General features: G+C 39.7%; 6 protein-coding genes across 7 annotated transcripts; 4 read left to right on the top strand and 2 right to left on the bottom strand.

Moving 5' to 3' along the window:
- The first annotated feature begins 1,203 nt into the window (after positions 1–1,203).
- On the top strand, positions 1,204–3,393 carry LOC116295294 (protein downstream neighbor of son homolog). Its single transcript, XM_089035006.1, has 3 exons — positions 1,204–1,357; positions 1,994–2,427; positions 2,955–3,393. The coding sequence occupies exons 1-3, from the start codon at positions 1,261–1,263 to the stop codon at positions 3,288–3,290; spliced, it is 867 nt and encodes a 288-aa protein (XP_088891132.1). The 5' UTR covers positions 1,204–1,260; the 3' UTR covers positions 3,291–3,393.
- A 765-nt stretch (positions 3,394–4,158) lies between these two features.
- On the bottom strand, positions 4,159–12,218 carry LOC116306620 (uncharacterized). The gene is made up of 3 exons (XM_089035004.1): positions 10,797–12,218; positions 9,319–9,743; positions 4,159–9,063 (listed from the first exon to the last, which is right to left on the bottom strand). The coding sequence occupies exons 1-3, from the start codon at positions 11,819–11,821 to the stop codon at positions 5,381–5,383; spliced, it is 5,133 nt and encodes a 1,710-aa protein (XP_088891130.1). The 5' UTR covers positions 11,822–12,218; the 3' UTR covers positions 4,159–5,380.
- Positions 12,219–12,358: 140 nt separating this feature from the next.
- LOC116286341 (coiled-coil domain-containing protein 148) lies at positions 12,359–22,855 on the bottom strand. Its single transcript, XM_089035005.1, has 12 exons — positions 22,628–22,855; positions 21,781–22,221; positions 20,930–21,248; positions 19,312–19,456; positions 18,480–18,686; positions 17,911–18,051; positions 17,348–17,466; positions 16,695–16,812; positions 15,548–15,598; positions 15,019–15,108; positions 13,593–13,732; positions 12,359–12,739 (listed from the first exon to the last, which is right to left on the bottom strand). Exons 1-12 carry the CDS (start codon positions 22,686–22,688, stop codon positions 12,730–12,732), a joined length of 1,842 nt encoding a protein of 613 aa, XP_088891131.1. The 5' UTR covers positions 22,689–22,855; the 3' UTR covers positions 12,359–12,729.
- A 205-nt stretch (positions 22,856–23,060) lies between these two features.
- LOC116286343 (INO80 complex subunit C) lies at positions 23,061–25,565 on the top strand. Its single transcript, XM_089035482.1, has 5 exons — positions 23,061–23,159; positions 23,277–23,402; positions 24,315–24,414; positions 24,517–24,584; positions 24,866–25,565. The coding sequence occupies exons 1-5, from the start codon at positions 23,067–23,069 to the stop codon at positions 24,989–24,991; spliced, it is 513 nt and encodes a 170-aa protein (XP_088891608.1). The 5' UTR covers positions 23,061–23,066; the 3' UTR covers positions 24,992–25,565.
- A 443-nt stretch (positions 25,566–26,008) lies between these two features.
- On the top strand, positions 26,009–50,269 carry LOC116286342 (uncharacterized). Its single transcript, XM_089035480.1, has 6 exons — positions 26,009–27,077; positions 27,643–27,928; positions 28,862–29,022; positions 29,860–30,109; positions 47,923–47,996; positions 49,978–50,269. Exons 1-6 carry the CDS (start codon positions 26,538–26,540, stop codon positions 50,194–50,196), a joined length of 1,530 nt encoding a protein of 509 aa, XP_088891606.1. The 5' UTR covers positions 26,009–26,537; the 3' UTR covers positions 50,197–50,269.
- Positions 50,270–52,598: 2,329 nt separating this feature from the next.
- On the top strand, positions 52,599–59,150 carry LOC116286426 (TNF receptor-associated factor 4). 2 transcript variants are annotated; one of them, XM_031692942.2, is made up of 7 exons: positions 52,601–52,836; positions 53,206–53,260; positions 54,247–54,351; positions 56,184–56,348; positions 57,146–57,223; positions 57,317–57,391; positions 57,818–59,150. In XM_031692942.2, the coding sequence occupies exons 1-7, from the start codon at positions 52,664–52,666 to the stop codon at positions 58,397–58,399; spliced, it is 1,233 nt and encodes a 410-aa protein (XP_031548802.1). In that variant the 5' UTR covers positions 52,601–52,663; the 3' UTR covers positions 58,400–59,150. The 2 variants fall into 2 exon arrangements, with proteins under 2 accessions (XP_031548803.1, XP_031548802.1); XM_031692943.2 differs by lacking the exon at positions 54,247–54,351 and having other exon boundaries at positions 52,599–52,836.
- Positions 59,151–60,948: the final 1,798 nt, after the last annotated feature.

Raw genomic sequence — 60,948 nt, 5'->3', positions numbered from 1 at the left:
TTGAACATTTCCTATGCCGTATTCTTACGCACCTGTGGTGACCCCATCGTGCCAAACGTCTGGTGGCCTCTGTCCCAGTTTCTCCGCGGCAATACAACCTGTGATTACAAAACTTAGCAGGGATGTACTCACGTGCCCTGTCAGTCACCCAACAATTTTGGGTGTATGACGTCACATATCTCGTGACTTGCTAAGATAGCATTATCGCCAGTCTTTGAAATAAACCTTTTTTCGACGTTATTCATACTTTTATTGTAATCATTCTGCTATACACTGAACACGTGTGATATGATTCTTCAATTTGCAGAGTTTGGAAGGTTGTTTTGAATCCGTGCAAAGTGGGCAATGAAACAGCTTTCCCTTACACTGACATTCTTTCCCTTTATCACAACGACGAAAAGATAAAGCTACATCGCTAACGCTTGTTCGTATTGATCAATGGAGATGTTAAAAATAGGAAGGAAACGTATCACAGTTTGTCTACAAAAACGGCTGTAATTTTCTCCTCAATATACAACTGAAATAACACTGATCAAATGTTACTCACAAGGTCGTCATGATCAAGCCTTCACCATCCTTTAACGTTTTGAAGCCATTAAGTCCAAATGTTCAACAAAATGACCGACTTGCTTCCAAGAGAAAGAACCCGTTTGGATGTTCACCTCGAAAAAAGTAGACGAACTGTGATCAGAAAGAACAAGAGAACCAGCTTTTTAGGGCCTTAGATGGTTGAAGAGAGGAGCCTCAAGAGAAGGAAAATAAGTATTTTGATATTTCAGATGTTGAACTTCGAAACAACGAGGATGCTTTTGAACCTAAAGAAGAGAAAACAACAGACAGAGAAGTAGAAAAAGACGAAGGAAAAACCTCAAAACAAGGCAAAAAAGGTTTCCTATTGACTGGAGTTTAAAAACTAAAGTTAGGTTTACTTCTTCGACGTCTTTTAGTTGGTCAAATTCGCTGAAAAGTTTTGAACTAGCGGAAGGAATATCTCTGGTTTTGTACGTTGTGAGTCAGAAAACATCCTTGAAGAAAATGTAAAAAGTACCGAAGATTCAAGTGCAGATTTTTATCGTACTCTGCTTCACAAAGACTGTAAGAGCTGGATACATCCTTCCTTGCCTTGGCTTCAGCATTTTTCTTGATCCTGAGCTCTCAGGTTCCCTTCACCATGATTGGGTTTCCAGCTTTCATTCCGTCTTTAATCTTCTCCGCTGTGGTCGATGCCCTTATTTTTATCTTTGTGCAAATCACTGTTCAATGTTGTTCATAGCTGCTGAAGTTGCTAATAATCCAGAAATTAGGGTTTTGGTTTCTCCCACTACTAAAGGATTTAGGGATGCACTGACTAAAGAAGGTATGTTTGTGCAGGAAAATTTATAATGGCTAGAGTTTTAGTATTCTTGTAATGACAATCAAGGGGGGGGGGGGGGGGGGGGAGCATGACAGTGGCATGCTGTTTGGCCACATTAGACTGCTAAACATGTCACCAGTCAATGTGAATGGTCAAGAGAACTGGCATAACAAGTTATTGCCCAAGTAAAAAAGCAATGTACAAGCTGGACATTATCAATCAAATGAAAAAGTCTAATACAACAATATTAATACAATTATTGTTATTTTTAGCTTTGTAATGTCAAAACATTGGTCTATTCTGAACTAAATTTGTCATACCTTGGCGTTGTGGCTTTTCAAAATAATATGAACCATTGAACTATTATGGAGATCACCAAACTATAACGTTTTCATGCCAGAAAAACATGCTTCAGTCATGCCTCCAAACGTCTACGACCCTGCCAACAACTCAACCTTTTAGTCTTTATGTTTGTTGGCAAAGCCATAGACATTTGGAGGCATGACTGAGGTATGTTTTTCAGGTGTGAAAACCCAGTTTGGTGATACGTTGTATTAGACTTTTTCATACAATAGTTTTCTGAAAAAGGGTACAATGTAGAAATATATGTGGCATGTACTTATTGTACTTTATTTCCAGGGATTGAATACACTCTGCCTCATGGTCAGAATGAAGAGTCCAACATGTCTGACTCTGATTCAGAAGCTGAAGATAATGACCATGATGAAAAAGTTGATGCACAGGAGTGGGAGGATGAAGAAGACTGGCTACAGAGCATGGGTCTAAACGAAGAACAGTTTGCCACTTTAGAATCACACAAGAACAATATCCAAATGGCAAAAACCAGAAACACTGATCAACATCCAAACTCTACTGTTGTTGTTCAAGGCAGTGACACACAAGCTTTGTATAATTTTATTTTAAACTGGAGAAGTATTACCCCTAAGAATGGTCAGCTTGCTGGTGTCCCTCTAACACTTATCTCACCTGTTGCCTTTGAAGGTGCTACCCTAAGATCTCATAAAGTTCATCAAGGAATTGTGAGGCACCAGAGAACAAAAGAAATGAAACAGGTTAGTATAACATGAAAGCTCTTAGTAATAATGAGGTGCTCTTTCCATTTATGTCCATTTTGACACAACTTCTCATTTCAAAATGGGGCGGATCATGTGACGTTATTGCAAAAGGCTTATTTTGGGACATCATTGGGTTTTTCATTGTGGAATATCTTGTGTTTAAAGACAATGAGGCATTATACATATGTAGTTCCATCTAAAATATTCCTGACACTCAGCTATAGTTTTCTATGTATGGTTTACCTGTGTGCTGAAAGTTGAGAAGCAATGATCCTTCATCCTTATTCCCAGCACTGTAAACCACTTGAAAATTCATTGTTGAATTTACTGTAGCATCTTCAAGGCTTTCGCATTTTGACATGATATTGAATGTAAGGATTTCGTATAAAATGCATAGACTTGATACATGACGTTGTTTCACTTTCATAATCATATCACTAGTTATAGCTGCAGCGTCATGTTTTATCAAATCTACACATTTTATCCGAAATCCTTACATTGTTGTATGTATTTTACTGTTTTAGCTATTCAGCCTTGAAGTAACTGGTCCTATATTACCAGGATGTTTACACAACATCTGTAAGTTGTTAAATACTACACAAAAAGGAGAGTTTACTGCTACCATGGTGCAGTACCAACCTACTGTTGCCTTCAACGTACCATCGGTTAGTAATGAGGAGGACCATGAGGAGGGTCTTCCTTTGGTGGCTCACAGCAAATATGGACTGTCACAATCACAAGCTGAGTATTTGTCACAGTCTCAAAAGGAATTGCAAAAGAACTGTCTAAAAGAGCTGTTGTGCAAAGATGGTTCATATGACTGGAAAATATCTGGGTCATGGAATCAAGAAGGAAAATAATTGAATTTTAGTCAAGCTTTGCTATCAGATGATAATGAAAAGTATTTTTTAGCAAATTGTCTCACAATTTTGTTACATACAGTATGATAAGAAGTAGTTTGCATTTGGCCTAATGGATTTTGCTTTAAGCAAAGACTTTATGGCTATTGTTGTGATAATCAGGTCACAATTATTTATTGTAGCAAGGCTGCAACAAAACTGTTAGACAATACTCCAATTTCGAGCTTACCTTCGCTCAGCCTTAGCCTTGATAGCATGCAAATGTAATCTTTTTTATTGAGGCCCAATGACACATTGTATAGTAAGGAATGTAAGTACTATGGAACAATACATGTTAATTAAAATTCCACAGGATTTGGTTAATGGTTGAATAGTTTATCGCACCACCAAGGTTAAGGCTGAGCAAAAGAGAATTTGAAACTGGAGTATTAACAATATACTTTTTATCTTTTTCAACCTGTGTCATGAGGAGGTTGAAAGACAAAGTACAAGAAACATTTCCTAATGTAATAGCACAGGGGAAAAAAATTTGTTGGGAATTTCCTTGAATTCCAAACGCATTCCCATCCAATTCCCAGAGAGAACGAAATTCTGATTCCCAATGTTAGTTTGTTGGGAATTTTGTTTTTCTATTGGGTGGGTATTAGAAGGAAATTCCCAACAATAAATCCCAACGTTGGTGTTCGAATTGGGAATTCAAGGAAATTCCCAACAATTCCCAATTTGGGAATCTGGGGTTTTTTTCCTGCGAGAGTAATGATTTTTTGAATATTCTAATAATTATCATTAAAATGCTACTGCAATTTCAGAAATTACAAAGTGTGATGACTTCATGTATAAATTTATCAACAACACAATACAATTAATATTTCTTGCTAACAGAATCTATTAGTTTATTTGACATGGTAACTTTAGTGCACTATGTTTTACATAGGTACGTTTCTCCCTTGCCCCTAAGGTATGCCCTCACTCTGCTAAAATACCTAAAAGATTTTTGTTATCTCCCTAGATGAGCTCCCTAGTTCTTGGAGAGAAAAATAAGGGGGAAATATGGTTCAATAAAGAAAAAAGCCTTAGGAATGTACTATGGTGAAATGAAAAAAACGATTTTACAGATAAATCTTCTGTGGGGTGAAATACTTGCAATATTTAATTTTTAGTTGTTGTGTGTATCAAATAGGTTGTATTTTTTTAAAAGAACTTGTATGAGATGTTGGTGCAATAGGCCCTTTGCAGCTCAGTAATCACGTGCTGATTAATTCACTGAGAGCAAATGAATGAACATCTTGATTCCCATGGGTGAAATATACTGGTGAGCAAACAAACTTTCTACAACCTGTTCCGAGAGATCGTAATAAAACTGCACTTCCTAACACACTGATTACACATCATTTCATTGAGTTCTTTACAAGTAGCTAAAAAGAATCACCAATTTAAAATAAAAACAAATTTTGCTCACCAGTACAGACACGTGACCGTTAACTGCAAAGGGCGTCCATTTGTGGTGTAGTTTTATCTCTGATATATATTTCATATTTGTGTATGTGTAAAATATCAGTATTTCTTGAGTTCAAATTCTTCAAATTCAGTTACTGATTTTCTTTGGTATTTAGTCTAAAAAATATAGAATTTGCATATCCTATCTAATAGAGACCCTCTCAATTCAACTTTTAACTAGAATTTTTTTTGCTTTAATTTTATTGGTTTTTAACCCTTTAAGAGGCTTCTGTCAAACATTCACTATATTACTAGAAGTAGTTCAAATTCTGACATTGAATCAAAATGCAAATAATCCGTCTAATGCGTGCTGATTCCTACCTAAGTGTGGTTGTTCCTGCTTTTCTTTGTGCATGTCTATTATATCTAGCTATGCGGTGGCAAAAGATCCAGGTGAATTTAATTTCTTTAGTCCTCATCGCTCTTTTGGGAACATAGGCCTTTCATCATTGTCCTCCACCTCACTCTGTTGTCTGCTGTTTTCTTTTGCCTCTTCCCATGTGATGTTTGTGTGTCTTTCGCCTGTTCTTTCAAGAAGTTCTTTAAATTCATTTCTCATTTTTATGTTATAGCATGTTTGGATGAATGCTCAGCTAGCTATTGCCAAAACTCTGCTGTCTGGATAGCAACATCAACGAAGACTTGAAGTTAATCCCGTTGGCAACTGGTCCCCGAAGGTTGAAACTGACCACGAAGTACACCATACTTCCAGGAACAAAATGTCGATCAGCTATTCCGATACCAGCGCTCTTGGCAATGTAAAGCTCGATGCCTGGCATAAGTTCAACTGTAAGAAAAGTTTTGTTAGTACCTGAGGAACGACTTCTTATTCGACCACAGCATTCCATTAGCCTCTCTCGACTTCCTGTTTTCCAATATGCTGCATCATGAACAGGTTTATTATCTGTTGTGCCACGGAATAAAGTGTTTATAGTCATGAGGCGAGACATTCCTGTCCCTGTCTTGCCCAAAAAGTGCGTTGACATGGTGTTCCTACAGTCGTGATAGGACTTCTCGCGACATTTTTCTAGAGCATTAAGATACCTGGACCTAAACTCCATCTCATTTCCATCCAGTATCTTTAGAAAGTAAATCATCATTTCGTAAAAATGGGGAAGAGCCTCATATTTAGATTTCTGGTTCCAAATCTTGCAGACTGCCAGGCCTTGATCTAATGAGTACTGTTGAGGGCCAGTAATAAGAACGCAAATCCTCATCAGATGATTTGCAAAGATTTCATCTTTCCCGACTTCCACTAAATCTTTCAGCAGTTTTAGCAAGTACTCAAGTCCCCTTTTATCAATGCTTTCGATTTCTTTCACGCAGCTAAACACATATTGCACTCGTAAACGCTTCAATTCCATTTGAGACGACGAGCGAAATATCTCTGCAGAACAAAGGGCCTTGCATTCCCGGATAATTTCAGATGCGTTTCTTCCTTCTTGACAATTCAAGGCTTTCATAAGTGAAAGTCTTACATTGTTGGCTTCTTTGTGCGTCTTTTCCGGATTTGACAAAGTTCTGACTGACTTGACTATGTAATCGACAACATCTAAGAGATGAAATGAATCGCTCACGCATGTCTGAAAAAATGGAGGAGCATTAAATGACGTGATGAAGTGCAAGGCCATGATTGAACTTCCGTTGAAGATGTTTTTCGTTATCCATTCTATGCAAGTCACCCAAGTCCTGACCTCTCCGATGAGAGGGTTAGGAAAGGATGGAGGGAATGTCCTTGCAGATTTAAAGGATTCTATCACTGTTTGCGCCAATTGCTGCAAGTGTTCCAGTGAAGCAATTTTTTCACTTTTAGCCAAAGATTTCAATTCTTTTAAAAGGACGACTCCTTTCACGTCATATATTGTTTTCTGCTTCTCTTCAGCATTTGCACACTCAAACGCCTTCTCAATCAGTTCTTTGGCTTTTGAGAAAGACTGCGGAGGCACCTTGGCATAGAATCGTGCTGCGCTTGTGACCACAACGAGATCTTTGGTCTTTTCTGCAGCCTCACAAAACACATCTCCAGCTTCGTGTGGATTCATTACCTTCAGCTCTTCGAAAAGCACAGAGAATTTTCCTTGACCACATCCATTTAGCACAAACAAATCCTTCATTAGAGGCATAAAACGGATGTCGTCAAAAATGGGGAAGCCAAGAAAATCACGAGCTAGAGCTAACGTATCACGTTTCAGAGCAATCTTCGCCTTTTGGAGGACCATTTCTGCGACAACTGGATGCTGTAGGGTGTACATTTCTTGAAAGTAGTTCTCTCTCTTAAATCTTCTGCCTAAACAAATGGATTTAGCAGGGTTTGCAGGAACCATTAAGTTCCATAAGCGTTCTGTCATTATTGTGCTGCCGATGTCCTCATATGTAACGCCTTGCAAATCACGGGGAAATGTGCTACTCTGGTGAGCTTGAATCGATTGCTGGAATATTGTGTATAACAGGGGTGCTGGTATAGCCTGAGCTGCAAACCTTTGTATAAAGGCGACGACAGTGACGATCTCTTTCTCTATGTCAGTCATTTCGTCAAAACTTTCATAGATAATCTCTTGTAGCTTGTTTCTAAATTCCTCTAGCATTGCAAAGAGAGGGAAATGGAATACTCTGGAGAGACCTGACAAAGATCTTATGTTCTTGCATTCTTTGATGTAATCTTTGTATTTTGATTCAAATTCTTTGAGATCAGCTTTAGATTCTTCAAGCCTGACATTAACAGAAAAAGTAGCATGAACATCTGAAGATTCCAGGGTGGAACTTCGAGCTTTGCTTTTTTCTAGATTATGGTTACATCTCAGTAGCACAGCCCTCTTTCCTCTGCTATTAAGGATACGAACTAGCCTGTTGCTCAGAGCTTCGATTCTTGTGTGCTTTCCATCGAGAAGAACCACAGGGGTTGTATGGCATATTTCTTGTACTGCATTTATGCGGTCTACAAGGTTATCTAAAAACACGTTGTCATCTTCGAGATCAAATTTATGGTCTCCTAGCTTTGCAATTGCGCAAGGGTAAGACTTGTGTATATCCCACATCACACGCCTCGCTATCGTTGACCCACCAGAACCAGGTGAATGGGAAATTTCGACTATAGTTGAGTGGGTAAGTCCTTGATCTAAAAGCCTTTGAATATGTGTTCGAATTTCGTTACCGATTTCTCTCTTTGCATCATGGCTGTAATAAAGGCTAACGAAAGAAATACAGTTTCCTGACATGAAAGACTTTTTGTGTTCTTCAATCAAATCTTCAGGTTTTTGACCGTCTTCTCCGACATCAATCATGTTTGGAAGATCTTCACAACCTTCATACAGAACATCTAAATACTCTTTGAGATAAAGGCAATCCGTTTGTGTCAGCTTTGCGGGCATATTTGCTTGAGAAGTTGGCATGCAGTAACTTTGCTCTGACGAAATTTTGAAAAGGTCCTCCATTCCTAGGCACAAAAGTTGTGGCTCAAGATCCGTAGTGTGGATATTGATCTTTTTCAGCATTCTTTCTGGAAGAGCACACGGCTGGTCTTTTGGCGTAATTCCAATGAACTTTAAGTCAAATTCTTTGAAATTTTCCAACAGCCTCTTTACCGTCATATCCATAAAAGGGACAGTTTCTTCTCTGAACGGCAATACCAAGCAAACCAATGGCTTATTTTTGTCGAGTTTATCGGGTTCCGAGCAACACCTGAAAAAAGTTGAAATATCTCCCACTGCATTGTCTTCCCAGTCTTCGAAGCCCTGAGGCCCCCCATCAGATCTATCATTCTCTCTTCCATTGACAAACATCCATTGAGTCTTGTTCGCATCGATATCTCGAGCTAGATTAGCAATAGACTTGCATCTTATCTCAGCAGGTGTGATCATATTAATGAGGCTGTTTTTCCCATCCTTTGAGGAAAAGTCTTGATACATTCCCTTCTCTTCGGATGATGGGTCAAAATCGAGAACCATTTTCCAGGGAACGCTTCGAAAAATCGAGAAATGTTCCATCAAGTCTGGTGGTATTGCGTCAGTCATAAGAATATAGTTGTTCTGGAAATGGTCAAAATTGCGTACATTATTACGGAACTTCATCCATTCATCCCAATTAGGACCGCCACGTCGGGGACTCAGCTGGTTTCTGATATCAGACTGACCGCTATTCGTTTGGTTCGCAATTATGGTGTCAAGCTTTTCATTAACCATTTGACCTTGCTGTCGAATCTCTTCAACCGCAGCAGACTGAGCAGCAACCTCCTGGAGGAAAAGGTCGCGGTAAACTTTGCCATTTTCTAAAACGTTTTCTGAGAATTGAACAGGATACATTCAGTGAATACTTATTCAACTAGGCAACTAGGAAAAAACTAGAACTCAGGCCATCATGACAACGATGACACCCTGCGCCTGCAATATTTATGGCATCACTAGCGCATTTCAAAAATAGTCTATCGCACCACTACGCGGTCAAGTTTTCTACTTGCCCGGTAGACTAGTTATAGCCAAATGATCAAAAGCTAAGAGAACACCAAAATGTGCCAATAAAATACAAACGCACGTACCTTTGAGAATAGTATCAATTTCTTCCTTGCTTGCTCCAATAGTTTCTAGGTGTCCAGATATTGCAGGCCAATGGACTTGGTAATCAGCATCAGACATTTTCTCATCATGTGGATGGCTAACCAGCTTGTTCTTATAATCCTTAATGCTGCGAATAGCATCTTCAAACCCTGGTTTCTTGGAGATTTCATCATTGCATTTCTTCGAATACAAAAGTACGGTCGTAATGAGTGAAACATCCCATTTGTTGATGTCACCTTTATTGAAAGAAGCCAATTCATGCCCTTTAAGTTTCATGGACCCCTTAACAAGAGATTTTGCATCAGCAGAATTGTTTGACCAAGTGGGGTGAATATCCATGAAAAGTTTCCTTAGTGCAGTCAAGCCAACATCATACATGAGCCTCAGGACTTGAAGAAGATTTTGCCTATCGAACATTTAAAAAAAATAAAATTAAAACTAAACAATGGAATTTCAAACTTTACGAATATGATAATAAAAATTAATGTGGGTTTCAGACAATGAACACATACATTTTCATCAATAAAATCAACTAATCGATAGCATTAACAAGTTTGTCATCTTCTCTTACATATATAACTTTCTTTAATTTACCCTCGAATATATAGGTATTTCAAAAAAACTAGTAAAATAATATATCAAATACAGATTAGAATAAGACTGTAACTCCATAAATATAACACCATAAATAATTTTCAAATTTATTATCAGAAATAATTTCCCAATTCAGAAAATAGTTTCAAAATTTATATTAGTAAAATAATTCCAAATTTGTTTAAATAATTTAAAAATTCAAAAAAGATAATTTAAAAATTTAAAAAAGAGAATTTCAAAATTTAGAAAATCATGATCACCTTAAATATAACACCATAAATAATTTTCAAATTTATTATCAGAAATAATTTCCCAATTCAGAAAATAGTTTCAAAATTTATATTAGTAAAATAATTCCAAATTTGTTTAAATAATTTAAAAATTCAAAAAAGATAATTTAAAAATTTAAAAAAGAGAATTTCAAAATTTATATTAGTAAAATAATTCCAAAATGTATAGCCCGCAAAGCAGGCGTTATTGTGGATGTTCCCTTTTTTTGCTTATTTCAAAATTTAGAAAATCATGATCACCTCAATTAATCGATTACGAGAAGCTCTATAAAAGCCAAACGCCAAATGCTAATGATTTGACCTTTTTTTTTTTGCATCACCGATAGTTGACAAATTATAGAAGCCATGAATTTTGATATGTGCGCTATATAAGTTCCATTATTATTATCATTATTATCAGTTTAGGCCTAGGGCAAACGTTGAACTTTCCATGCACCGAACTTAATTACATCAAAGAATGTCGTCTCATTATCACCTGATATCCATTGTTTTTAATGAGTTCGGTGCATGGAAAGTTCGATGTTTGCCCTAGGCCTTAGATAACTAATCTCTAAACATATTTGTAAAGTAGTTACCTTTCTTTTTCTTCTGTTGTTAGTAGTGTAGGTTCATTTGAAAATCTTTCCAAGTCTGTGAGTTTTTGCGATGATGCTTCCATCACAAAGGTTGCCTTCACTTCAGCTGAACTTTCTTCGTTATCGTGTGTTTCAATTCCTTTATAGATCGGTTTTGGAAGCGATGCATTTGATTCAGATGGATAAATGTTTGTGCTAGCTCCTTCTTCGCCTTCTTTGTTTTCGTTTGCGGTTTCCATTCCTTCTTCATAGATGGGTCTTAGAAGCGATGTATTTGATTCAGATGAATGAATGCTTGTGTTTGTCCCTTGTTCGCCTTCTTTGTTATCGTGTGTTTCCATTCCTTCTTCATAGATGGGTTTTAGAAGCGATGCATTTGATTCAGATGAATGAATGCTTGTGTTTGTCCCTTGTTCGCCTTCTTTGTTATCGTGTGTTTCCATTCCTTCTTCATAGATGGGTTTTAGAAGCGGTGCATTTGATCCAGATGAAAGAATGCTTGTGCTAGCTCCTTCTTCTCCTTCTTCGTCGTTACGTGTTTCCTTTCCTTTTTTAGTGGTGCCTTTTGGAGGCGTGTAATTGAATTTAGATGAGAGAGTGCCTTGGTTTGCACTTTTCTTCTTGTTCTTGTTCTTCTTCGTTTTCCCCGGACTTGTCGTTGTCTCTGCATTTTGATTTGCTTGCTGAGATCTAACGGACACAGCTCCTGATTTATCTTGTCTAGTTTCTAGTTTTCCTACTTTGGTGTCTAATTCTAAACAACCTTTACTATGATCTGAGTGGTATTGAGCGGTATTTTTTAAATGTTGTGTCGAAGATAGAACCACTTTTTCCGCTTCTGTTCGATCAGGAGGTTTGCAAGCTCCGTTGCCGGATTCATCTCCTTGTTTCTTCTTTTTCTTCTTCTTTTTTACGCTTTTTTCGCTTGATTTTGGGACTTCATGTAAATCCTTCTCTTCTTCGAGGCTTTCTTTTTCAGATTCATCTCTCAGGACATCATATCGTCCGCCAGAAAACGTTGCCATTTCGCCCAAGAACTACATTTCTTTTTGGGCCGATTCTAGAAATACGCTTCTAATAATGATTTTCGACGCTGGATACAGTTTCTTGGAATTACCTGGAGCAATGAGGGGGTTAATCCCCTTCCCATAATTCCTGTGTCTGGTAGTACAGTTCTAGCCTCTTCCGCAGGCATCTCCTTGGCTATTTTTGCTCCTTGGTCTTCCTGTTTCTTATTTCTTCTCTTTTTCCTGTTTCCTATTTTCCTTTTTCCTGTTTCCTAGTTCTTCTCTGCCATAAAATTTAATACAGGGATCGCAACAGAGAATATAGAATATATGGAGTAGCCTGCGGAGGAAGCTAGTACAGTGCTGGCCATCATAATATTATGTTACGTTACATATACACACGATAGGCTAGACTAAATGTAAATTATACTGAGGTGCGTCAAAAATTACAATATGATGGCAATGTTCATGACACTGTAACGAATTAAACAATCCCGTGACGCACACCTTGCTGTTATAATTATTCTTCTTGTATTTTCCAACCCAAAACAACTCTCTTTTTTACATGTTTTTAATCCGATGAAGAACTAACGCTAAAAATGTTTTTTAAACAGTGTTTAAGTTAGTTACTTGTTCGAAACGATGAAATCTGAACTTGATGAAGTGACTTTGTTCGAGTTTTCCAGGCTTTGAAACTCGACCAAGTCACATGTCACGCGACCCTTTCTTGGTAGTAGCAAATACCGACAATAAAGGAGTGTCTTCTCGCAACTATTCTTGTGCTAGTTCATAATGCTGTTGCTATTTACATGCCTGTAGTTTATACATAAAAAGCATAAGACCTTTTGCTTGACAATGATATCCTTTTAAAAATATTAGGCTAAAAGTGTTTATACACAGGCAATGACACTTTCTTCTTACTGTCATTAATCATATCTGAAAAATAATGGAAAAAGATGAGTTGGAAGAGTTGGATTGAACATAAAAAGCTTATGACAAGGAGGTCATTTTCATTTGATCTGAATGAGTCCCTTTTAAGGTTAAGTTTAAAAACTATCTTGCTTTAATAATATACCTTATGCACTTGTCATCGGCTTCCACGGGGGGGACCCCGGGAAAATGTGGGACTTTGCTTTGAGCCTAGAGGAAAGCTATCTGTATTTCCCCAGATATGGGGCAAGGTTTCTATATTCCACCAGCCCCTGGGACAAAATTGTTATGGAGTTGAAATAACAGATCACAAAAGTAACACAAAACAGTAGAGTGCACACACTAAATCCATAAAACAAACTGAAAGACAAGATCTTAGTAACATGTATTGCAAATAGAGAATTTAATAATATCTTAACTTTCTACAAACTCTTACTGAAATACTAAATCAGCATCTGTCTCAAGCTTGCGCTTGCTGCTAACTTGACCTTCAGTGTCAGCTATTTTTTGCACGACTAGTTTCCAGTTTACGAGCAACCCCAATGCCAGTAAATCGAAATCGAAATAAAACTCAAACAAAGAACGATGTTCATACCTCCATTTGCTATTATTATTATTATTATTATTATTATTATAGATCTTTAGAGTCCAATACTTTATTGAAAACAGCTCTTTACAAAGAACTCTAATGCTTGATTTAAGGCCCCACTTTCCCACACATTTCCACGAGTCAAGCTTGGGGTCCCCCCCCCCCCCCCTTGTGGAAGCCGATGACAAGTGCATTAGGGAGCGTTCATAATTTATCTAGTGGGAGGGTTGTGGGGGTGGCAGTCTTTTCTTTGTATATTTTCATTCTTACTTGAATACTGATGACTGTTGATCTTTCCTTGGTTGTTGTGGTGGCTGAACATGTGTCAGTATTTTTCTAGCATATTCACTTTGATGCAGTCCTGCATTTCTTAAGGCCTGCTCCACTCTTAATCTGGGATCACTAGAAACCTAATATTCAACCAATAATCATGACTAATTCATTCATTTTATGATTCTGAATTAAATTTGCAAATAAACGAGTTTTTCCCCCCAAGTTTCCTGTAGAGACTACCTTGGGAACCAGGTCTGGGTTGAGGTCAGTTGCTGGACAAAACGTGTTCATCTATTGCTTAATAGGATGGGTTTTCTTAAGGTAAACCACGGGCGGATCCAGGGGGGGGGTAAAGGGGGGCTGAAGCCCCCGGGGGGTACTAGTCACCAATATTAAGCACAGAGTGGCACTTACAAAATTAAGAATTAGCAACCATAAGCTTGAAGTAGAAACGGGGAGGTATAAGAGGCCTTATCTCATTTACGATGAAAGGATTTGCCCAGTGTGTAAGTCGGGAGTAGAAAACGAAAAACACTTTCTAGTTTGGTGTCCACTATATGACTCTCATAGAAACGACTTAAGAGAGTTCATAGAAAAAAACACCAGCATTAATTTCAACAATATGAGCGCTGACAGTCGTTTTATGTTCTTAATCAATTCAAAATCAGCGTCTCTACAAAGAGCCATATCAGCATACATTCATCAATGTATGCTGATACGTGAAAATGAAATAAGAAAATTACCTAATACATAGTATATATATATACCTATAATATATTTGGAATCAAACACTCATGTACTATTAAGTATAAGGTGCCAAATAAAATTGTATTGTATATACTACCACCCCAACTTGGGTAGGGGTGTGCCGCCAGGACCTCAAAACCCTGACCCTATCCCAGACCTAAAATTTTGATTTTACATACCCTACCCCAGACTAAAACTAAGAATTATACACCCTATCCCAGACTAAAAGACAGAAAATACGGTTTTACAATCGATTGCAATCAATATTTACTAACATTTTTATTGTTTTTGGTCAGCAGAAAGCGTAGCCTATTCGCCAGACAAAAACGACCAAATCGTTAACCTTATCCCAGACTAAAATGACACCCTATCCCAGACAAAATGTCAAAAAATGATACCCTACCCCAGACCCAAAAGCCGAAAAACCATACCCTATAGGGCGGCACATACTCGTATAGCAAATATAGGGCAGTACCCCCCCCCCTCCCCCGGGCTGAAGCCCCCCCTTCAGAAGAAAAAAGTGATGCTTTTTTATATTGATTTCCGTTGTGTTGACGGAAGAAACTCAATTAGCCACTCCCCCTAAACTCAATTAGCTTCCCCTAAAATCTACCCTTGTAAACTGGTCCTTTGTCAACATGAATTAGAGCATTAGATAATTGTTTGTTAGTTTTACCTTGCGATCTTCATAGCCATATACATTGAATAATGGATGCTGTAGTTCAAGTTCATCATCATATACACTTGCTTGTCGAGCCTGTGTGGCCTTAAGGATGGAAAACAAAGTTATTAATAGTAAATATACAATACAAGGCTTAGAAACAGGGAAGACACTGTTAACAAACGCCAAACCCCTCCCCTCCCCCGCAAAAAAATTACGTTTAACATAAAAAAAAAGAATTGTAATTACCATCTCAGTAATGATGCAAGAGGTCTTCATAGTTTCTTTTATATTGCTATTGTGTAGTTCCAGAAATCATCCATACCCACCCCACAGAGGAATTTGGAATTTCCGAAAAGGAGGGGGGTCATTCAGAGAAAGAACAAAAATTACAGAGTTTGTATGGAAGAAAATTGGAATTTCCGAGGGGTAGAGGGGTGTCTTAAAAAAATTCCTCCGTGAGGGGGGTATGGATAATTTTTGGAACTACACATTCATATAATTTATATTTTAAAAACTTTGTATTATGTGCATATAGATTTACCTGTGTTGGTCTGAGCACTCTTTCAGGGTCAGCTTCAACATGTACTTCAACCTAGTACAAAACGTACAAAAGAATTAACATAGTCAATGTCATCTTTACTTGTGTTTGAAGTTTTTGGTTTTGTTTTGTGGATTAATTTAGCATTTGCAATCTATATATAAGTATTTCTTGATTACATTCATTCTAATTTTTTTTCTAAAGTTATGACATTGTTTTTTGTTTTTTGTTTTGCTTTTTGTTTGTATTTGTATAGGAAATCGCACGATCTCGAGTACAATTTGGAAATTAATAGACACGAGTAATGTTTTGAAAGTTCTTGTAATTGCATGAGCCTTTAGGCGAGTGCAATTAAAGAACTTTCAAAACATTACGAGTGTCTATTAATTCCAAATTGTACGAGAAGATCGTGCGATTTTTTGTTTATAGTTCACTCAACAAAATTTCAGTAAAAAATGCGAAGCGACGCCGTTCATCTTTGTCTATTTGGCGGCCGATTTTCAGTCCATCGCGCAACTGAAATGCATAAAAAAGATTAGTTCTTACGGCTTTATAATTTTATCTATGTTTTTTTAAGTACAAAACGATAGAAAATAATTGTTTTGACATTGTTTTGGCCGTGTTGCCATAGCGACTTAATTCGGTACTCCTACGGAGTACAATTAACGCTATAATTGTACTCCTCCCGACCAATCAGAGTCGAGTAATTTTGTTGAGTGTACTATAATTCACTTAATTGTATTTTTGTATTATTTTTAGGGTTGTTGGTTGTAAATGTATGGGATTTTCTTTCATATTTATATGGGGTTGGTTTTGGTTTAGGTGAGAAAGCCTTGTAAGGGACTTCATGTTCTATCGATTTAACACTTGCCCTCAGTTGGCGAATTGTGAAAAATAGTTTCCGTAATCCAAGTTTCTTACGTGAAGAGGCAGGGCTTTGTTTGCTACATTGCAAACTGAATGCCTTATGTGCAATGGAGCGCAAAAAGGTTGCAAACAAGCAAAAATTTTGTGTGTGCAAAGCTGCTTCCCACCCCTCCTCCTATGGGAAAAAAACGTTTTACCCCATGGCGGGGGGAGGGGGTTGGACAGGTGGGAAGCAGCTGTTCACAGGCTAGGAAAAAGTTCATACCAACAGAAATATTCCTACCTGTTCTCTTAGCTTATCAAGACGCCTTTCTTTTTCTTTTTCTGCCTCCATTGCTTCTTCCAATGCCTGTTTTTTCAGGATTTCTTTTTCTTTGAGTCTTTCTTCCCTGAATTTAACTCTATTACAAAATAGAAGTTTGGGAATGAAACAACAACTTATCAAGACATTTACCTTAATTATTATTGTATTTCATTTCACTGTAACTTTTAAGTTTAAAAAAACTTCTGTTGACAAGCCAGAATTGGAGTTCAAGAGTTCATTTTGCCTCTGGATTATGAATGAGTAAGATTTGTTTTAGCTGTCTCTTCCATGATTTGAGAAGTTTTCTCCAGGTTCTAAGGTTTTCCTGTTTTCTGCCTCCCCCCCCCCCCCCCCCCCTCCCACAAAAAATTAAAAGGCTAATTCAAATTTAAGTGTGATCTTTGAGTAAACCGTGTTCTGCCCAGAGGTTGTTTCAGGATATCAATATATTTTTTTGAATGTTAAAGTATTGAAAGATGAAGGTGTGCCAGGAACCAGTGATTAAAACTTATCTTTTTATCTTCTTTTTCAATCTAAGAAACGCAAACCATTTTCCACCCTGAATATACATTTTACATCTTGTTGAAAAAGGCTAAGATGTTTCAAAAATCGACAGTAAGGCTCATCCATACCTTTCTTTGTCCAGCTCTGCTTGTTCTGCTAGTTTGATCTGTAGCTCTTCCAAGCGTTGTCTTTCTCTTAATGCTGCTTCTTCTGCTTCTTTCATCTTCTGTTCCTCATAGGTTTTAATCTGTCATTGAGCAAAAAAAGGACATCCTTGACTAACTGTTAAAAAGATGTGTTGCTACGTCATACCATTCTATAAACGCTTATGTGGAGTATCCCTGTAAGCAAAACAAGTGTCAAACTGTATCAACAACTGTAGAACAACTGCTTTACAGTATATTGTTACATCTCAATAAATATGTAAAGTTTCTGGGAAAAAAATGCAACCAAATGAAAGGTCAAATTCAAAGGCTATATAAAAAATATTAGCGCTTTACATGCGCAGGCATCCCTGTAGTCAAAACACTAAGTAAAAATGTAAACAATGGCAACTAGTCTACGTATGGTATTCAGTAACAAGTGCAGTAAAGTGAAATGCAAAAATTTCACAACCTTTTTGACAGAGAATTTTGATATAACAGTAACTAGAGAAGTTATTTGTTAAATAATATATCCTATTTCTTTTTACCTTTTCTTTGATCTTTTCTCGTTTTTGTTTTTGTTTTGCTTGTGCTGCCTTTAAGGAAGCTCTTTCTTCCTCTTCTTTCCTGGCAGCAATGGCAGCTTGTAGCTGAAGGGCTTCAAGTTTTTGCTCCCTGAATGCAAGAACCTGATAAAAATGAATGATTAAATTACAGCTCTTCTCATGCACCAAAATCATGCCATGTCATGAGCAGGTAGGTTTTGGTGGACATAAATAAAAGGTGTTTTCATGACATTCTATAGGCATGTGCCCTGTAAATGTTTGTGTTTTGCAACAATGTAATGGAAAAACTTTGATTGAGGTCCACCAAAACCTTATCTTATGCATGTGCATGCTGTGTGCTGTGTACAGTTATAAAACAGTTGAGGATTGGTTGATCATGTCGTAGAACATGTGAGAAAATATAAGAAAAAGCATGACGCATAGCAGATAAAATGCATACAGCTGCAACTTTCTTGAATAATGTTTTTTCCTTTCATGGAAAATATTGCAAACCATTAATTACACAGCTCCTACTAATTAAAAACAAAAAGATATAAAATCCGTTTGACAACCTTTTCATAAAGTTCTTGACAAATCTGTTGCTGTTGTTGTCTTGTGTGTAGTTTCTGCTTGTGTTCCTCTAATGCAATCCAGGCATCAGCAAATGTGGCTTGGAGTTTAAGAAGGAGATCTTCTCTGTCTCTTGACCATGCTCTAAGAATACTATGCCTTTGACTCTGGTATGACTTGTGCGCGAGCAACCAATTCTCATGTTCTACCTACAATCACAAAATTATGATTATAATATGTATTAATATGAAAAAGAAAACTCATACATGCCAAGAGCAGCTTATATTTAAAACATGCATGTTGGCAGATTGACAGAACACATAAAAGGTGTTGGGAGAAGTTAGTCAAATAGAAGAGGCTGTAATATTTATTTGGTTTTAATTTAATGGTTGGTTCAGTGTTTTCAAATGCTGGTCAGTGTTTATGGTAAAAAAAAATAACATAAAAAATTGCCACCTTTGTTAACCCCAAAATTTGTGATGGTTCATTTAATGAATGAATAAATGGATGTACAGATGAAAAATGACATTTATGGATGGATTGGTGGACGGGTGGATGGGAGAAAGGATGGATTCATAGAAGGAAGGAAGGAAGTAGTTACAGAGAGATGGAGAGAGGGCAAGACGGACAGACAGAGGAGCAGACGGATGGACAGATGGACAGACAGAGGGACCGACGGACAAGTGGATGGATGGATGTACATGGATGGATGGATGGATGGGTGGGTGGGTGGGTGGGTTGATGGATGGATGGATGGATGAATGGATGGGTGGATGGATGGGTGGGTGGATGGATGGATGAATAGGAAGTAAACTAGATAAATAATAATCTCACCAGTTGAGCTCTTCCTTTGTGTGGTATTTCTCTCAGCATTCTATCAATATACAAAGCCCTTCTATTGGGCAACTCTGGTGGGTATTGATCCATCAAGCAAGTGAAATGGAAATGATCCTCTTTAGACCAACCTCCATAACTACAACTGTGGAATATCAAAACCAGTAAGATCATCACTAAAGGTTTTGCCACTACTACCATTACAATCACCACTACCACAACCATTAGCATAGCACAATCACCACTACTATCACCATTGCCATCATCACTACCACCACCACCACCGCCACTACCACTACCACCACCACCACCACTATTACCACCACCACTGCCACCACAACCGCCACCACCACCACCACTACCACTACCACTACCACCACCACCACCACCACCACCACTACCACTAGCACCAATACAATTATTACCATCATGATAACCACCGGCCAACACTACCACCATTACCATCAAAATTACCACCATCAAAATAATCATTATCACAATCACCATCAGATCTATTTTGCCTTAGTTCGGCACCAACATCACTGCCAATCATTACCATCATCATATGCACCACTATCACTATACCTTTACATACAGTCGATCCCAAAAATGTTGTCCAAGTGAAAAGAGGTTTATAGGACAATAAATGTCACGTGTCTCATTAAATATTCAGTTTTACGCGCGTGGATTTTTTAAATTAGCATACTGATGCAAAAGTAAATTACAGTATTGAAAACTGAATCTGAAAGATGCCGCGGGCTTTCTCGGATGATTTAAGGTGGAGAATGGTATACCAACATTTGTTTTATGCAAAAACATACCAGGAGATAGCCGCTAATCTGTTTGTAAGTCCTGAAACGGTCAAACGGACGTATGGTAAGAAGGTATGGTACGTGCAGATTGGTTTGCTCATTACTCATTACTCAGTCTTGCAGAACGTCCTCTAAGTCTGGTAAGGCTTTCACTAGCTCAGAACGTAGCTCTGAAACGGTCTCTAACACTGGAAAATTGGGTAAACTTCTTACAACGTAGCTAGACTTCTTCTTGGAGTCCAAAACCCGAACTTCTAAAGTCGAAAGAACTTGTTTTGAATTACCCGCCGTCGACATTTTCTGCCACGCATGTGATGCAGCACGTTCAGATTCCTATTTCCACACGCGCGTAAAACTGAATATTTAATGAGACACGTGACATTTATTGTCCTATAAACCTCTTTTCACTTGGACAACGTTTTTGGGATCGACTGTATATATTACTAATATTACTATTGATTAATAATTTTGAGAAATAGAACAAGTTTCTTTAATCCAAACATGTTTTGGCGTACAGTACATACTGAAACTTGTTCTATTTCTCAAAATTGTTTCTTCACTGCTAATTAAACAGACTATTGATTAATAATATTAGTCAGTTGTTTCATGGAAACTTAGTTTGTTTTTAAGGGCACAATTGAATATTATTCCATCTCATTTCATCGAGGAGAAAATTTCTTTTTTTTGTTGTTGCCCTATTTACTGCCATAAAACAAATCTTACTATTACACCCTCTTTATCAGCACCAAGTCCATCTTCATGATCGGTACACAAATGAGCAACCAATACTTTTCTTGATTCCCTACCTTATTTCCTCGGCATACTTGACAGACAAGAAGTTAAGATGAGCATCATATTTTCTGTCCAACAAATTAAACTCCTCAAGGACAGACTCCCTCAGCTTTTCATCTGGGCACTCTAATTCCAGTGCCTCGTCAGGAATTCCAGTTTTAATGACTTTTACTTCAGTGAGGGGTGTTACTATTAACTGGTCAGCAGAGAAGCTTTCTAACTCTTCCTCAATTCTTTGCTGCTCCAGATTTAACTGTGCCATTACAGTTCTTTGTTGCATTTGTACTGATTTGATGACCTCTAGAACATCAGAATGCTCTTGGTCAACCTGACCTAAGGATTGCAATGTTCAAATACATACTAGGTTAGCAATAATGTTAGAGAGCTTTCTCACAGTATGAGGACAGCAAGACCAGGATGGTACTGTAACAGTGGAACAATAATGCAAGCATGTTTTTGAAATGGTTTTTAATGTTTTTCCCCCAGGGGGCAGGGTAGGGTTGTAGCTTAAGAAGTAAAAACAACTGGGCTTGTACCAGACCAGGGCTTAGAATAACCGCTGGTAAGTCGACAGCCATGATGGTCTTGGCGGTCATCATCATACCTTGTTTATGAATAACTTTACTGGTCAAAATTACTAGAGATAACTAGCTAAAAACTAATGTGAGCTGCGTCGGTTTTTCTCATGAAACAGTATGATAAAAAGGTAAATTATACACCAAAACGTCAGTTTTTTCATCTTTTCACAGTGTATAATTTACCTTTTTATCATTACTGGTCAAAATTACTGGCAAAATAAAGATTTGACCTGGGCAATGTCTAGCTGATGTCTGGCCATTATTTTAAGCCTTGCAGACTTACTCACCTAACAGAAGTCTCTCTCTATTTTCACTCAGCCAAAACTGCAAATCCTCCTGCAGATCCTTAACTGGGTCAATTGTACATTTTCTAAACTCTTGTATCTCTTCATTTAAGATGTCTTCATAAATCTCCAAATCCTTAAAAAATGTTTTTAGTGTGCTGGAGTCTAAAGGGCTGTTAGGTCTTAATCCATCAATTTCGCTCTGAAATTTCTTGAGTAAAGAGCTCAATCTAATTTGTTCCTTGAGCCAACATGACTTGTGCTGCTGGAGTAAGTTATGTTCCTTCGAAACTTTTCTCTGTTCTGTAATTTTTTCGATTTTTTGAAGAGTTCTTTCACCTGCGGCTCGTTTAATCTGAGTAAAAGCCTGAAGCTTTTCATAATCGACTGGTTTGTAGCGGCTACTCCCATGTCCATCTGTGAGTCGGCTAACCAGAGAACTGTCTGAAATTTAACAATTCGTAGTTTTAGTAAGGTTATATTATTTGTGATATGGGGTGATTGTCTCTATGTATACATATGCTGCATAAACACGCAGGGAAGGGAAGGGTCAGGATCACCCCCCCCCCCCATAAGAAATAATAGAATCCCTAGTGAGGGTTCACTACAGTGTATATAGAAGAAGGGTACTAAACCCTTTGAATGAATTCTCAATGGACAACAAAATGAGTACTTGACTGTACTTTTTCTAAGACGTTTAAATTTCTTTCTCTGTCCTCCTAATTAATCTATTTCGAGAAAACTACTGCAAAGGATCTATAACTACCCTATTCTTTTTTCTATTTAACTACAATTTCGAGCTTAATAAGTCATTTTTAGTAGCGATAAACGTGATATTCAAACTGCTTACCAGATGAACCAATTGAACTTCGGTGGAAGTTAACGAACTTTTTCAAATCTCTTCCACTCATAACATGTCTTATTAGTTAAAAAGTATCGTTCCTCAAATAGATGGCTTAAGAAACTTTAAAATTTCATAAAGTAACCTCTTCGATTTTATATTTCTTTACCAGACGTTTTCGTTGACAACCGTCCGCCATTTTGTATCCAATGCATCCTACTTTCCACAGGCAACCCACTATAAATAAGACTGGAATATTGAAAAATAATTAGAAAAAGGTGATAGCAAACGATCATCTTGTGGGTTTTTTCGTTTTTACTTTGCAATTATTTGTCTAATTTTGTTGTTGTTGTTGTTGTTGTTGTTGTTATTTTTGTTTGTTTTGGTCTCCTGTATGATCCCTATCATGTGTTGGGTTGGCTGTGGTTAAGTTGAAAGAAAATTCAAGATGGCATCTGGACGAAGTAGAAAGGCGAGCAAGCGTTCTGCGAGTCCTTCTGGGTCTTCGCCTTTCGCAAGTAAAAAGAAAAGACCTCTCACTGTAAGTTCAATATCCATAAAATCTAAAAACACCAATATATATGGGAATACATTAAAAAGGAATCTAAATTTTATCTTTAACATTTTTCATTATTCTTGCCGGCCATCTTCTGTACAGCCTTTGATTGCCGATGAAGTTGATTCGCCTTCGAGTATCGAGAGTCCTGCTTCTTTTACTACGAATAACAGTGAATATACAATGGCAAATAATACGACAGTCGTCTTTAAAGATGCAAATTTCGAGGTAGGGAAGTCGTTTTTTTGTGGTTTATTTTTCCTTGTGTTTGATAAGCTTACATGTGGAAGAAAAGTTAGAGATGTGTTTTTGAAAGCAGCGGTACCATTTGCCATCAAATTAGGATATATGGGAATAAGAGCAACTATTTACCCCCCTTTCACCACATGGCATAAATCTTCCCCAAGTTACGGATCTAGAATTATTTCAAGGGGGGTGGCTATTACCCAGGGGGGGGTTACTCCCCTATATTCGCTATATGGGTACATGCCGTCAAACAGGGTATGGTTTTCAACGATTCTACTTTGGAACAGGGCATATAAAATCGCGCTCTCTCAGGGACAGGATACATGAAATCACACTCTCTCCTCTCTGGAACAGGGTATTCGTTTTTGCAATACCGCAACAGGTTATGATTTTCAGCGATCTTGCTCTGGAACAGGGTATGATTTTCAGCGATTTTACTCTGGAACAGGGTTAGGGTTCAGTGGGCTCAGTGGCACATCCCTACCCTAAACAGGCAAGAGTATTCCCAGGGGCTGTTACAACTTTATACCTAGAAAGCCAGTTCGATAGCTTATTCTTTTCATTTGATATTCCTCTTTATTTCTATTTTTAAAACTCCAAAGAGGGAATTGACCAATTCCCCCCCCCCCCCCCTTTCCCCCAGATCTTTTATTGCAGCCCATACTTCAATGTCTTCAAAGGGTTGTCACAATACAGTATTATAGCTTTGCATTTGGATAAGTGTGTTACTGTGCATGGGGGATTAGTGTGTAACTGTGTAGGGGGGTGAGGTGGACAGTGAGAAGAGTTGGTTTTAGAAACATGATCATGATTAAAAGAGTGAATCATGGTGGTTCTATTGATAAACATATAAATAAACCTTCACTTGGTATATTCTCTGTCCTCCATATATAGCACTCTGGTGCAAATAACACAAAAAGAAAAGGATGGAAAAACTTAAAGCAGATACTAACTATTGAGAGAGGGTTACCATGGAAACAAGATGATCCAACATGTAAGTCAACCTTAAACTTTATTTACTATTGCACTTTAACTAATAGTTATTACCTTTAGTTAGTTTTTTATATATTTAATGACTGTATTTTTTGTGTTTTAGATGGTAGTATTGATGCTCCACCATCTTTTAAACCAGCTAAAAAATATGCAGATTTATCAGGATTTCCAGTAAGTTGATTGTATATTTTGATCTGTGAGTTAGCTGTGCCCTGACTTAGATCAGCCCAGAGGTTGTTTCAGGGTTGGGTCTGTGAGTTAGCCATACCCTGACTTAGATCAGACCAGAGGTTGTTTCAGGGTTCAATCTGTGAGTTAGCCATGCCCTGACTTAGATCAACCCATTTGTTTCAAGGCTCTTTGAAATTGAGATTTTTTATATGTATGGTGATTCTCTATGCTCAAATGACAATTTGAATATTATAAACTGTATGTTTTTATTATTATTACAGGCAAAATACGAAGACCCTAGAACAGGTATACGATATTGCAGTGCAAGAGAGTTCTCAACAATACGCAATCTACCATCAGACATCGTTACAGGTTACTTAGCTTTAAGAAAAGCAGCTCCATTATGACCTTAGATCTCTAGATACCTTAGGGAGCATTTATTTTATATAAGGAGGTGGTAGCAATAGTGCAAGCACCTCTTACCTCTGGGGTATCCTGGACTCCCCATCACATGTGAGTAGTGTTTGTTAGATCTTTCCCTTGATTCAACTGTTTTTCTCTGGGTTTGCACCCCTCCACAAAACCTTACATGGTAAATTCCAGTTCAATCTGAAAATTTGAAGGTTTTGAAGGTTTGATGAATATCGAGCAAGAGAAATCAATTGCAGGGATTTTCCATCACTTTTTCACACAGCCAAAAATGGAGGGTCAAAAAGATTTTTCATTTCATTCAAATTTTTTTTACCAAAGAAGACCCAAAGAACAATATTTGGGGTCACAAATTTATTTATTCCTTTATAGAGGTGGATGGTAGTTGATTTTTGTATGTCTATTGATTGTCCATATAGATTACTTTGACCCTCCCCTCCCCCTGGAAAAATATACTCTGCATTAACTGCTGTACTCACAAACAGCATGTATAAAACTAGCATGAACTGTGTTGGTACAAAAATAATGTATAAATTAAAGAAATATATTGTACATATATGTTTAATGCTGTAGAGGAAAAAGATCAGTTAAAACTAATGTTTTGCACCTAGCACCATACACCTTTCATGAAAGGCTCAAAGTCAAAATATTCTTAATTCCTCAAAGACTTTACTATTGGTCTAAAACTTACCAATTTATACATCAAGTGATGCATTATAGCATGATACAGTAATTGAAAATATTGTCCCAAAACTTGCTCAAATCAAAACTAAAATTTGAACAGAAGATGATAAGTTTAGAGTCTAACTAGTGCAAAAATTCATTTTTTAAATTTATTTTCATTCAGTTTGAAATCAGCTGTTGGAATGAAGTGTATTTGAAGTAAAAATAAGGCAGCTAGAATAACTGATTTTTTTTTTTTTTTTTTTTTTCCATTCTTATTGTTTTTAATTTTTTAATTTTTACTTTTCATTTCATTATTATTATTTTTTATTTTTTTATTTTTTGATTGCTAAAAATTCATCATCAAAAGGAGATGTTTTAAGGAATTTAAGATACCTCGTATTTTGCGAGTTTAGGGGAAATGTTTGGTAAATTAGATTTTAGTTTGTTTCGGAAAGATTTTTTGTTTGTTTTTAAGTTACTATCCTGTGTTTACGAGAGAGAAATAAATGGTCTGTTTTACACATCAAAGATTTTCATAGTACTTTGACGGACTACTTCAACAACCATGAATGGCAAAATTCATAAACAATTTAAAAGTGTCAAGACAACAGTGTCGATTACTTTTAATCAATTAACCAATGGAAATCATTCCGAAGCAACGCCGTTAATTAATCCCATCAGTGCATGTTAATTGTCTATAAACAAACAGTTCAATTCAACACAGACTATGAAGTAATCACCAACATTTATTACGGTTTTCAAAGTTCCACAGTAGTATTCTTAAGGTTTTTTTTCATTGAAGAGATAAGATTGAATGAGTTTTAGAGGATAGTATTTCTCTAGAGGATAAGACATCGAATGGAGTTGTCTTCAGTTTTGAGTAGCAACCAAGAACTAGAGCAAACAAAGGCTTACGAACTTTTTGAGAAGGACGCCTTGGGTCGTATTTTGACTGAAGTATTCGAGGACAATGTAGAGTTGTTTGGAGTCCCTGAGCGATGCACCTCGAGGAACTTTGAATTATTTTCGGTTTTTATCAAGAAGAATCGAAATCAGTTTTCCTACGTTGGACACTTGGGGAAAGATGGCGGGGTATTGCGTGACAAGAACATGACTATTGGAGCGATTTTACGACCTCATTTACATCGCAGCATAAAACAAAATGTTGATCAATACCTAACTGAGTTAAAACATCCATTTACCCAACGAGTAACTGAGTTTACGTCACGAAAATTAGCACAAAGACCCGAGGGAAAGTGCTTCAGTTGGTTAGACATGGGACAGGCTCAACTATTTTACGTGGATGCGGTCAAACTGTCTGCAAAACTTGAACAGTGTACTATAAACATTACACGACCTTGCCTAGAAGGTGCAGGGTATTTGTACATCGTACACAAGGTTAGTAACTCGAATGTTTGTTAAGGTGCTCGTTAGTTCTCTCTTCTCTGCTTGAGTGTTTTTCTCCAGGTTCTCGTGGTTTACTTCATACGCAAAAACCTTTTTTTAAATTCTAACTGGATTGTCATTTAGTGGAAGAAGAGACTCTGTGACAATGCCATTGCTAAATCTGTTTTTATTTTTTATATTAATTTTAATGAATAATATTAATTTGTATTAATATTATTAAAGAATACTGAAAATTGAGAAGAGTTAGGTTGTTGTGTTGTTAGGTTGTTGGGTTGTTTGCGTAGCAACTCACTTGACCTGAATGTGCCACACATTGATGTACATTTAGCATTCATCTGTGACTGAAATTCATGGTTTTAGAGCAGATTTGGAAACGACGTGCCGTGCTGTTCCGTGACTAACGTTCCCAAGGATTCTTATTGGAGGATGTCGTCAACGGTACCGTGCCGTGTGGCGTGCCATTTCGCCGAGTTTAAAAAAGCTAATTCACAGTCCAACCTTCATTGACTTGGATTGCTTCCTCAATATTCTTTCTCTTGCTTGTATCATCATCTAGAATTGTCAATCAGAAAAACTCCATTATTACAGTTCCGTGCTGTATAAATGCAGTTCATGGCACGGCAAAGACACAACAGCCATTGAGAACCAGATAAAAAATGCTACTAAGTCGAGCATGAGTGGACCTTGCGTCTTCCTCGATGGCAATGCTCCAAGAGCATTCAGCTTCTGTAAGGTCCCTGTATCCAAGGATGGAATCCTTGGAGCTCCTGATTTCGACGTCAAGTTAGTGACAACGAATCCTTTTGAACAAAGCAAGGACGAGTTTTTGTTCTTTGCAGAAGGTAAGGCTGAGATCTAAAATGTAAGAGTTTATTCAGTACTAGTAGCCTTCATCACAACCGGCCTTTTTCTCGGTTAAGACTTACGTGCTAGGAGCATCAAGGGCGTAGTCAGGGGGGTGGCAAAGGGGCCAGGGCCAATCTGGGTCTGTGACCCAGCGTATTCGTAGTTTGAAAGGCCACTGCCAGAAGCGTCCATCTCCGATACGCCATTCTCACAACAGGTGGTGATAGTGATGGTAAAGATGATGTAAAGATGTCGAATAAAAAAATGTAATATATGATTAAGATAAGGATTGTGCCTGATTGTGGTGGTTAGCAATTAAAATTGTGATAGAATAGAATAGAATAGAATACCTTTATTTAAACACGATAAAATTTAAAGCTAAAAGCTTGTGGGGTCGTGCATAAAATAAATTAAATAAATAAAATATAATATAAGTATGAATCTGTAAAAATAGCTAGTTAACTTAGATAACTTTAAATATCTTATATATAATTCTCACACACATTCACATATACAAACTGCGCAAGCTATTAGACCCGCCAGGGGCAGAAAACACAGACAAATGCGGTGAACACCGTGTCAATAGGCATTCACCTCATCTGAACAGCACCCGCCACCCATAGCGAGTCCAACAGCCCGCGCAGTTACATTCACTGTGATGATGATGGTTGTAGTGGTGGTGATAGCATAAGTGGTGGTGGCAGGTGGTGTTGGTGATGCTGGTGCATGTTGGTGATGGTGGTGTTGGTGATGAATGTTGGGTTGTAATGAATGATGGGATGAAGAAAGTGGTGATGGTGACAATATCGGTAAAGTTGTTGGGCGTGGTGATGGTAATGGCACTGTTTTTGTTCATGAAACATCATCATAACAAAAATTATACCCACGATGTTGATTTTGGTATTATTAAATTCAATTTCCTTTGGCAGAACTTGATTTTGAGTTCACCTCCTGGCTGATATCCAGATTAAAGGGAATGAGAACAAAGGAAATATGGCAGCCAGCGATAAAACAACTCTTCACGTCTCTCCACAACGAGGAACGGTGCACAGCTTTGAGATTCCTCCTCGGAGTCGTTCGGAAATTCCAGGTAAAATATGAGACCATTTTTTCTGCCTCGTATATATTTCTTTCCCTTTCTTTGTGTTTCTGTGACGTCGATATGATCGCCATATTTCATAAGTCACCGTAGATTTTCAACAATTTTTGATGTCAGGAAATGAATAAAAAGATAACTTTTCCTTATTGTTAACTTTCACACAGTTTTCTATTCATTCGGACGGGTTTGGACGACCTTGCAAGGAGTGTGCAGGCGGATGGGGGTCTTTTTAGCCAAACTGATTTGCTGTTATGAGTTTCCTAATGCTTTGACGTGACTTTAATGCAATAAATGTGTTGCCCCTTTAAAAAAACTGGAAACTGCATTTTCGAGAGCTTCGGTTTCAAAGTTGGGGAGAGGGAGGGGGTGGGGGGCACTCCACGAAGCCACCAAATTGCCTCCCGCCCCTCCCTCCCCTCTCTACTCAAAACTATGCTCCGTGATCCTTGTGCTTTCAACCCAAGGAAGAAAATCGAACCACTTCAATAGGTTCTTTGCAGTTAACGGTCACGTATCTGTACTGGAGAGCAACATTTTTTATTATTTTAAATTGGTAATTCTTTTTAGCTACTTGTAAAGAACTGGATGAAACGATGTGTGACCAGTGTGGTACAAAGTGGAGTTTTATCACGATCTCTCGAAACAGGTTGTAGAAAGTGTGTTTGCTCTCCAGAAAATTTCACCTATGGGAATCAAAATGTTCATTCATTTGCTCTCAGTGAATTAATCAGCACGTGATTACTGAACTGCAAAGGGCCTATTCATTTCGGAAATGATTTTTTTCTTTTTGTTCTAATTCAGTGATGTTCCCTCCCTTTATTTCTACAGACAGAAGAAGAACAAGTGGTCCAAATGGTTGATTTATCCTTCGTCATTACAAAAATTCCCGAGTGTCTACAGCCCTATCCCTCAATCCTGTCCAGGGTCCTCAGGGGAGCTGGGATTGTCTTGACAGAACCGTCTGCCGCTCAGGATTCAGACGACGAGGACTGTCCTGAACCCCAGATTGTCTTCAGACCAGCAAATTGTCAAGAAAACTTAAAGATCATGGAGTATCTTTTAACTTTACTCGTGAAAGGTATACGTAGGATATGTGAAAGCTGCCGTGTATGTTTGTGTGCGCTTGTATGATGGTAGGGATGGTGAGGTAGAAGATAGAACTATAATTGTGGTGTGCTTTGTGGATAAAACTCTTTATAGTATGCGTATGATATATAAAAGGTGTCGTGTGTGTTTGTGGGATGATAGCAGCAGTAAGGGGGACTCGCGGTCAATGTCAAAGATTTACGGGTTTTACAGGCGGTTTAAGGAAGGCGCCGGCAGCGGGAATAACCCGTGTCCCATTGTATGTTGCGCGAATGTTAGGAATATTTGTCTTATATGTGCATGAATGTAAAAAGTTCGCCAATGACTTCTGTATAATTTGCCTAAGATCCAAAGTTAACATACCCAAGCCCAAGGGTTTCTGGTGTTGTGGTAAGAAAATGCAAATAGAAGACGACACGTCAGCACAGTGTTACGAGTGTGGTAAGAATATTCGTAATGCCGTACCAAATGCTACCAGAGAGCAGTATTACGCCAATGGAGGTCGTAAGAAAACACCTTATAAGAGAATAAAATACTTTAGGGACTGGATGAGTCATATCCAAGGTTATCGACCGGTATATTTAAACAACGAAGTAAGGAAGAAAATCATAGACCATTTAGAAGAGCCAACCCCGCAAAGTCTACGGAAAACGCTGAAAAAATTAAAACTAGGGAAATATTACAAAGCTATTCCCTATCTTTTGTCTGAAATTACCGGTAAGTCTATTCCCGAGGTTTCTGATATGACAAAAGCCGAGTGGATGTTTTGTCGGCTGGATAAGGATATTCCACGTAATCTACGAAATATTTTACGAAATTGACCCCAACCACCCCCTGTTAGGATGGATTCCGAGAAGATAGTGAATCTTATGGCATAAGATGAGCGAATAGCATAAATCTTATGGCATAAGATGAGCGAATAGCATAAATCTTATGGCATAAGATGAGCGAATAGCATAAATCTTATGCCATAAGATGAGTAATTAGCATAAATCTTATGGCATAAGATTACGCGTAATTTCCAGACTGACGTTCAATATGTAAATAGAATCCTGTCTCGCTTTTTTCAAAGCAAATATTTACTGAGCGAGCTTTCTTTGAAGCTCTTCTTTTGCCTCCTGGTAGATCTTTTTGCGAGATTCCTCGGAAAGATCTTTTACGACTGTTTTTTTATTCCTTATGTCCGTCTTTAGTTTCTCGTATTTGTCTTCTTCGGCTAAGATAAGCGAGAATTCTACGTCGTCTATCTTTCTGTCACGCAAAGCCTTTGAGACAAGGTCGGTAATAGTATTTACTTTAGCCCTAGACAGAGCTATTGTCGTGTCATGCTTGGATATTTTCGTGGATAGCTTTTTCATAATACCCGTAGCAACAGCAGAAATAATACCACAGGTTGCCCCAACGCCGGCCAAAGGAACTCCAACAATTATTCCCGGCCCAGTAAGCGAAGTAGCAACGCCGGAGCCCGTTAACACAACAGATATGGATCCTGAAGTTATCGCAATCTTATGTAGCGTACTCCGGGCTCTGACGTATTTCTTCCTAACTTTTTCGTAGTGTTTTGTCTGCCCTTCCAAGTAAGCCAGGATTAAGTTCGCTTTATTGAGCCTGAAGTTTTCGGCGTTTAGTTCGTTAGGTGTAGTATAGGGAACATCTGGGTACAACTTAGGTGCTGAAGGTATAACATCCATTATATATACTAATGTACGACGCTTTTGGGAATGATATTGAGGAGCAGCCACATCACGATAATCGAGATTACTGGAATTGGAGAGCATTTAGGAAGATGTTTCCGCATGCAGACCCTAGTAAGTTCGAAAGAAGGCCCGATGGTATTTACTATAACGGCTCCAGAATGTACAGTAATGAGGATTTGAAACCTACGCTGGTTAATCAGATAGACGATCAACTGAAGAATTCTGGTTATGTTGAACATAAGCCCGTGCAAGGTTGGTCAAAGGAATTATTGCTTGGTACCAGTACTTATCCGATACCCGTGGTTTCATTTGATGAACACCCAAGTTTGGATTTGACATTGAACATGCGGATCTCTAACAACCATTCCTTTCCGTTAAAGGTGCGAGATATCTTCAAAAACGTGCCCATTAATCATACCACCGCAAAAGAAGCCCACGAATGGTTAAGCGCTCCTAACATGCGTTATTGGCCGCAGCAGCTGAACTTTGCGGTTTGGTGTGCCACTAGCGGCTGTGGGGTAAGCGCAAACTTGATGAAGAATTCGATATTTATGTTTCACTTTCACTTCACGGTTAGAAGAATACTGCATGAGATGGGTGTTATTGCGCTGCCGGGAGATGCCACGTTTTATCCAAGAGATAACAAATACAGCGTGCCGGCTTATGATAGACTTTGTAAGGAGTTTGGTGTTGTAGGGAAGGATTTCCGATGCACTACGGGCGCTAACAATGGTTTGGGACATATTTGGGCTTATTGGGGGATTGGTGGGCACGAGCTAAGCAACAGGGAAGTTCATGCGCTGCAGTTGCGATGGGACACGGGATATCACAAAGAAACTCACGACAGTAGCACCTTCTTTGAACCAAATGCCAAAACCACTAAGGAAGTCAGAGACGGACCTCTGTTCAAAGACGAGGGTGGTAAGTATGGTGGAGCTAATCCACTGATTATCAAAATTACCAACGACGAGCAAACAAAGCAATATCTTAATTTCATACCCCCAGAAGGTAAAGGACTAACCAAAGCCGGCCTTGCCCGTTTGAACCGCAGCATAGAAGCTTACGTGTATTCCATCCTTGGAGCTCAGGTAAACACCCGATCGAGTATAGTGGGGAATACCGGCGCCGCAGAAGAGACGCGAGCCGAAGCCTTGATCTTATTCGAAAGTTCGATTTTGGAGGGTGATATTAGCAAGGGCGTACAGCGTTACCAACTAGCTATACAAAATTCTAAGGCCCGACTGGACTATGCCGTAGCCCCGGGTTGTTGGTTAATGCCCAGTAATTTATCTATAAATACTGGCTCTGTAGTAGGATACAACAACAAACTTCAACGAGCTACTAAGGATATGAAGTTTGGGGTGAATGACGTGAACTCTGACACTCTTAGAAGGCACTTTGTTGAACAGCCTAAAAAAGTGCACCATGCGCAACCACCTAAGAAAGTGCAGCTAACAAAAGAAGTATACCGAGCGCCTAAAAAAGAAGAGGAATATGACCATAACTTATTAAAAGCCGGCCTAGCAGTCGCGGGTGTTGGTCTGAGTTATTATATATGGCGATGAACAACCCCTACGTAGCTGGAGTAGATTGTGTTTATACGACTTACGCAGGCGAGAAAAAATACACCCAGGCATCTTGGGTTGATGTCACGGGGATGTCTGTGAATTTGAATTACTCAGGAAAGAAATTGATCCTTTGTAGTATTTGCATTGGCACGAGTAGTCACGCCAACGTGGGCTTTAGGTTCCTGGATGACAATGGCATACTGCAGCCTATGAGAAATAAGACAAACAACAGGGAGCCTACGCATTTCTCCGTAGAGCCCAGCCCCAGCAGCGCTGAAAATCTTTCCCTTTGTGCTTTTCACATGGTCGCCGATTGCCATGGGAAGGTAAAGCTGCAAATACGCGTAGATGACAGCGGGACGGCTACCGTGAATAGCATAGCAGATCAAAGAGATAGAGATTACAATCACGCAACCATTGGCACTCTTGCGGTGCTTAGTCTTTAAATATATGGACAACCCACACGTTAGGGAAGATTGGTTTCTTTATGACTTAAATGAGAGGACGTACGAAGGTGATAATTGGTACGACACCGGGTTATGGGTAAGGGTGGGAGGTCTGGGGTTAGTAATGTGTACTATTAGTGTCAATACGGGGTATGGGTGCCACCTTGGTCTTAGGATCTTAGATGAAACCAACACCCCATTACCGCCTTACAGGACAAAGAGTAATACTAGACATTCAGTTCACTTCTCAGTGCAACCCCCTCCAGCAAGTGGAGAAGATTTGACGCCAGTAACGTTTTACATAATAGCCAATTGTCAATATGCAAAGCTTCAAGTTAGGCCCAGTCATGGTGATCTTGGTAAGCCTGGAATAGCACGAATAAATGGTCAGGGCACCTATAACAAAGATGCTGCTTGGTGTCATAAGCCCATTTGCACCATGAGTGTGCTGCCCTTGATACCAAATTATCAAGGCGGCGCGAATACTATCTTTACTTATCCCCAGTCGAGGACGCCTCGGGCGCCCGACGACGATAAGCCACCAGTAATACACAAGGATAAGATTAACCCTTCATCTTCTTCAGGAGTACCACTCCAATAGCGACGACCAAGATCCAAATGTTATTCCCCACAAACTTTAGCAGTTCTCCGCCGGCCCTAAGTGCCAAGGAAACAACCGAACCCAGCAGCCCAGGAAGACCGGCTGCCATCTTTTTTCCCAAGTCCGTTAGTCCACTGCCTAATTTTTTAACGCCCGCGCCCGTAGCCTTAAGCGCGGATAGGATAACTCCTACTACGGTGCTAATAGCGACCGCAAATGCCAGTGGAACGCCATACTTCAAAAGGGTTCTTTTTACCTTTTCCTTGGTGGTAAGCCCCAGCTCCTTTTCCAGGTTGTCCTTTTGCGCCTGTAATTCCGCAACTCTCTCCTGAAGGGTTTCTACTTCCTTTTGGGCAGACTCCCTTTCCTCTTCGGGGCGAGTCTGGTCAGCAATTATTTCCTGCTGCCGCTCTATTTGCCCCTCCAGGTCTTCGATAGCCTGATCTCTTTGCCGGATTTGCTCCTCTTTAGTGTTGATTTCGGCAACCAACTGCCGCCGTTCCTCCAAAGAGCCGGCTATGGTGGTACGTAAGTTCTTAGCTTCTTCCTTGCTCATGTCCAGGTCTTGCAGGGCGAGCTCGAAGGCTTTTTGGGCTTGGTTCCTATCGCGCAGGGCTTTGTCTGTTTGTTCTCTCATTTCTATCATTCTTTGGTTTTTGTCGTCAAGTTCTCTTTTTTGAGCATCGAGGAGTAGTCGGTTTTGTCTCATGTAATCTGCCTCCCTTTCCTCCATCGCTTCCTTTAGTTCTTCGACTTCCCTTATCGCCTCAGGACCTTTTCGTTGCCGCTGCATTATGGCCTTAACTCTTTCGACGGCTTCGTCAATATTCTCACTATTTTCTCTCATTCTTTCGGGTAAGTTGGGTTCTCCTAAGGCCTTCCTAAGGGTTCGAGGAATATTTTTATCTGCGTAATATTTACCATTTATGTCCCTGATGACATATGGATGAGCATTAGACCTATTTAACCTTGCTACTACGACTTCCCTGCCCCATTCGTTATCCGCGTCAAACATTACTTGGACTTTGTTTGGGTCCCAGTTTGGGAATTCTTCCTTGATCCTATCAAAGTCGTCCGGGGTTTCTTCCATGGATTCGTCCATTTGTTCCTGAACCCTACTAAGCCATGCAGCGCCGGGGGCTTCGGGGATGTTGCCGTCCGGACCAAAGCTGGTTTCCGCGGTTTTGCTCCTAGGAGGTTTCATCATCGTCTTACTACCAAAGTCGATGTTGTCGAGCTTTATGTATTCTGGTATGGGTTTGCCTGGGTTCTTAGTGCGGTATTTGTCTAGGAAAGCCATCCAGCCGGCGCGGGCTCTTTTTCCAAACCGACGCACCATGTTACCTCGGAATTCCGTGGGGTCGTTGGTTTTAGGTAGTAAAGACTCGTATTCATCGTCGTTAATGTCGACTTGACCTTCTTCGGTAAGGGGGTCAAAATCCGTTCCTTCTCCTTCCATTATATATGATAAGCTCAAAGTTAAATCCCAACGTATTACCTAAGCAGGTTGGCGGACTGAAGGCAGAACGCACCTTTCACCGAGTCACATTCACGCCATCCAGCGCAAAGCCAGGAGAAACCTTGTACGTAGGCGTGCCCCGCCTAACGGATAACCTAGTCCTAGTTCCTGGCACCTTGGCGTTAAGGTTCGACCTAGCGGTGCAGTCAAGCCCCACAGACGAAAGGATTATCGTTAACAACGTGGGTCGCAACATTGTTTCTAAGATGCGCGTAAAGTTCGCCGGGGAATCCTTGCTGGACTTAAATAGGTACGATCTGTATACCACGTACAAAGACTTATGGTTAACAGCATTTGACCGCGCGCAAAGGATAGAACAAGGAATTGGTAGTGTCATTCTACGTAAGGTCCGCACACCTACGAAAACGCAACCTACTGACGGCAGTGGGGAAACCGCAGTAGCAGACGCAAAGCGAATAAAGACCGCCTATGGTAGCAAGTATGTCATACCACTGGACTTTGAAGTAATCACGAATCACGGCGCGTATTACCCAAGACAGTTATCCGAGCTACAGTTTGAAGTAACTTTAGCAGATGCTAATAACATCATTGGTGGGCTAACCACTGCACTTACCACAACAACCCCATACTCTATCACTAACTTAGAGCTGCAGTATGAGACCGTGTACAGCGAAGAGCTGGCCCGTAGCGCCGGTATGGAATATAGTGCCGGAAAGGCATTCCTTTACGACCACGTAGTAATGTACAAGACGTTTAGCTTCTTGGATAAGACGGATGAGGTTATCAACCAAAGTATTAACCTCCCCCGAAGAAGTCTCACGGGGCTGATGTTGGTGTTTGCCAAACCCTACGAGGCCGGTAAGCGCGACTCCGAGGCCTTTCACAACCCCAACATTACTAACGTGGGGGTCAACATAAACGGCGTTCCAAACAAGGTTTACTCCCAGGGGATAAAGCCCGCAGACGTGTACAGAGAGGCCATGCGCAAGTTTGGCGACCAAATTAGCCCCGAGGAATTCTTTAAGGATAAGTATGCGCTGTGGATCGACATGCGCACCATTAACGACGAAGACCTGCATGGTCAGGGTTTACGTCTAGTAAATACGCAGGATGGCATAACATTGGAGATCAAGCGCACCAAGAACGCCAGTGCAGGTGACAGCGACAAGATAAACTGCTACGTCTTCGTCGTGTCTGACGCGCAGTTAAGCGTGGAAATGAATCAGCTAAAGAGCGTTGCCTATTAAAATATTCCTTACGTATAATATGCTTCGCGTATTTCAAAACAACGAAACCAAACTGCAATGCATAGTGCAAGGCGACAAGCCTTACTTTAAAGCAAAGGAGGTGGCGTCTGCGTTAGGATACGAAAACACCAAAAAAGCTATTAGTGACCACGTCTCTGAAAAACATAAGAAAAGGCTGAGTGAGTTAAGGGTAACGAATCGCATCCCTTCTACTATTCACCCACATTCCGTGTTCATATCCGAACCTGGGTTTTATCAATTAATATGTAGTTCAAAGATGCCAAAGGCAGAAGCATTTCAGGATTGGGTATTCGAAGAGGTCCTACCCGCGCTGCGTAAGGACGGTCGATATGCAATAGAAAAGCGGTTTGACGGTCCAAACAAGTTGGTATTCAAAATAGAAAATGAGTTTGACCTGCATAAAAAGGTAGTGGACTACATCCGCAGGTTTTACCCCCAAATGCTTGTGACCCCTGGTCTAGGCGAACTGCAGGATTCGGACGGCAAACGTATAAAGTGTTGGCAGAAAGGATATCAACGGGGGCAACCCGACCTGCTCATCTTGAATGCGCACACCCATTACCGTGGATTCTGCATCGAGCTGAAGACTCCAAAAGGCAACGGGGTATTATCCGAGGATCAGCGACTACTCTTACAGAGGTATGAAGAAAACGGTTATAAGGTAATGATTAGCAGCGACTACGACGTCATTTGCAGGGAGATCACGGAGTATGCACAAGGAATTCGCCTGCCATGTAGGTGGTGCTGCAAGCGCTTTAAAAGCGCGCAGACTCTGGCAACGCATTTGAGAATATTCCATAGGTATAATGGATAAGGATAAATTTAACGAGTTAAAGTTCATACAAACGCACTGGAGGGATTTGGCGGTGGGGGAAATCTACGAGATAAAGAATTACGTGGTCTTTGAAGACTTGGACCGCCTGCGTTTGGTCTTAAAGAATAAAAAAAAGAACATACACCCTTTGGGCGCCCGATAGGATAAGGTACGCCATCGAAGGGCAGGACGTTACCCATGTCATGAGTCATGGTAAAAAAGATGGTAAATGGGTATTCGACGTAGTCAAGTATGAGCCTGAGAGTCCTCTGCATAGCTAAGCTTCGTTCCTCAGCTTACTAGCGCGTCTGCTAAAGTCCGCTGCGCTTTAGGATCCGCGGGGCACCAATGCCCCACAAAGGATTCTTCGGGGAATACCTTGCCGCAATGAAGGCAGGTGTATTTTTTCTCCTCACGAATTGCGGGGGTTTCAGGGATTATGCAGTCGCTTGGTAGTTCGCATGTAATACAGTCCATATATTGAAAGGGCGATTAGGAATCCTCCAAAGAATGCGGCTGCGTAGGCTAGCATATACCTTTAAAAGGGGTCCTTATTTTTATTGTTGTTTTGTTAAATGTTGATCCCTAACAAACAACAAGAAAAATAAGATCAGGATTTGAGACTCTTTGCACAAACCCTGCTTTACTATTAAAGGCCCCAAGAAATGCTATTGCGTATCATATATTTCAAAGAGTGTCTCAGAATGTTGACAATAAGGTTAAATCTTTGTTAAGACACCCCAGAAACTATTTCAAAGAGTGTCTCAGAATGTTGACAATAAGGTTAAATCTTTGTTAAGACAGTTGAAGATATGTTCCTCTTCTCTAACACAACCACAACGATCGCACTCCTGCCTCCAATACTCCCTTTTAGTCCACGGAACGCCTTCGGCGCGTTCAAAAGAGGGGAAAGTACGGACTATCTTCTTATGGTAATCTATGCGATTCCTTAAGTAATCCTGTTTATGCGGGCAGCGACACATCAAATCCGCACATTGGTAGCAATCCACGCCTTCCAAGTCGTAAGCGCGGGAGAGAAATCGATAATTCACTTCATGCGTTCTCCGGTGCGTCTGTAAACGTTGACGACTACTAAGTATCTTATTACAGAAACTACACTGTCTGGTTCGATTACAGACGCCCCTTTTCAGATGCTGCTGCATTTCAAAGGGGTTGTGGAATTCCTTATTACAGTCCTTACAAAGCCCACAAATGCGTTTATCCTGATGTTGTTGCATCTTTTGAACGGTGCTGAATTCCTTACCGCAATCCTTACAAGCGCGGCTAAGGGGTTTCTTTGTACAAACGCCGCGACGAACGTGGTATTGAAGTCTTTGTTTGGTGCTGAACACCTTTTTACACATCAAACAGTCCATATATACTTAACAGTATCTTGGCCTCCATTTAACATCCTTAACAAAGATTTAACCTTATTGTCAACATTCTGAGACACTCTTTGAAATAGTTTCCAGGCATCCTTAACAAAGATTTAACCTTATTGTCAACATTCTAAGACACTTTTTAAATAGTTTCCAGGCATCCTTAACAAAGATTTAACCTTATTGTCAACATTCTAAGACACATTTTAAATAGTTTCCAGGCATCCTTAACAAAGATTTAACCTTATTGTCAACATTCTGAGGCATTTTTTGGAATAGCTTATGGGCGACTTAACAAAGATTTAACCTTATTGTTAACATTCTAAGACACTTTTTAAATAGTTTCCAGGCATCCTTAACAAAGATTTAACCTTATTGTTAACATTCTACGGGGGATATCGCATGAAGTCCTTAACGGACTCCTTAGCCCACGTTGCCATCGTTATCAGCGCGCCAAACCGTTCTGCACGCTTCAGACCGCACATTTCATCGTACAACTCCTGCACGCGCTCTTTTAACCGGTCTATCTCCTCCCTTTGCATTTCTATGGTGTCTCTTTTATCTTTTGCGTCGGCGACAATTCTTTGCACTGCTTCCACCGGTGTGTAGGCACCTTCCATATATATCAGGGAACAAGTTCCCTTCGAAAGAAGGGATATAAATGAACCCAAATCACATGCCCTGTAACGCTCTGATAGTAGGGCCCACCGGCTGCGGAAAGACCCAGTTCGTGGTAGAGCAGCTATTAGGACCCTTTAGATACCGCTTCGACTACATCGTGCTATTATGCCCCACCTACGTGAATAACCGCACCTGGACGGGCATAGGAGTGAAAGACGACGACTTCTTCGTAGATATCTTAGACCCTAACGAGTTATCCAGCCATTTGAAGTTCTGGCATAAGCAATTCCCTAAAGATACACAGACTTTACTCATATTGGATGACATTGCCTGTGGGGACGACGTAAAAAGGCGCACTTCCGAGCTTGTTAAACTCGCCTTCAGCGGTAGGCATGACAATATCAGCGTTTGGTTGCTTTCCCAGCAGCTTACCAGTGTCTCTAAACCCTTCAGGGAAAACATAGGCTCTCTCGTAGTATTTTATACTCCAAGTAAGTCTGACCTGGAAACCATCTTAAGCGACTACGGCGGTGAGATATCCAAGGAACAGTTGCATGAATACATGCGGCATTTAAAAATGCACCAACATTCCAAAATGATCTTCTCTTTGAGGTTTCCCTACACGGTTGGAATCTATGATTCCTAATGTATATGGACATTGAGCAGCTCTTAGATGAAGTCCCCGCGCAGTTAGACGAAAGTAACCTTAAGGAACAACTCAACATCCTTGTGTCTTCTGGGAAGTGTAAAGAAATGATAGGCAAGGAACTTACCCATGAGCAGGTTAATAAGTTGTCAGAAGAGGAAGTTAAAAAGTTCCATAAGAGGTACGAGGCTGCCCTTGCAAGTAAGACCACGGACGCCGTAGCAGACTCCGCTATCCGACTTGCGACTAAATTACTTGGACTTGCGCTGCCCATAGACGACGTGGAGCAACTGCGGAAGGACATAAGCGAGGACTATGTCATCGCCCAAGAACTTAAAATAACCTGCGGGTGGTTGTCTTTGAAGTGCGGTAAGTTAATGGCAGTCGCCTCTGCGGCACTTCACGTAGCTCAGCACGTCGACTTGAAGGAACTTACGACATCTTGGAAAGACTTCAAGAAGGACAGAGAAGTTGAAAAGGTCTTCCAGGCAGCACTTGCTGAGGTACCTGATCAAGTCGCCTCGAGTACTTCTTAAGTACTTACCCAAGTCATCCTCAAGTACCTAGTTAAGTCATCCTTAAGTACTTGGTCAGGTAGCGCCCAAGTCATTTCCAAGTCGTCCTTAAGTCATTCCCAAGTACTTACCCAGGTCATCTTAAGTTACCTGTCAAGTCCTTCAAGTCCTTAGATATAAATGAGTGAAGCTGAATCGAAGGCGGAGGAAACCCCTCAAGTAGAGGAGCGACGAATCACCAAGGCTAAATCTCCAGGCAGAGTTGCTGCCGGTAAGAAGCTCGCAGAGATGAACAGGAAAAACAAAGCCAAAAAAGAAGAAAAGGTGGAGGAAAGAGAAGAGGAATCCTTTATTAATCCTGGGTACGTCATCGGCGCGTTAGGAGTTGCTATAGCAGCAGGCAGCCTTTACTTACAATGGCGGGCAACGAAAAAGGTAGAACCACCAACATATCACGCGCCCGTGCACGCACCTGTGGAGCCGGCTGTTAGAAAAAGTAAGATCCCCGAAATGGAGTAGATTTATCACCACGTGCCGTGGCGACCTAGATTTTCCTTCTCGCTTTGTAATATAATGTCAACCGCGTTATTGAAAACTGTTGAAGAAGCAGCTATCATTACTTCCATCGTTGCGGGTATTGGTTGGGTGGGTAAGAAAGTGCTCAAAGAAGACTTTACTGAAGACCCAAGCAAGAGCTTCGCTAACTTTGCTAAGATGACCGCTGCCGTAGGCGGGGCTATCATGGTAAAGGATTACCTACGGAAGGAAAAGTACCTCCCTACGACGTAATCTAGAAGCAAACTGTGACTTTCTAACATATAAATGGCTAGCGTGGTCGCAGGTGGAGTTATTGCAGCTTTTAGCATTCACTGGAGCTAATTATGGTGGTCAATATTTGGATAGATTAGTCAGAGGCGACAAAAGCGGAGATTTGGCCGCTGAGAGGAAGAGACACGACTTAGCGCTGGAGAAATATCAAAGGGACGTGGCAGCTTGGAATGAAAAAAGACAAGCTTACAGGGATTGGTTGGACAAGAATTACCAAGACAAAATGCAGGCAGACAAGAACTTCGAAAACACAGACTACGCCTTTAAGCTCTATGCGCAAGCACACCCCGCGGCATCGACGGGGTTAAGAAAGCCTCAGTTTAAGAATTACTACCAGCCTTCTAAGAAACAAAAAGACAATGAATTGGTCTTTGTAGGAGTCGCAGGGCTGGCGGGAGGCGTAGCTTTGGCGTATCTGCTCTAACGAAGGAAACTGTGTTTCCTGAAATATATGATCGTCTTTTTGGAAAGCGACAAGAATGACTTTACCACTTACTTGAATCCTCCCATCAAAGCCCATAAGGTTCGGCTGGTTAGTTGTTCTTTGTACAATTCTTGGTATAATCTAGTCAATGGTATGGTCACCGTGCATAAGGGGTCTAACAATTACCAAGGCGTAATGCTGCCCGATGGACATTACACGCCAATCACCCTTGCTAAGGAGCTCGCCAAGCGCGGTTATACTCTCACCACGGGATTGCCGCACGAAATGACCTTCAAACATAATCTTCCTAACAATTTCTCGGTAACCCAAGGAAAAACTGATGCATTAGGATCTTTACTAGGTGTCTCAGGCAAGGAAATTATCAACACAGCCATACCTGTGAAATGGAAAGTCGCATCCTCTTACGAAGTCTATTGCGACTTGGTTCATAGTTACAACAATGGAGAAAAGTCTTCTCTTATGTCCAAGTTTCTGCCCAAAGGTAATCCATTTGACCCAGTAGAATACACTCCCATTTCTTTGAGCTATGACTTGTCTAATTTGGTAGAAAACATAAACATCACCATTAAAGTGGACGGAAAGACGGTGGATTTCAACGGGCGAAAGATCAATCTTGTCCTATCCTTCGTTTGAATCAAGCGAAGCGCGATTCTATTCATATAATGGGCCGCGTAGAGGACAAACTCAAAAGGATTTACTATGGGCCTGAGGGCTATTGGAGAGGAGCGTCGGCCATCAAGAAACTCGCGACCGCGGCCAGGGTATCAGAAGAAACGGCTAAGAACTGGTTGAAAAAACAAACCCTCTGGCAGGTTTATCTTCCCGTGCCTAAGTACATTCCCAGGCCCAGCTTCACCGTAAATACCCCCAATGAAGTTCATCAGGCGGATTTGCTTTTCTTACCGCACGACAAGGTGAGAAAAAAGACCTATAGGTACGCTTTGACCGTAGTCGATATCGCAAGCAGATATAAGGACGCCGAACCCATAACCAGCAAGGATTCTGGGGAAGTCGCAGAAGCCCTGAGTAGGATTTATAAGCGCGTTTTGAAATGGCTCAAGCTGCTGCAAGTGGATGCGGGGACAGAGTTCATGGGCGTGGTTACCAAGACCCTGAAAGACCACGACACTAAAATTAGAAGAGCCGAAGCTGAGTACCACAGGGGTCAGAGCATTGTTGAAAGATTCAATAAGACCCTGGCCGAGCGCCTCTTTGGGTACCAGTATTGGAAAGAGCTGGAAGATCCCTCCAAACGCAACAGGGAATGGACTCAGAGGCTCCCCCAGGTCGTCGCGGCTTTGAACAACGAGGCGGCCAGGGCTACGGGGATAAAACCCAAGGATGCCATAAAAAAGAAACACGTGGAACACAAGTCCTACGTCAGAAGTTCGAGGGCGGTCGGACTGAAGGAAAGAAAGCTCCCCCGCAACATAGTGGTCAGATACCTCTATCAGCCGGGGGAACTCGAAGGTGGCAGTAAGAGAGCCACGGATCCTAACTGGTCTTTGGAAACGTATGAGATCTCGAAGTCCGTCACCAAGGAAGGGCAACCCGTGTTGTATTACCTAAATGGCCCAAGTCGTGGATTTGTCAAGGAAGAACTGCTCATAGTCCCCAAAGACTCAGAGTAGTGCTAGCTGCCCTTCAAAGTAGCGCAGCACCACGCGCCCGATTGCACTCTAGGCATGTCCAGTCTTACGTTACCTCTGCAATGACCGCGTTTATTATTTATGCGATCCACGGAGAACTGCTGATCGTCATTTGGGTCAAACCTCCATAGTAGAGGTATGTTACATTTGGCACACCTTGCCCCTTTCTTATAGACGTCGTCCACGCATAGGTCGAACGTCATATTTTTTTCTTCGTCGTGCCGCTTGTAGCGAAGGAGTTTCTTGGCGATATTCTCTTTGGCTACGTCCTCTGGCGTCTTATCGTAACGCAGTTGCGGCCCCCAGCTTCTCTTCAACTGTTTGGCATATTCTACGCGGCTTACGGCGGTGTAGATAAGGTTGCTCCAACACAGCCGCTGGTCTATGATCCATAAGGTTTCTTTTATGGTAAGCCCTTGCGCGCTGTGGACTGTCATGCAATAGCCTAAGCGCCAATCTGGATGGGAGGTAATTCTTTCCACCTTTTCTATGGGTACCCAGGCTTTGTCATGCGTTACCGCGTTCTGCAGTTGGATGTCAGTACCAGGTACCCAGACGTCTCTTTTTTGCATGCGGGTGTCGTGGGGTTTGTAGCAAACAGGTACGAGATGCGTAGGGAAACGCTCTCGGTGTATATTTAGCAAATCCTTTTGTATGCGAGACTGTGCTGCGCGTTTGCTGCTCAGCACCAGATCCTTTGGATGCCAGGCGTATAGAAAGTCCTCGTAGGACTTCGCTCGTACACGTTTGCGCAGTGTTTTGCATTGGTCGGCGTCACTGAGGCCCCTTAATTCCGCTTTCAGGTTTCTTATTTGATCCTTGCTGCGGTAGTCGGTGTTAATTTCCTCCGCATGGTCTACGAAATCTTTCAGCCATTCGTGGGGCATCTCTCCGGCTATTGGAGGAGGCTGGCAGGGATCTCCGGCGAATATTACTTGACATTTCCCGCGAAGGAACTCTACGAATTCTTTGAGGATTTCTAAAGGTACGGTGCAAATCTCATCCCAAAATATCACCGGAGGTATGTCATGGATAGCTTCCGGCACCCACTTTTGGCCATTCCAACGAAAGAAGCTGTGGTACGTTTGAGCGTCGTGGCCCATTTCGCAGAGTTCTCTTTCCAAACGATGTGTTGGCGTTAGCACCTTTATCTTAGGAAAGAGTTCTAACACGCGCGTCGTCTTACCGCTACCTCCCGTACCGTAGAGGTAAGAGAAGCGTTGGTAGGAAATAGGGTCGGCAACTGAAGGTAGAGGCTCTTTGGTAGGCGTTACGGAACCCTGGGTGTGCTCGCCGTGATATTCTACGCGGCCTCTCCAAGCTTTGATCTCTTCGTCTTTGACGCGCCATTGGCCACTTTCCGCTAACTCGTCTTCTGTGTAGAATTCTTTCATCTTTTCTAAGACGTGCGGTTTCACGTACAAAGAATCCGTAGCTACGCGCGGAACGTCCTCTTTGTCAAACCGCAGTAACATCGCGAGAAGGTTAATGTGCGCATATGCAAGCATGCTGGCACGCAGATGATAATACTGCGGTCGATGGTCCTGGTAGTAACACAAAGCATTCCACTTACGTTCTCTCTGCTCGGCTTCTATGAAATAATCCCATTTCTCCACGGACACCATCGTTCCTTGGTCATGGGCACGTTTTATGAGGAAACTCAACTCACCTTCGTCTGTTATTAAGCGCCGTTGCATGTGTTTTTCTCCCTCCTTAGCGCCCTGGGTGAATTTACCTATGACAATTCGGGCCGTAGGGTTATGCTCTGGTAACCATTTGGTAAAGGCGCTGTGACAAAGTATGGCTTCATGCGCTGTGTATTTTAAAAGCTTGCGCTCTTCAAAGAACTTCAATAGGGGTATGGGTATCCATTCTTTCTCTTGTAGATGCTTCCCGTACCACGCGTAAATTATGGGATGTAAGTCTTTAGCCAACTTCCAAGACGTTAATCGTACGAATCCAGTTGCTGGGGCGTCGTAGTGACCGTCTAACGAAACGCGGAAGAATTGGGAGTCTGGATGTCCGTAACGGTCATAATATTCCTTACAATCCCCTAGACCTTTAAAACTTGCAGGGTAACAGTGTTTCATATCCAGAGACACGTACTCGTCTTCGTCGTACTCCATGTTCCAAAGACCACCGTGACCATGCTCTACACAGGCTTTGGCTATGTTTCCGAACTCTTTTGGGGTAGGTTTCCACCCATTCCTCTTCTTGGCCGCCAAGAAGTCCAAACTACGAGAGCTGAGGACCTCGTCTGAGAAGTCCTCACCAAGGGATTCACATGCACTTTGTATGCGCAGGTGTTCCATTTCCGGTCGGTATAAAGTACCATCTTGGGTCATAAACTGACTTCCCTCCGCGTCCATTAACCATATGGAATTCTCATGAACTAATTCTGTCAATGGTGACTTCTTATAGACCTTTGTCTCCTTCTTTTTAGGAAACCTTAACTCTCTCCATGCGTGTGCGTTGTGCTGATAAATGACTATAGGAGCACCTCTGCCTCCGTATTTGTGCGTTCCTGGGTAAATAAAGCCGTCGGTAATGTCTTTCACATGGATTCGCCTCTCCAGCGCCGTTTCTAACTTCTTGATGTTGTCTATCGACCCTCCGGTCCTATTAGTATCTTTTTCCCATTTCCTGATGGCTTCTCTTCTCTTTAAAGTCAGTTTACCGCCCCGAGAGGAGTCTTCAAAGAACTCTCTTACTAACTTCCCTACGCAATTACCGGGATGTCGCATCGGTTTCAACTTCTTAACGTCTGGCGTCTTTATCTTGTACGCACCGTAAATGACTACGGTAACAGGGTAAGCAACCTCGTAGAACAGCATGTCTATTCCTACCAATGCTCCCGGGCGTGTGTTTTCGTTTAAGACAAACAGGTCCTTCTTACCAGACGCCCTGATAGGATTGCGCCCCTTTTCTATCATCCACTCGCCGTCTAAATACTTTATGAACGTTAGCTCCAACCGGTAGTTACCTTCGGGTATTAAGTTAATTATTCTTTCAGCCCTTTCTTCTGTCATCGTCTCGTCCGTATCTCCCTCCATAAATGTTGTGAAGGCAAAGTCAGCATCCAGGCGATCCAAAACCTGAGTTCGCAGTCGGCGCACAGTTTTATTTCGAATGCTTGTGATGGTGTCCATCTATATGTAAAGGATATCTTAACCTCCGTTTGCGATATCTTTGATTCCCAACACAGCAGCAGTAAGGACTTGTCGCGCGGGTTATTCCCGCTGCCGGCGCCTTCCTTAAACCGCCTGTAAAACCCGTAAATCTTTGACATTGACCGCGAGTCCCCCTTACTGCTGCTGATGATAGAGATGGTGAGTTGGAAGAAAGAGCTATGATTGTCGTATGCTTTGTGGATAAAACTTTGAATAGTATTCGTATGATATGTAAGAGGTGTGTGCGTTTGTGTGTGCTTGTATGGTGATAGGGAGGATGGTGAGGTTGAAGATAGGGCTATCATTGTCGGGTCTCTTTGGGTTAAACTTTGAACATTATTCGTATGATATGTAAAGGTCGTACTTGAAGTATTTGTGTGCACTTGTATGGTGGTAGGGAGGGTGGTGAGGTAGAAGAAAGAAAGGGCTATTATTGTCGACCGTGAATCTTGTGGATAAACTTTAAGATAAAGATATGCGAATGATATATTTGACGTGAAGTCTGTGTTTGTGTGCGCTTGTATAGGTAGGGAGGTAGTTGTGTAGAACAAAGGGCTATCTATCATTGCTCTGTGCTTTGTGGATAACCCTTTCTTGTGATTAAATGTGAAAGCATGCCACACATAAAATAGGAACTGTTGGTACTGTTCGTTCTAACGTCGTTCTTCAATTTCATAGGAGTTTTGACAGACAGACAGTGTGAAACAGCGGCCAGTCTTTTACCGCATGAAGTCACTACTTTGCAGGAGCTGGTAAGAGTTATAGAGATTAATATCCGAAAAAATGTTTGGAAACATGAATAACGGAAATAAGAGGGATTGTAAGGGGGGATCATGGTGTCTGAATAGCAAGGGTTTTTCACTGGACACCCTTTTTTAAAGTGGTCTGTACATGTATATATAAAACCACTTGCGTGAAATAAAACCACCTCTTGTGATAATCGTAGCTAAACAACTACTTTAATTTAAAAGAACCACCTGCATTATATTAAATACTTATCGTACAGACTCTAATGATCATCCAATAATCTTCTCAAAGAGAGCTAAGTTATCGTGTTTCTATGAAGTTCTAGAAATTTCTGAAAATGCTTATTCAGTCTTTATCTTCTTGAAAGCTCTTAAAGGGCTTTCACTGTAAGCCAATTAAAATGCACTTATGTGCACACCATCCAATCACAATGCTAGAACTGATCTAAGCCATTCGAGTGTGAGTACCGACTTCTCCACTTTAATACAAAACCTTCTCTAGATTAATAATAATAATAATAATGATAATAATAATTTATTTTCTAATAATAATAATTTCAATGCTTAATATTTTAAGATAATGATAAACAAAAATAAAATGAAAAACTATAGGATTTAAAGTTCATAATCTCAATGCCATTATTATATATATGATATATTTATGGTAGAATTCAATTAACTATTAATAATAATAATAATAAAATATAATTTATAATAACGTTAATAAAGAGATTATGAATATAAAATAACAAATATATACAAATACAAATTACTTATTTATCGATAAAAACATATTTGTAAAATATAAAAAACAGTTAAATATAATAATAATATAATAATAATAATAATAATAATAATATTAATATTAAAATCTTTATTTTATAGAAATCATGTTGGGTCAATGATAAGCACAGAATTCTTGGAAACGCTTTTGAAACCTTGGAAGCCATTGAGAGACATGATATTTTACCTGCTCAATGAAATCTTCTCGAGGTGTCAATAAACATTACATTAACGAAATAATGTTCAATAGGCTTTTGAAGAGTTGTCAGTTTTCTAGGCGCCAAATCTTCTTCAGATGACAGCGAAAACACTATTAAGTCATAAAACAATGCGGATTAAAAAATTACACCCTGAGGATCAAAAGGGCCATTTTTCTAAAACTAGTTTCTGATATACAGGATTTCAAGCGACATGGATTCATTGCCATTTTAAGGACATGTGATGACAAACCTGTCATTCAACTCATTTTTCCATAAAAATTCTAATGAAAATTTAAAAAAGAAAAAAAGAAAAGAAAAGAAAAAGAAAAACCTTTATTACAACGTTAATATCCAACACTTAGAAATACATGTTTATAAACTTGTCATTACTATATCTATCTATGAGCCATTTCTATATCTATTAAAAGATGATGATAATTGTTTTTAAAAATTTTTAAATAAATATAAATAACTTTGAATAATAAGTTGGAAATTTAGAGACTAAAAAATGATGGTAAAAAGACAAATACTAAAGCCTAATACTATTACTATATTAAATTCTAATAAAATCTTTGTTTGTATATCAGCTAATACCACTATTTCTATATGTATTCACTTTCTCTCCAATGAGAGATAATCTTTGCATTTCTGTGCATGATTTTGACACAACTGCTTAGGCTACGTGGGTGGCGTCACGTGACTTCTACAATTTCACATTAGCCGAGGTGTTTTAATCGTGCTTTTCAGACCTGGAGAAAATTCGAGAAATAACGATAAATGGCTTTGAATCTAGCGATTTGATAAATGCGATCAGTTTATGACGGATATAAATCAAAGTAATATCGACAGCTGGAGATTTATCACGAAAAGATTGAGGAAAAGTAAATTTTTATTTTAAATTTTTTTAAATAAAGAGATTTAAGAGTACAGAGACGCGCTTAGAATTGCAGAATTTTTATTTCATTATTATTATTTTTTATTTCTTATTCTTATATTTTTTAAAGTTTTACACTCAGATGGGATGCATCTGTGCGCCATGGAAATCGTTAAATCCGAAAGAAGAGCCTTTGGTCACCCTGTGGAAAAAAGGAACGCAGACAAAGCTGTTTCTTGAGAGCCTGGGACTTGTTGAACAAATTGAAGGAGAACAAAAGGTTGTTCTTTGTCCAAGGGAATGTCAACTGTTGAATGTTCTGTCAGTCTTCTACAAGGATGTGGACTAGAAGTAAAGAAAATAAAGAATATGAATGTTATGAAGTGAATATATAAAATAATAAATGGTTATTTTTACTTTGATTTTTTTTTTTCGTTTGAAATTTTTTTTTCGAATTTCAAAGTGTTTGTACTGTTGAAGTTGTGCATTCTTTGCTATACCATTGGTATTTGTGAATATTTTGACATTGAAATGAGGCTAAGCCTGCGAAGATGAATCTGTAGTCAAGAAACAAAGCGGGATTGTACGAATTCAAAAGAGGTCTATTCTATATTCAATTCCAAAATACTGATATGGTATGGACTTTGGACCTGAATGCCGATTTGACATTGCGCAGAAACTTATAGAGCCCTAGCCCGAAGGCAACTGGGAAGCAATCTCGTTCACAGGGCCTGCGTTACTCGTGGTCAGCACCTTTAGGGCTTAATCTATTCCTGAATTTTTTGGATTTTGGAACGTCAATGCTTTCTTCTTCGTGGTTCATTTCTCAAAACAGCCATTCACTATAAAACGGAAGTCTTCACGCATGCGCTTTGAAATTTACCAGAGTCTTGGTAAATTTTGTGGATTATGCTAGAGTCTTCGTTTCTCGGTGGTGACTAGGGGAAACGCAGACTCTGGGGACGAGATTGATCAGGGAGAGAGTAGCCGGCCCCAGAACGTAACTACAGCTAATTCCTTGCACTATAACTGCAACACACTTCGATTTGAAGTGAAAAATAATCTTCTTTATTTGATGTATTGTTTTCGATTCAAGGCTATTGTTGTGCCAATTTCTCGAAACCTCTATTGAGTAGTACATTCATCTAACTAATCATACGATATAAAACTATATATAAATAGAACTTCGCTGCTTTTGCAAATATTTATACCACCTAGTTTCCCATTTGTTTCTTTCAAGAACAATGAAATCGGGGTTTTTCTTCGAACCCCAAGCTCTGGGTAAAGAAAAAAAAATTATAGACTTACCACTTGATAGCTTAAAATATTGATAATCTAAACAGAACGTTTAATAATTGACTGAGGCTGGCTACTTTGATAATTAAAAGTGGGAATTGTTTTCGAGTTTTAACAAAGATTTAATTAAGGGTGCAACCTTCACCTAAGGCACAGCCAACGTTTTAATTCAATTCCTGCGATTTGTTTGACCACATCTAAAGACCTTTTGAGTAAAAATAGAAAAAAAGAAAAAAGAAAGTACATTTAACGAGTTGTATTTTTCATTATGGAATTATTTCCGTCGAATTCTATCGAAAGCAACTTGTCACGTATTCGACACCATGTTGAATTTCATGCAGTTTCAAGTTTGAAATTGTGGTAACAATGTCCACTTGGATTCAATTATCGGTAATCCGGTTTGTGAACAATGTCGGAAAGCCAAAAATAAGCGTGGGATGAATATCATTCTCTGTCTTTAAGTCTTCTAATCTTAAAAAGAAAACGATATTGACAGAATTCTTCATGACAAAAATCATGACTTGTGCGTTGTGATTACACAATTAATTGTCAATTATTTTTTCGTTATTTTTATTTTCTGCGAATAATATTCAAAGAACGTTGCATAATTCTTATATTGCTCGTCAATATTCTACCACCTTAATTGATCATGAAACTGAAAAATACCGTTTTAACGTTAACTTTTATTTTTATTTTTGAGAAAAAGATGACTTTTTTTAAAGAAGTCCGATGTTCGAATTGTTACGATCGGCCTCAACGACTCAACCGGCTCTGTAATCAAATTCAAATGCCTAAAGTCCGATTGATTTTTGCTCTAGCTTCAGCAGAAATACAAAAGAGTGCATGGGTATTTTTAAAGACGGACAAAGTCTTCGGCACAGCTTTCCTTCTTAACGCTAAACAATACACTGAGTTCATGCTTGATAGCCGTGGTCTTTTAATCATTCATTCTCGTGGCTCGGCAGATGTGGTCAAAAACAAAAACAAATAAAATATATGAAATTAAAAAGGAAAGCCTGTTTCAAGAATACTTTTGGCATCACACAACAATATAACGTATAAGCCATTAAATTTTTGGTTCATTATTCAAGGTATAGAAATTATGATTGAATCTGAAACAATCTATAATTATTCCACTCATAATTATGTTATACAATTAAAAATTTACAAAGCGAGTCTCTGAAAAAAATATCTTGCGGCCTGAAACCTTAATGTCGTCTGCGTTTAAAGGCTTGGGATTACCAATTAAAGAGGAATTTTAAGAAATATGCAAACAAAACAAAACAAAACAAAACAAACAAACAAAAAAAAAACCATAATGCATCACGGCAAGGCACCAGTGCGAGAACTTCAGCAGCTGTTCCGCTACTCGTTATATTTGAAGCTGTTGACATTTCGGTTTCCAAGACAGGCGAATGAATAATCAAATGCCTTCTACGTCATAGCGTTATAAATTCAAGTTCGATCTGACAATATAATCAGAAGGGAAACCGAACGACTCGAGATTTTTTCCCCATGATATGATGGCGGATCGAGTGGATCGTGTAACTGGAGGATTTGAAGCCGAATTTCTTCAACCTCTACCAGAAGAATATGAATGTCCTATTTGTCAGCTAGCGTTTCGAGATCCTATTCAAATCGAAGATTGTGGCCATAGGTTTTGCCAGTCATGTCTTCAAGAGCTGAAAAGACGGTGAGTACTAAAAAATAGTATCGAAAGAGAGGGAAATCTTTCGCTTTTCTCTTCAAAGCGAATAAAAATACGGCACCAGAAACGCATATTTTTAATAATTTTAATTTTGAGTTTCTTTCTTTCACGGAATTAAATGGTAAAAGTAGATTTTTGTTTGTTATAAGTATTAAAATTGAAAGTGTTTAGTACTCGTGCAAGCGATTTCTTTAGTTCTAATTTCTACGGAAATCCCCACAGAAAATAGACATAAATGAGCTTATTTTCTTTATAAAAATAATATACTTTTTCATGGTTAAAGAATTCAGTATAGTGGAAGATCTACTGTTTCAAATTTGAAACATTAATATTTGTCAAAACATCAATCCACAGGCAAGGAAGCCCAGTTTTATGCCCCATGGATAGAAAACCGATCTCCTCCACAAAGGTATGGATTGCCATGACATTTAAAAATAGACGGCATGTCATTTATTATTTCAACCAAACTAGACAGAACTACATCAGTCCAGTACACTTTATTTATCATGTATCGAATGTTAGCTGATTTACATACGAAAATATTCACTAAATTTGTAATATAGTAATTGCAAAGTGCATAGCGCGAATTGACTTTTCTCTTTCTTTCTTTTCGATAAATATTACCTTCAGCATTTTTCCGAATTTATTTTCGCTTCTCCTGTCAGCACTGCTTGTCCACGTGGTTTGGACCACAAATCTGACTCACATTTGCATGATTTATCTTTCAGTACTAGTTTTAGAACAATAAGTTATATTATTTATTTTTTTCGTTTATCTTTCTTTTCTTTCACTCGTTGGTTTCCCCTATTACTAAGCATTAGGAAAGATGTATTTTAGATTGCCAAAGAGACAACACTCAAAGGGTTTCCGTCCGAAATTCCCCAAAGCCAGTAGTCGCAACGCTTGAACAAGATTAAGTCTTTTTAATGTTTGCAAATATCCAATATCAGAGATAACAGACGATACAAAACTAAGATAGCTTCCCACAAAAACTACTTAAGAATTAAACAATCAACTCAAAAGTCATGAGGAGTTGTGGATAAACACCAGGTTAGTGGCAGATCGCAATTTCATGGTCGTGAAGGCGAGCCCTTCATGGCGCGCAATTTTAAGCTATGATTTGAAATTCAAATGACATAGTGAGTGTTGCATGGTTTATATTCTTTTAGTAGCCTGTTGCTAGTGTTACGTAGAGCAAAACAATCGAATTGGTACGTGAATGCCCTAGCGACACACGTACACTCAAAATCCCCCAATATCGCTTTAGTAGTCTGAATAGATTTTTCTATTCAATCAATTTTTAACTCTCATTTTTACTTGGAGTATTACTTCAATTCCTACCAATATTTGAAATGAAACATTAAGCACTTTTAACGAGAATTTTGCGTGAACTAGGTGTTTTTGGATAAAGCAGCACGCAGAGCCATTCTTAGTCTTGGCGTCAAATGTATCAATTGGAAAAGAAAGTGTGATTGGACTGGGGAATTGAGCTACATCGAGGTAAGACTTTTCTAACTAATATTCAATAATATTAAACGAGAAAAAAACAGCATGTCCAAATAGGTTTATGATATTATAGGTCTATAATAGGTCAGTAATATTCAATGATGATAGACAAGAAAAAAACCAGTCTGTCCAAATGGGTCTAGGGACCGTCTATGTGAGCCGCTCGGTTTGTGTAAATCCTCGTTCGCCGGGATCAGTAGAGATGTCGGAGTGGAAAGTTCTCCGGCATAGCCGTAAATGCTTCGCGCTGCCATCTTAATCCTTATTTTAAATGAAAAACTAGATAGAATACAACATAGCGACAATGAAAACCGGCTGTATGCTCGAAGCCAATTCACTTTCTAGCAGTAGAGTATATCAATTTTTCAATTTTCGTTAGCTTTGTGCCGCGTCCTTTTTCTTATCCTAAATAGAGCGATTCGTACGAACGCACGGGTTCTGACCAGTTCTCCCTGCGACGTGCCTTGCCAACATGTGTCTCACACGGTAACAAATTGAACAGGTTTACCGTTTTCCTTCCTTCTTCTCTTTCTAGTTATTTCACTATTATCAAATCCCCCACTTTAAACTGATATATACCGGCATGTCTGCCTCTTCATATGATTTATTCCGCAACAACTTTCAACTATAAACTGTAAATTTGTTTAGAGACTATGAAGGATTTATAGTCTCTTACCTAGACTCATTTAGATTGTCGCAGGAAAACTCTGGTTTATCAATACTTTAGGACTAACTGATTCTCGACGACACATGCGTTCAGACCTTCGCATTAGGAAAAAATAGCTCGAGGAAGAAATTGGTCCAACGTTTAATATTTAAATAGTGTCCAAAGACGACACTTCTAATAGTCTAAAACAAACGTTTGATTAACAGATATCTTGTGGTGCAAACGTCTGGCTTTTAGAGTGCAACTCAAGATATTTTTACTCATTTAAATGTCATTCTTTTAATAAGTAAACGATAAGTGACACGAGGACTACCAACCACAGGGTATTGTTCCTCGCGTTCCTTACGCATTCATGCGGTTCTTCATAACTCTTTCTTTCAGCGTCGCATCGGAAACAGACCATTTCACTTTCATCTTTCTTGACATAACTGCGTGAATTATTGGAGCACACACTGCAAAACTCTTGTTCCCAATGTTGGGCACAACATGTTGATTCAAGAATTTTGACAGAATTTCAAAGCGATTGCCAATCTGGATTCCTTGATATCAAACAGCAAAAACGCGTCTAGTACTAGTTTGCAATCCGAAGACAAAGCGATGCTGGCATTATTTCGTCAAAAAGTCCTGGTAAAAGCTAATTTATGAGTTCATTTGTAGTTAATGTTTTTATACAAGAGTGCTTTCTTTATTTAAAATTGGGTGTTCGTGTATTTGTTAATCATGTCGTAAAAAAGTAGCAGGAATAATGGAAATGTAGGTAGAATTTTTAAGGCCGTGCTTTGGCCTCTTAAATCTGCTCGTCAATAGGATGCGTTAACTTTGATATGATTTTACTAAAACCAGACATTAATGTGTTATACTGATTGAACCGGCACTGAAGCAACCATTGGACTGATCTAAGGGTACGGGTAACTCAGAAATCGATTTTGAATTGAAGAGGGACTATTTGAAGTGAGGATAGTACAATAGTGGGAGATCCAGAAAACAATGCTCTAATGTGAATTTGCCCAGAAATTGAACCAGAGGGTCCGGAGATGAGAGGGGAATGTTTTACCGCTACAACGTAACGTTGATTCCAAACACACCACGTATTCATATGCCACTGTATTTCACGTGTTTGCAATGTCTTTTAAGGCCTAATATAATTCTCTATTTCCAGGATCACACCAAGAACTGCGCTTACGAAGACGTCCACTGTACGAACCCAGAATGCAACGAGGTCATGACGAGAAAGAACTTACAATATCACCTCGTTAGCAAGTGCAAGTGGAGAGTTGTGTCATGTCATTTCTGCTCTGAGATGTACACTTATAAAGATGGAAAGGTTGGTTCAAGAAAGTATAGTGCGCATGCTCAAAAAAATTGGCCATGCTGGAGGAATTTAGAATTCTTTTGTTATATCACAGGTAGCCCAAGCTTGGTTTCTGTGGTGTCCTGTTATAAGGAAATGTATGGGGAATCATCAAACATTTCAATAAAATCATCAAAACGTGAAATAAAGCCTCGAAATTTTACCTTATCATTGAGAAATAGCACTTCTTTCGCTCTGCGTGGTTATTTTTTGAATTTAACCCGTTTTAAGGATTTTTTCTAAACGGGTTAAATTCAAAAAATAACCACGCAGAGCGAAAGAAGTGCTATTTCTCAATGATAAGGTAAAATTTCGAGGCTTTATTTCACGTTTTGATGATTTTTTTGATGAAATTCCTTATAACAGGACACCACAGAAACCAAGCTTGGGCTACCTATGGTTATATCCTCCAACATGGCCGCCGTGTCTTTTGTTATTTAATTCTCTTGGGAATGGTTGAAAACCATCAATTGGAAAAGACTGATAGAATGCAAGCCGCTTGCAGGACATCTTTTTATATAACTTTACGCTTTTCAATGAGAAGCACGTCTAATAAAAGCAAGTGAATTTGCTGGTAGCTGGGACAATATGCAAAACACGAAGACTTCAAATTCATTTAAAAATATAACCCTACCACTGTGTGTATGCATGCTGTATAAGTTTTCTTCGTTCATTTGTCCCCTCAAAATCCCATAATTCAAGATGGCCGCCGTGTCAGTAAAAAGGTTTGCATTAAAAGCATTAATCAGGATCCTGTTTCCTTTTGATAGATTCACATGAAAACCTGCAAAAGGCTTCCAATGGAATGTGTTAATAAATGTGGAGCAAAAGATATCCCAAGAGAAGAGGTCAGTAATAGGTCTAATGTCCTTATATCAATACTCTTTGCTAAATACTGAGAAGTACGTATTAATATGAGATCACATGTATTGTATATTTAGATGACGTTTCACATGGGTGAGTGCCCTTTAGCAGTGCATCCTTGTTTGTACAGAGACATCGGGTGTCCATTCAAGGTAAGTTGCTCTCATCTTCGATCTTTGGACTTGGTTTTTGTCATAATAACTTGTTTTCATTCGTTCGTTCGTTCGTTCCTTCACTCGTTCATTTGTTTATTTGTTCGTTCGTTCGTTCGTTCGTTCGTTCGTTCGTTTGTTCGTTCGTTTGTTCGTTCGTTTGTTCCTTTGTTCGTTCGTTCGTCGACTCATTCCTTTAGCCATCCATTTATCTTCCCACTCACCCATCCATCCATCCATCTTTCCATCCATCCATCCTATTCCTACCTATGTATCGGGATATTGCTCCATCAACCCACCTACCCATCCGTCCATGCATGCATTTGTTTGTTTGATTGATTTGTTATTTAATGATTTGGATGGATGAATGGAAGGACGGACGGACGTAGTCACCTAATTGCACTTTTATCATCACTGCGTTTTCAGGGCAAGCGTGACGGACTTGAAGAACATTATCGTTGTGCAGTCCATTCTCACCTGAACATGGCCTGCCACAAAATACGTGAAAATGAAAGCCGAAGTATGTGTACGAACGGGACGTTTATATGGAAAATTACTAACTACAAACAACAGTTCGTACAAGCTGTGTCATCTCCAGAGGAGTTAGCCATATTCAGTCCTCCGTTTTATACTTCGCAATACGGCTACAAGCTAAGACTAAAAGCATATTTAAACGGCCGCGATCGAGGGAAAGGTTCTCATTTGTCTCTCTACATCATCATCATGAAAGGAGAATACGATGCCCTGTTGGAATGGCCTTTTAAACAAAAAATAACGTTTTATCTTACTGATCAGAGCGAACAGAAGAATCATCGGGTACATCAGCTGAGTCCAAATCGATCTTTACCGAACATTAAAGTTGTCTTCAACCGACCTTCTGTCAAGGAAAATCTTGGCATTGGAAACCCGTGCTTCGTGCCTCATGAAGCTCTAGACTCGGGGGAATACGTTAAGGACGATGCTATGTTTATTAAAGCAGTCGTAGAGCCGCCCAAAAGTTCCTTCTAACAGTATAACAAACGCATTGTCAAATATATATTTTTATAGTTCAATTTTTAAACTAATTTCTCTCTATGCCGGATTTTAAAAGGCCTAAGATTATAAAATATCTGGCTATATATTGAGCACTTGAGCACAACCTTGTTTGCGAATTCCGAGTTTTTGAGACACCAGGGGTACATCTCTATCACTGAACCACCTACCCCACCCCTCGTGTCTTCTCCACTGCCGGGGCGAATTTCAAGTCACAAATGTTTTGCTACATCGAGCCAGGACGACCGGCTTTAGTGGACTATTTTGTCACTCTGGTCTCTTCAGGAGAGAATTGTATTATGGACTTTTTATACATTAATGATACTCATCGCATATAGTACTGCTTATATACAAAGAATGCTTGTATCCTCGACTTAAAAGACGTCCAGAAGTAAGACAGTATGAACGTTTCTTTAGGCTTAGACTGCATAGCCTGCATTCATGTCTCTTACCTGACGATGTACAAAAGGGCTGGGATGGGGCCTGGTAAAGTGCGCCTTCTTTTCATCCTGATTCCAGCCTCCCCAAATGCAATACCGTGAAACTACACAGATAAATTGGTTTGTATTTCTTTAGTAGCAGAGGCAATCTGGTATCATAGCCAATCAGGATACAGTGGAATTATAATAGTCCACCAGCTTGTTTATAGCATAGACTGTATCCAACTGTGTATATAATAATTAATCTGTGTTCTTTGAAACTTAATAAAATTGTTTAGGTTTTTAAATACATAAGTCAATTCATTTAGGTCAAAATACGTAAGGTGGTGTACATGTTGGGTCCTGTTACTATCTTCACCTGGTGTTGTGGTGCATCTAGTGTTGATGTTCATAATAGCCTGAAGTGGTATTGATGTGAGGTGGTGTACATGTTGGGTCCTGTTACTATCTTCACCTGGTGTTGTGGTGCATCTAGTGTTGATGTTCATCCTAGACTGAAGTGGTATTGATGTGAGGTGGTGTACATGTTGGGTCCTGGTTACTATCTCCACCTGGTGTTCTGGTGCATCTAGTGTTGATGTTCATCCTAGACTGAAGTGGTATTGATGTGAGGTGATGTACATGTTGGGTCCTGTTACTATCTTCACCTGGTGTTGTGGTGCATCTAGTGTTGATGTTCATCCTAGACTGAAGTGGTATTGATGTGAGGTGGTGTACATGTTGGGTCCTGGTTACTATCTCCACCTGGTGTTGTGGTGCATCTAGCTAGTGTTGATGTTCATCCTAGACTGAAGTGGTATTGATGTGAGGTGGTGTACATGTTGGGTCCTGGTTACTATCTCCACCTGGTGTTCTGGTGCATCTAGTGTCGATGTTCATCCTAGACTAAGTGGTATTGATGTGAGGTGGTGTACATGTTGGGTCCTGGTTACTATCTCCACCTGGTGTTGTGGTGCATCTAGTGTTGATGTTTATCCTAGACGTACTGAAGTGGTATTGATGTGAGGTGGTGTACATGTTGGGTCCTGTTACTATCTCCACCTGGTGTTCTGGTGCATCTAGTGTTGATGTTCATAATAGACTGAAGTGGTATTGATGTGAAGTGGTGTACATGTTGGGTCCTGGTTACTATCTCCACCTGGTGTTCTGGTGCATCTAGTGTTGATGTTCATAATAGACTGAAGTGGTATTGATGTGAAGTGGTGTACATGTTGGGTCCTGGTTACTATCTCCACCTGGTGTTGTGGTGCATCTAGTGTTGATGTTCATCCTAGACTGAAGTGGTATTGATGTGAGGTGGTGTACATGTTGGGTCCTGGTTACTATCTCCACCTGGTGTTCTGGTGCATCTAGTGTTGAGGTTCATAATAGCCTGAAGTGGTATTGATGTGAGGTGATGTACATGTTGGGTCCTGGTTACTATCTCCACCTGGTGTTCTGGTGCATCTAGCTAGTGTTGATGTTCATAATAGCCTGAAGTGGTATTGATGTGAGGTGATGTACATGTTGGGTCCTGGTTACTATCTCCACCTGGTGTTGTGGTGCATCTAGCTAGTGTTGATGTTCATCCTAGACTGAAGTGGTATTGATGTGAGGTGGTGTACATGTTGGGTCCTGGTTACTATCTCCACCTGGTGTTCTGGTGCATCTAGTGTTGATGTTCATCCTAGACTGAAGTGGTATTGATGTGAGGTGGTGTACATGTTGTACAAGAAACATGTTAGTCATTGATAGTCATAGCATTGATGAACAAATGACTAACATGTTTCTTGTGTATTTGATGTCTCCTGTGTATTCATATGTAGATTGATTAACTTGAGTGATAATTTAGTGACTAAATATGCACTAAATTGTGACTATTAGTTAATAACTATTTTGTTTCTATTTCACGGATCAGTACCATCGCTCTATTGATGTTAGGTTAATTTTTCTTTTAAATCAGAACGATTTGGACACGAATACTTCCGGTTACGACATCATCATTCTGAAATTTTTGGCGGGAAATGAAAATTCATGAAAAACAAAAGTTAACTGATTGGTTAATACAGACAATAAGGGGTCTTATTCTCAACTTTAATGCATGGG

Source organism: Actinia tenebrosa, unplaced genomic scaffold, assembly GCF_029948245.1.
Source record: "Actinia tenebrosa isolate PJP-AT-01 unplaced genomic scaffold, QUT_ActTen_1.0 PGA_scaffold3__52_contigs__length_22856419, whole genome shotgun sequence".
In the NCBI taxonomy this organism is placed as follows: domain Eukaryota; kingdom Metazoa; phylum Cnidaria; class Anthozoa; order Actiniaria; family Actiniidae; genus Actinia; species Actinia tenebrosa.
This window is presented reverse-complemented; position numbering and strand designations above follow the sequence as displayed.

Bases quoted from the DNA above. Each gene is read 5' to 3' on its own strand.
- LOC116295294 (XM_089035006.1), top strand. From the start codon at position 1,261: ATGTTGTTCATAGCTGCTGAAGTTGCTAATAATCCAGAAATTAGGGTT. The intron at 1,358-1,993 runs GTATGTTTGTGC...CTTTATTTCCAG, and splicing joins GGATGCACTGACTAAAGAAG to GGATTGAATACACTCTGCCT. The intron at 2,428-2,954 runs GTTAGTATAACA...TTACTGTTTTAG, and splicing joins GAACAAAAGAAATGAAACAG to CTATTCAGCCTTGAAGTAAC.
- LOC116306620 (XM_089035004.1), bottom strand. From the start codon at position 11,821: ATGGCAACGTTTTCTGGCGGACGATATGATGTCCTGAGAGATGAATCT. The intron at 9,744-10,796 runs GTAACTACTTTA...AATGTTCGATAG, and splicing joins ACAACAGAAGAAAAAGAAAG to GCAAAATCTTCTTCAAGTCC. The intron at 9,064-9,318 runs GTACGTGCGTTT...TTCAATTCTCAG, and splicing joins AATTGATACTATTCTCAAAG to AAAACGTTTTAGAAAATGGC.
- LOC116286341 (XM_089035005.1), bottom strand. From the start codon at position 22,688: ATGAGTGGAAGAGATTTGAAAAAGTTCGTTAACTTCCACCGAAGTTCA. The intron at 21,249-21,780 runs GTGAGTAAGTCT...TGCAATCCTTAG, and splicing joins TAGAGAGAGACTTCTGTTAG to GTCAGGTTGACCAAGAGCAT. The intron at 17,467-17,910 runs GTAAAAAGAAAT...GCTCAATGACAG, and splicing joins GAGAAAAGATCAAAGAAAAG to ATTAAAACCTATGAGGAACA.
- LOC116286343 (XM_089035482.1), top strand. From the start codon at position 23,067: ATGGCATCTGGACGAAGTAGAAAGGCGAGCAAGCGTTCTGCGAGTCCT. The intron at 23,160-23,276 runs GTAAGTTCAATA...TCTTCTGTACAG, and splicing joins AAAAGAAAAGACCTCTCACT to CCTTTGATTGCCGATGAAGT. The intron at 24,585-24,865 runs GTAAGTTGATTG...TTATTATTACAG, and splicing joins CAGATTTATCAGGATTTCCA to GCAAAATACGAAGACCCTAG.
- LOC116286342 (XM_089035480.1), top strand. From the start codon at position 26,538: ATGGAGTTGTCTTCAGTTTTGAGTAGCAACCAAGAACTAGAGCAAACA. The intron at 30,110-47,922 runs GTATACGTAGGA...TCAATTTCATAG, and splicing joins TTTAACTTTACTCGTGAAAG to GAGTTTTGACAGACAGACAG. The intron at 47,997-49,977 runs GTAAGAGTTATA...TATTTTTTAAAG, and splicing joins TCACTACTTTGCAGGAGCTG to TTTTACACTCAGATGGGATG.
- LOC116286426 (XM_031692942.2), top strand. From the start codon at position 52,664: ATGATGGCGGATCGAGTGGATCGTGTAACTGGAGGATTTGAAGCCGAA. The intron at 53,261-54,246 runs GTATGGATTGCC...TGCGTGAACTAG, and splicing joins AACCGATCTCCTCCACAAAG to GTGTTTTTGGATAAAGCAGC. The intron at 57,224-57,316 runs GTCAGTAATAGG...TTGTATATTTAG, and splicing joins AAGATATCCCAAGAGAAGAG to ATGACGTTTCACATGGGTGA.